Raw genomic sequence first — 72,089 nt, 5'->3', positions numbered from 1 at the left:
ATTGGGTGACATTCTATGCTCTGCGCTAAATGCGCATGTTTAATTCGCACCCTGTATCGCCGCAAATCGTCTATTTAGAAATCGCATTGTTCAGCCTAAATGCGCATATTTAATGTGATGCGCATTGGAGGCTGAAAAGTGCGAATAGGGGCGATTTGCGGCGATGTGGTGCGCTGGTTTTAGTCCTGAAAATGTGCGATTTTCATGTGTGAAAATCGCACATTTGCAGGACAGCGCAAGGTGTAAAAAAAAGAACCGAGCGCGGGGTTCCCCGTCCGAGTATAACCAGCCCCGGGCTCACTGAGCCGGTGCTGGTGACATAAAATCAGGGTCCCCGACAAATAGGGGTCCCCTTGATTTTATGAAACCAGCACCAGACTCAAGGTCCGGCGCTGGTTCCCAAAATACGGGGGACAAAGTGACTAGGGGTCCCCCGTATTTTAAGAACCAGCACCGGACACAACCAGCCAGCAGGCTAATGCCACAGCCGGGGGGAGACTTTTTATACAAGTCCCCCCGGCCAAAGCATTAACCCCCTGGCTGGTCAGCATGGGCAGGGGTCCTGGGGAAGTGGGGACCCCCCCAATGAAGGGGTCCCCCCCCTCCAGGACTTACCAGCCCATGCTGATAGTCCGGGGCTGTCCTCCATGCCCCTGGGCTGTGGGCATGGAGCTGATGCTTTGTGTAAAAAAAAGAATGTCAACTATTGTTTTACACTGGCGAACTATCAGTCCCAGCAAGCCTACCCCGCATGCTGGGACTTGGGGAACCACAAGTCCCAGCATGCGGGGCATTAAAGTGCCCGCTGGCACTTGTAGTTCTGCAGTGTAAAAAATAGTGCACAAAATCACACTGACACCCTGAAAAATAAAACTTTAATCCACACAAAACACACTGATACTTACCTACCTTGAGCCCGTAGGTCGGTCCCTGGATCCTGGATTCGTCCTCCGGGGCTCCAGGGCAGAAGAGTCCGGTTCCGGGGCCTTGGTCCTGGTTCCGGGGCTGGTCCTGGGGTTCCGGGGCTCCTGGCGTGAAGAATCCGGGGTCCGGGATCCGTGGTAGTCCAGAGGGGTACCTAAGGAGGAAAATCCAACTCACCTGCTCCCCGGCGGCGACCTCCGGTGACAGCGCTGCTCCCGACTGGTACCCGGCTTCAAGGAGTTGGTCCGGCGCTGAGATGTTGCTCCCTCGACGTCTCTGAACAGAATGATTTCTCGGCCAATCAGAAGCCGAGAAAGTCGGCTCCTGATTGGCCAGAAATCATTCTGAATATAGACGCCGACGGAGTAACATCTCAGCGCATCCAGAGCAGAGATGTTACTCCGTCGGCGTCTATATTCAGAATGATTTCTGGCCAATCAGGAGCCGACTTTCTCGGCTTCTGATTGGCCGAGAAATCATTCTGTTCAGAGACGTCGAGGGAGCAACATCTCAGCGCCGGACCAACTCCTTGAAGCCGGGTACCAGTCGGGAGCAGCGCTGTCACCGGAGGTCGCCGCCGGGGAGCAGGTGAGTTGGATTTTCCTCCTAAGGTACCCCTCTGGACTACCACGGATCCCGGACCCCGGATTCTTCACGCCAGGAGCCCCGGAACCCCAGGACCAGCCCCGGAACCAGGACCAAGGCCCCGGAACCGGACTCTTCTGCCCTGGAGCCCCGGAGGACGAATCCAGGATCCAGGGACCGACCTACGGGCTCAAGGTAGGTAAGTATCAGTGTGTTTTGTGTGTATTAAAGTTTTATTTTTCAGGGTGTCAGTGTGATTTTGTGCACTATTTTTTACACTGCAGAACTACAAGTGCCAGCGGGCACTTTAATGCCCCACATGCTGGGACTTGTGGTTCCCCAAGTCCCAGCATGCGGGGTAGGCTTGCTGGGACTGATAGTTCGCCAGTGTAAAACAATAGTTGACATTCTTTTTTTTACACAAAGCATCAGCTCCATGCCCACAGCCCAGGGGCATGGAGGACAGCCCCGGACTATCAGCATGGGCTGGTAAGTCCTGGAGGGGGGGGACCCCTTCATTGGGGGGGTCCCCACTTCCCCAGGACCCCTGCCCATGCTGACCAGCCAGGGGGTTAATGCTTTGGCCGGGGGGACTTGTATAAAAAGCCTCCCCCCGGCTGTGGCATTAGCCTGCTGGCTGGTTGTGTCCGGTGCTGGTTCTTAAAATACGGGGGACCCCTAGTCACTTTGTCCCCCGTATTTTGGGAACCAGCGCCGGACCTTGAGTCTGGTGCTGGTTTCATAAAATCAAGGGGACCCCTATTTGTCGGGGACCCTGATTTTATGTCACCAGCACCGGCTCAGTGAGCCCGGGGCTGGTTATACTCGGGCGGGGGACCCCGCGCTCGTTTTTTTTTTAATTTAACCATTTATTTTATTTTTTACAGCAGAACCCTGCACGGAACATTGCGATCTGTGCAGGGTTCTGCCTAATTCGCCTAACAGACCCAGGTCTGAAATAAGTGCGAAAATTAGTCACTTAAATAATGCGATGTGCAAATGCGCATAGCATTAAATAAGCGACTTGTATACTTTTCTGTGCGCAAACATCTGGATGCGATAAAAATGCGAATTAATCTCGCATTTTTATTCACCAGACATTTACGCACAAAATATGCGATTTCAGCCCCTGTGCGCATCCCATTAAATCGGCGATTTAATGGGAAAATGCGATAGCGCCATTTTGTGGTCTAATTACCGCAAAATAGCGCTAATCGCATATCATAGAATGTCACCCATTGGCTTTGCCACAGTTGCATTTGCCAGTGTTAGGGTCCAGAGTATTTACAACAATAGAGTCTGGTATATAGTATACTGTAGACTTAGATATTCCAGGATATTAGCCTTGGAAACACTCTATGCAAGTTTTCTAATACATGAAAGGTATATTCTTTCAAAGAGCATGAATATATCCTTTGATGACATACAGCCTGTTATCTTTTCATTAAGAAGGTGCGTTTATAACATTTCATATATCAGAAATTTTAATTAAGTTTGACATTGGATATTATATAACTGGACACATATGTGCTATATTTTGCTATGTGGGTCATGGAATTGTTAAGTATTATTGGAGTAGTCCCTACAAATAATCTAGTTTAATACCATTCTGTTTTATTTTGGGAGTGTTTGAGCCTTATGCTGGGCACACACTACGCAATGTGTACCCAGCTCTTTATCTCTGGCAATGGGATTTGGTAGCGATGTAGCGGGGGCAGGTTCATACTTGCCTACTTTTGAAAACTAGTTTCAGGGAGATTATAGTTGGTAGCAGAATTTTGCACAGCGCCCCATTGAGGGGGCGTGTCATGCCCCACCTGAAGGGCGTGTCTAAGTCCATATATGGAGAGATTGTGAAACTTGGCATCCAGAAGCGTGGGTGTGTACTGCTACATCTGAGAGGAATCTTTTAATATGACTTATATCTAAGTGTACATGAGCCCCAAAGCATTTAGTAAGAGATGAGTTTGAAAAAACTCAGGAGCCCGAGGTGTGCTCCCCACCACCAGTGCTGTGCCTAAACACGTGCAAAGGAGGCCGTGCGATCGAATGGGTCCGTCTCCTAGGAGACAGGGCCCCGTTTTTCCCCTAACCCCTCTCAACCATAAGGCCGAAGAGGGGAAAATAGGGAAAGGTGGGTCCTCTTCGCCGAAGCTTAGAGAGACCCTCATTCCTCAACCCCCGAAAGGGTTAGGACGGTGGGTCCTCCGCACCCCATGGTTTGGAGGGACCCGCAGTGGACTTCCCTCCGCCTTGCGGCTCGGGGTCGTCCTCGGGGGGACCGAAGCTCTCCCCAAAAGGCGAGAGCTTCGGCACATTGGGGAAATGGAAGGCCCAGAAGGGTCGACCACACAACCCAAAAAAACGTGACAAACTACAAAAAAACAAGGAACGTGAAAAGTGACAAACGTGAGAGGGGGAAGAGAAATAAATAATAAAGGACCCTAGCCAGAAGGCCAGGGTGGGGGTGTGAAAAATTGTCCTACCCCATCCAAAAGGACGAGGTAAGGACGTGAAGCGCATGCCTAGAGGGAAAGTGCGCAGTGCTAGTGCTTACTAGTGCATGGTGATTTTGGGATCACCCGTGCATGTTCGGCACCCCCGAGTTTCCCCGGGGGCACAGTGCAGCCTCGGACTCCAAGCAGCCAGCCAGTCAGCGTCCGACCAAGTGTTTCTCCGTCTCAGCAGCAGGCACTTTCCAGCCCCTGGCATGGGAATGGGAACTCCACTGGGCCTTTCGAAAGACTCCCTTAGGGGCTGCACCCCCCTCGGAAGAGCAATCTACTCAGTCCCAGTGTTTCTCCGCTCCCAGGGTTAAGATACTAGGCTGAGCTTTTCGCTGTGCCCAGGATGGGGGCCAGCCCCAACCTGGACCAATCTACTCAGTCTCAGCTTTTCTCCGCTCCCTGGGAATGGATACTAGACTGAGCCTTTCGCTGCTCATCCTTCGGGGGCTACAAACCCCGTCAGGAGAGTCAAACTACTAGGCCCAGTGTTTCTCCCCCCCTCTTACCAGTGGATTTACGGAAACAACACCTCCTACCAAAGGCAGAGGTGAAGATACTCAGTGAGACTTTTCACCACTCCCAGGCAAAAAAGAGGGGTCCCACACCCTCCGCCCATCAGAGCAGCTACTCAGTCCAACCTTTCTCTATTCTCTGCCAGAGGCCAGTCCATACCCACTGATAAGAACAGATACTACACTTGATCTTAGCCAAAAGGCCGAGAAGCATTTAGTAAGAGATACTATACTTGGTCAAGTGCTGGAAAATGGTGCTGATAATTCAATGTATCTGTCTCCCATTCCTCAATGTGGTAGATTGCTAGACTAATGAGGGAGAGATTGCTGCTATTTCAGGGAGTCTCCTGCAGAATGCAAGAGGGTAGGCAACCATGAACAGGTGCAATGTTGCATGTCCTCCATTGTTTTGCATGTATAGATGACGGAGGATGAAGCTGACGATGCGTGACTACAAATAAAATGGTACTATACTTCCTGTGTGATAATACAGTTCAATTTGACATTATAACTAGGCTATAAAATGTTATCTTCCTATATTTCATTCCAATAGGTTATAAAAAATAGTTAACAAATATGTTATACGGTAGATTCTTTAGTTAATAGTTTATTTGCAAGGTAATGAACTTCTCGGCTTTTATAAATCACCAGGTATAACTTATACCTGGTGATTTATAAAAGCCGAGAAGTTCATTACCTTGCAAATAAACTATTAACTAAAGAATCTTCAAAATACTCCAACACATTCGCACTGTAAAAGGTCATTAATGTTGATATTTAACTTTGTTTATCCTGAGATGATGTTAGGGTTCATACCACTGATGGAAATAAACACAATAGAAAATACGACATGGACTAATACATGAAAATTACCAAGAGCATAACTAGAGTTTCGTGGGCCCCATAGCAAAATCTTAAAAGCTCCCATGCAAGAGACAAAAGAGGGTGTTGGAGAGAAGGAGGGAGAGAGATGCAAGTGGGAGTGAGAGAGATAATGTGAGGAAGGGAGAGAGAGAGAGAGAGAGAGAGAGAGAGAGAGAGAGAGAGAGAGAGAGAGAGAGAGAGAGAGAGAGAGAGAGAGAGAGAGAGAGGGGGGGGAGCATGAGTATGTGAAGGAGAGAAATAGGGATAGGCAGGGAAAGAGAGGGTGTCGCTAAGGAAAAAAGAGACAGGACATATCAGTGACAGTGAGAAAAAGGGGGAGATAGTGTGTCAGGGAGAAAGAGAGAGACTGTCAGAGGGAGAGGAAGAGTGAAAAAGAATTTTCAGTGGAAGAGAGGAGGACATGTCAGATGGGGAATGAGAGAGAGTTTGGGAGACAGAGACCATGTCAGGGGGAGAGCGAGAGAGTGTGTCAGAAAGATAGTGAGGGAGAGACAGAACACCATATGGGGGCATAGATAGAGGTACTGGTGGTATAGATGGACAGTGCAGCATACTGGGGCATAGATGGACAGACTGAAGGACAGGATGCAGCATTGAAGTATGGGTGGGGACATAGACAGATTGACAGACAGGGAGTGCTCACCATTACCAGGTCTGTAGTCCTCAACTAGTGGCTCCCCCCCCCCCCCGACTCCACGAAGTGGCTTCAGGCAGTGGCTTCACCTTTTTTCCATCCATGAGCAGCTCCACCTCCCTCCCCCTCCCAGGTAGTAAACACTGTGGATCAGAACACATTCTGCACAATTACATTTTTTTCAAAAGGGTACATGGTGCCTGCTATGGCTTATGACCAGGGGCTGGCTGGCAACTTTCAGCCTGGGGGGCAACACAAGCAAGTGGCCCACCACCATCGCCAACGTTTCACCACCCTACCCTCTCCCTACACCCCTCTAGTATGCAGCAAGGATTAACCAATCATTTCCCCACACACATACACCAGAAACGGGGACAGTGTGTGCCGAAGGCGCGTTGCAAACATTTACACTGTAATGCTCATTACACATAACGCCACACACACCGTAATGCCCATTACACATAAAGCCATCACTGTAATGCTCATTACACATAAAGCCAACACCGTAATGCCCATTACACATAATGCCACACACCATAATGCCCATCACACATAAAGCCAACACCGTAATGCCCATCAAACATAATGCCACACCGTAATGCCCATTACACATGCCATACCGTAATGCCCACTACACATGCCATATTGTAATGCCCACTACACCATGCCAACACCGTAATGCCCATTACACATGCCACACACCGTAATGCCCATTACACATATTGCCACACACCGTAATGCCCATTACACATAAAGCCAACACCGTAATGACAATTACACATAACGCCAACAACATAATGCCCAATAAACATAATTCCACACACCGTAATGCCCAATACACATAATGCCACACACCGTAATGCCCATTATACATAATGCCAACACCGTAATGCCCATTACACATAATGCCACACACTGTAATGTCCATTTCACATAAAGCCAGCACCCATTAAACATAATAATGCCTATTACATATTATACCACATAACTGCTGCTTACCTACATGCTCACTGCCAGAGGTATATTGCTCGCTGCCAGGGGTTACATGCTTATTGCCAGGGGTTTCATTCTTGTTGCCATGGGGGATTTACATATTCATTGCCAGGGGAGACGTTACATGCTCGTTGCTAGGGGAAATTACATGCTTGTTGCTATGGAGTGGTACATGCTCATTGCTGGAGGAAGGGGCATGTAGCACTCCAAAGGGGGAGTGCTTGTTGCCAGGGGGAGTGATATATTTTTTGGCATTGGGGAGCCAGGGTACATTCTTGTTGGCTAGGCAGAGGCGATACTAGCAATCTGTGGGCCCAGGTGCAAAAATATGCTTCCCCCACTAAACTCACATTACACCACATAGTAGTGCCACTTGTACACTTTGCAACAGTTAGAGCCCCTCATACCCCTTTCATAACCGGGTTTGTTGCTGGGTTGATGTGCGATGTGAAAGTACAAAAAAGTACAGTGTATAATGGGTGACACGGGTTTAGTGCGAAAGGGTTGGGCACACTGCACCAGGATTAAGTACACCCTAATGCCCATTACACATTGTCATACACTGTAATGGCAATTACACATTGTCACACTGCAGTACCCATTACACTTTATGCAATACACCATAATCACCATAATGCCTATTACACATTGTTTAACACTGTAATAGCCATTACCGCACTGTAATGCCCCACATTGCCACACACCGCAGTGCCCCTTACACATTTCTGCACACCGTATTGCCCATTACACATTATGCCACACTATAAAGTCCATTACATATTATGCCCCTTACAGACTTCCCATATTAGTGCCATATAAAAGGGGAAGAGATACAGTAGCTCACTACAGCCCTGTGTGGTGTGTGCTCAGCTCAGCTTTAAATATGGCGCAGGCTAGTGAGCCAATTAGAGCTTGTGGCCTGTCAGCCAATCGCTAACTGCGGCTGCCGGTCCATGAGCTCTGATAGGCTGGTGGGCAGGAGCCATATTTCAAACGTCCCTCAGCGTTGGTTTAAGCCACTAAGCAGCCAAGGAGCTGAGTGCACACCACACAGACCCTTTGGCGGTGGCCAGTGAGTGCCCATATCTCCACCCCGTCTCCCCCGCATCTCTCTCCCTCCACCCCCTCCACCTCTCCACCCCCATCACCCCTGCATCTCGCACTCCCTCCACCTCTCCTTCCCCATCACCTGTCACCAATGAACCTCTCCATCCCACTGCACCTCTACACCCGTTACCCCTGCACTTCGCCCCTTTGTCACCGCTCCACAGCCCAAATACACCTCCTATCAGCTATCACCATACCCCTATACCCTTACACTACTCCCCCTGGCCACGTCTTCCCACATGCACCCCATATCCCTCTACCCCCAACAAACCCTACTCCTACAAACACTCTATATACCACTACCCCCAACACATCCTGCACTTCAGTTCCTGTCCCCCAATATACACCCCATAATAATCCTCTATCCTGGCCACAGACACATTCCACTGACTGTCCCCAACATACACATGCCATAACCTCCCCATCCCATATGACCATCTGATAGCCACTGACAGTCCCTAACATTCCTGTACACACCCTCCTTGCCCCCTTTCTTCATATGCCACATTACCTCCTTTAACTTTGATGGTCGTGGTCCCTTCTGGTAGCCACATTGTGGGAGCCGGGAAGGAGGAGGTTATCTGCGGCGGGCGGCTGGCAGCTGGCTCTGTTCACCAGCCTGCGCAGGCAAAGCGCAGGCTGCACAATCATAGGCAGGTCAGAAGTCCGCCACAGCCCGCACTGCGACAGCGGCTGTGACGGCTGTAACTGGGCTGGGGGAGCTGGATGGGGTGGGCGCCGCTGAGATGTACAGTAGTAAAAAAAAAAACAGAAACGTTGCCCAGAAGTTCCACTTCTGTGGCTAGGGGTTCCTTAAACAGCGCAGCAGCGATACCCGAATCCGCACTTCCGGGTAGCGCTGGCTGCACTGACAGACACTAGAGGTATGGCAGTACCTCTAGTGTCTGTCTCATCCAAGTCGGCGGCCATTTTTGGAGGGGCCGTCGGCTTACAGAACGCTGTATGCGGCTGGACCCGGAGGCGGCGGCGGTGAGATACATTGCACACAGCCGGCCCAGCCCCAGCCAGCAGATACCGGCCCGGGGGGCATGTGGCACTCTGCCCCCCGGCCCAGCCCGCCCCTGCTTATGACCCCCCAAGTGCTCAGGCCCCATAGCAGTTGCATCCCCTGCACCTTCTATACTTATGTCACCGAGAAATACTCTCTGTATAGTGCTGTGAAATAAGTGTGTGCTATATAATAACTGATAACAATAATAACAACAACAAGAACTGGTAGTAATAATAATATAAATGGACTCAAGTAGCAATTTTGACAGTTCAGCATATTGTGCAAGGCATGTGAGAATCAGGAGATACGATCATCAAAGCAAAGCATAATAATTAATATAATATAATGTAAAGGACACTGGGGCAGATGTATTAAGCCTGGTGAAGAGATAAAACTGGAGATAAAGTGGTAGGAGATAACGCACCAGCCAATGTCATATTTCAAACACAGCTGATTGGCTGGAGCATTATCTCTTCCATGTTATCTCCACTTTATCTCCAGTTTATCTCTTCTCCAGGCTTAATACATCTGCCCCAATGAGTCAGAAGTCTTCCCAGCAGGTAATTCCTGTGGCTCAGTCTGTGTACTGAAGGCGAGTGGTCAAAGTGGCAATTCATGTGACAGATGACCAACCTCTGTTTACTAATTCATATCAACCAAATTTTTGTGAACCTTACTTGGAACTCAAAAAGGTCTCTGAATTTGTCCCAGAGAACTGTTTATTATACTCCCCTCACACACACACGTACATCTACAAGCTACTCTTAAGGCCCCCATACACTATGCGATTTTCGGCCGATTTCACCCGATTTCGGCCCTTTGGACCGATAAATCGGGTGATATCGGGCGAAAATCGCATGTGTTTGACATCTGATCTGATCTGATGCGCGGTCCCGTGCGCATCAGATCGGATCATGGCGTCGGACCTGCAGAACATAAGATGTATCGGAATCAGACCCATCATGGGCACATCGTGGGTGCTTTTGCACCCATGATGTATCAGATCCGATACATCTATATGTTTGCACCCTCCTCCCACCCCCCGCAGCACGTGTACATTACCGGAAACGGCCGCCGGAGAGAAGCAGCCGCAGCGTCCTGTCAGGCTGTCACAATGTCACAGCCTCTCTTTCCCTGAGCGGGTTTTCTATACACTGGTCTTCTGCCACTGATCGGTAAAAGAAGTGCTCCGTCGGCTCTGGGCTGAGCTCCGGCAGTGTACGGCAGCTGATTGCCTGCGCGGCTCTCTGTAGACTCCAGTGTTATAAGAATTTAACACACAGGAGTCCACAGAGAGCCGCGCAGACACCGTACGCTGCTGGAGCGCAGCACAGAGGTGACGGAGCACTTCTTTAGTTCTTTTTATTCAAATACAGTAAGATACCCCAGGATGTTTGCTATGCAGTTATGTGCTTTGCACTTTTCCCTCCCTTCCTCTTGCATTGCGCATGGAACTTGGTGCACAGATGCGCACTTGACATATGTAACAGGTGCTATCACTGCTATGGATGGCTTGTATTGTTAAGAGTGGGTAAGGTAAGCGTCTTTCATAGCCAGCATTTTTAAATGTACAATGTCATTGTATATAATACTGTAATCTGGCTCAGCATACAGTATGTGGTGGCACTGCAGAGAAGTGGAGGAGGTGGTGAGCAACAGTGTGGCATCTTGGGAGCATAAAGCATAGTAATGAAAATTGGGAAGAGGTTCCCAGGCAAGTGACTGTCTACACTGAATGCATGGCATGGTTCGGTACTTGTGTATTATCAAGGTGCCCACTACGCCATTTGCGTAGAGGGCTATTTACGGTAGTCAAATCGCATCGCATGCCATATTGTATGGCATGCGATACGATTTTCCTATATAATGTATTCACTGCTCTGTGTCAGTGAATCCATTAAAAAGATAGGGTGCGATAAAGAATCGCATCGCATGCCATTATTTTATGGCATGCGATGCGATGGTGTGCAATAAAAAATCGTATTGCATGGCATTATTGTATGGCATGCGATGCGATGAGATATAGGTTCTGATGGAACCTAATAATGCCAGTTACTGGCCGATAGCATTAAATGACATATCATGTCATTTATTTTGGCCCCCCACCCCACCACTATCCACGTCATCCCGAAAGTGTGGTGAGCGCAGCAGTACGCGTCCCATTGACCTTTTCATACCGAGCGAGCCACCGAGACTGAAGCGAGCCCCACGAGGTGACGCATAATACATGTAACATAATACGCGTGCGCTCGCCACACTATATAAAATCAACTCCACACCAACGTGGATAGTGGGGGTATGAAAAGGTCGGACGGACGCGTACAGCTGCGCTCGCCACGCTTCGGGATCACGTCGATACTGGGGGGGCCTTAAAAATGACATTATATGTAATTTAATGGTATAGTACATTAAATGCCATTATAAGCGTCAAAATCGCATCGCATGCCAAACCAAAACGGCATGCGATGCGATTTTACTACGTTTGCGTACGTAGTAAAATCGTGCGCCGTCATAATACACAAGTACCCATGGTTCCTCTCATGGCATATAGTATGCTATGAAATTCTGCAACTGGGATGCCCCGCCATACCATACTTAGGCCCTTATTCTGATCTGTGCGGAAATTCCCGCATTCTTACGGAGCGGTCAGCACGCAACGGTGTTTTGCCGCATGCGGCCATCGTCCGTAGAAACGCCCACGTGTCCTCCGCATTCGGACGGACTCACTCTTTAAGAACAGGGCGTGTTTACGGACGACATACAAACCATGCGTGTGCGGGAGAAACACTCCGATTCGGCACGGTATTACAGAGTATTACAGAGTATGCTCGGGAATACCGCATCCGAACGGGAGCCAAGCGGTGCTACCGCACGTAAGCGGAGTATTTACGCCAAACAACCCACTATGAAGTATCTTCTGCAATACATCACATGACCCACTTATTCAATTACCTATCCTCATAAAAAACTGCTTATTTGGAATTGGAATCAATTAGATTCCAATATATCCTTACAAGCATGCCTAACACATGCATTGCACACATTAACCCTTACAGCAATGTAAGTGCAATGGTTTTTATTACACCCTGTGTAAAAGATTATAAACAATCTACACATATACTGTTTCAAGTGCAAATAAAACCAACAACTGTGACAAGTACAGCATATGTGGGGGACTAGTAAGGTTTCCTTGAAGCAGCAATGGTTTCAATTAAAGCACTGACAAGCGGCCTTTTAGTGAGTAATGAGTAAAGGAGTAGATTCTATTGGGTTCAGGTGTTAATGGTTGTAGTCATTAGGCGTACGTTCGCCTAGCGCATGAACGAGTGGTGTCCGCAAAGCAATAGTACACTTGTGGACACCGCACATTTCTGCCCTTTTTGATCGCGTGCATTCGGAGTGGTTTCCGAATGTACGCCCCCCAACATAAGTGTACTCCCCCGTGTCCGCCCATGTTTCCGCCCCGTTTTGCCCACTTTGAAACTACGCCCATGTGTCATTCCGCATGACGCCCATAATACGCCCCTATTTCCCGAATGATAGCGGTGAACAGTTCTGGACGGGATCTGGCCGAACTGGTACCGAGTCAATGCGTGGCACATGCGCGTTGCGTTCTCCACGCATGCGCAGACGCCGTAAAGACGCGATCCGAAAGTATGCGGTAAAGTCCGCGTCAATCAGAATAAGGGCCTATGTCTGGGAGTCTTGAATCACACGCTATAAGCAAAGATATAAGAAAACACATCTGGAACGATTACACTGGTTAATTTAACCACTATTATATTTATATTGAGATATATATATATATATATATATATATATATATATATGTTTGAAAGGGACAAAGGCACTCAGAGGCTTGAAGACGGTGAAAATTGGATGTATAAGATAGCACATCAAGTGTCAAATTGTATGTAGGCCCCCTGGGAAGCTGCTGGGGAAGTTCAAGGGAAATCAGATGCAATTTACAGGTCAGATAAATCTTACTAGTGTATGGGGGCCTTTAAGGTCCACATTCACTTAGCCGAGGTATTGCACGCAGGCTCTCATGCTATACCTCAGCAACTCCCTGGCGGCTCAGTGGCACCTAGGTTTGCATACAATACATCATATGCAGTCCTTTTGCATAGGATGTATAGCACAATGTATCCTTATGGCTGCCATGGCGATCTCTGGAGCCAATTTGATACGCAAGGGACTGCAATCAGTTCGGAAGCAATTTATATACATTATGACACTTTTACATGATTTGCGGACGGATGGGTCTAAATTGTATGAAAAAGGGCCATATTGTACTAGTGTATTGGGCCTTTAGATGCTCAAGCCGGGATAGTCAATGCTCTTATTTGATTCTACTGAGGAAAATCTTATGATGTGGCAACACGTGTTCAGGCTATAGTCTATAAAATCACTTTCATGACCAAGTGCTCTTACCTGTTTTGGATAATTCATGTCTGATTCTATTTTTATTGTCCCAGTTTGTTTTGATTGTTTGCTATTGGCCTGACCTCAACTTGGTCCCCATTTAAAAATCCATACTGACTGTCCTTGAGCTGGGTTGTATTAAAGCCCAAGGTGGTAAATGAGCAGTGACCATCTCTGAGCGGGAAACGGTCATCTGTCAGACCAGACTTAGGTCGACAGTCATTAGGTTGACCCCGGAAGGTCGACTGTCCCCAAGGTCGACAGGGTTAAAGGTCGACATGGCTCAAGGTCGACATGACTTAAGGTCGACATGGGCCAAGGTCGACAGTCATTAGGTCGACATGAGTTTTTATACTGTTTTTTGAGCTGACATGTGCCGACAGGCGGTATTTCATGCCCTACCATCCACTAGGGCGTGGTGGGAGAATAAAATAGTGTGCCGAGCGCAGCGAGGCACCGTGCCCGAAGCATTGCGAGCGAAGCTAGCGATACGAGGGGCTGCGGTTCAACTCCAACTGTGTCCATGTCGACTGTGTTGACATTCGGGTAAAAAATCAGTGAAAAACTCATGTCGACCTAATGACTGTCGACCTAAAACCATGTCGACCTTGGCCCATATCGACCTAAAGTCATGTCGACCTTGAGCCATGTCGACCTTTAACCCTGTCGACCTTGGGGACAGTCGACCTTCCGGGGTCGACCTAATGACTGTAGACCTAATGCTGGGTACACACCAAAACGATTTTGGCACAATCCCATCAATCTGGATCCAATTCAGACTGATTGGATGCAGATTGGATGCAGATTTGGTCAAAATCGTTTGGTTGGATCTGAATTGGATCCGAATCCGATCCTACCTGCTGCAGGTAGGATCTGTAAAAGATCCATTCATCTGAATACAGAGGGGATCAGATCGTATGTAAATCTTATGCAAATCGTATGATCCGATTTGCATACAATTTGCATCCCCCCCCCCCATGAAACAGCAGGTGAAATTGTGACTAGTAATACCTTCTTTCTCCCATTTTAATCACAAAAAAACATAACATTCTATAACCTTTCCATTTAAAATCCTATGGTTGGGGGTTGGGAAATTTTTCAAAAAAGTGTATATATATAGGCATTCAGATTCGATTCAGTTCAATTGTATCATTGAGTCCTTTTGGCACCAAGGTGCATAGGCGGAATATCCAGTAGGCTTCTCGGCTACACAGTTTGTTAAATCTATCCCCACCTCTTTCTGTATTTTTAATATGTTCTATAGCCTTAATTTCTACGTTGTTCAATGATGTTCCTTGGCAGCCTAATATATGCTTGGATAGAGGGTGGTTTTTAACACCTCCCAGGATATTCCGCCTATGCTCTAGGTACCTCACGTTGAGACAGCGTATGGTATCAGACTGATTGGATGCAGATTGGATGCAGATTTGGTCAAAATCGTTTGGTTGGATCTGAATTGGATCCTAATCCGATCCTACCTGCTGCAGGTAGGATCTGTAAAAGATCCATTCATCTGAATACAGAGGGGATCAGATCGTATGCAAATCGTATGTAAATCGTATGCAAATCGTATGCAAATCGTATGCAAATCGCATGCAAATCGTACAGTCCGATTTGCATACGATTTGCATCCAATCCAAATCGTTTTGGTGTGTACCCAGCATAACTCTGTTCTGACAGATGTACAGCTTCCCTCTGAGCAGCAGAGCAGACCACATCTTACCTTGTGTCATCAAGCAGGTTACACCCCTCTGCAGTGCCATTTTTCCAATGATATTCCCGGAAGACAATAAATGTGTACAAAAAAAGCAAAAGTTCTGGCACCGTGACACAGAGGCTTTCACTGCACTGCACCATCACTCAGAAGATGTCACAGTAAAAATAGCATTACATAGAAGAGGGACATGCTTGCTGGCACCAGGTAGGCAGCATTTGGGAGCAGGTTTGCATTTTGGAACCCAGGGCTATATTAACACATAGGCACACTTGTCAGTTACACAGGGTGCCCTGGCTAGGGTTGGTAGTGGTCACATAATCAGAGCAGCCATGCAGCATTTTGTACTTGTCTCCCAGCCTGCACTCAGACAGTGAATGGTTATCAGAATGCTATTGGTAGATGGCTGTAGCTATCCACCAATCAGAGTTCTGCCATTCATTGTGTGTAAGCATGTAGACAGCCAGGGTAGGACTGTAAATTGGTTTCCATGAATGGATGTGTAATGGCCCCATTGCATTGCTTTGCCCAGGGCCTACAATGCTGGTAAATAGCCCTGGAGGAACTTCCCTGGGATGGGGGGTCCATATGCAATGGACTCATTGTAAAAATATCTATGTATTTGAGGTGTTCTAAAAAATGGAAATTGCTCAATTTAGAGTTAAAAACATGTGCATGAAAGGGATGGGTTATATATACAAGAAAACACACAAAAAGATTCTGCAAGCACGATGCAGTAACAAATGTATGATTTTATTTATTTATAAAATGCAGAAGTCTTGGTCTTGGTTACTCACATTTGCAAATATACACTAAGCCACGTGCCATTTCAATGCAGAGTGAGATAGTGACCGGAATATAACATAACTATATATATATATATTAGCAAATGTGGACAACTAAGTTCTGTATTTTATCTATAAATAGAAATGAAAGATTCTTTCTGCTAGATTATGGCAGTGTGCTGAGGTGGAAGCAAGGCCATACACCAGGGGTGTCCAGATATGGTAATGTGAAAATGTGTGGGGGCCGACCATTCAGCCTGACATTCTTTGAACCATTAATCACATCTGAATATTCCCCCACTCTGCCCCCATTCACTGTATGTCCCCCTGCGTGCCCCCATTCACTGTATTTCCCCCAGCCTGCCCCCATTCACTGTATGTCCCCCACTCTGCCCCATTTACGGTATGCCCCCACTCTGCCCCATTCACTGTATGTTCCCCACTCTGCCCCATTCACTGTATGCCCCCACTCTGCCCCATTCACTGTATGCCCCCACTCTGCCCCATTCACTGTATGCCCCCCACTCTGCCCCCATTCACTGTATGTCCCCCACTCTGCCCCCATTCACTATATGTCCCCCAGCATGCCCCTACTTCACTGTATATTCCCCTGCCTGACTCCCTTTCTCTGTATTTCCCCCAGCCTGCCCCCATTAACTGTATGTCCCCCAGCGTGCCCCCATTCACTGTATGTCCCCCAGCATGCCCCCATTCACTGTATGTCCCCCAGCGTGCCCCTCCTTCACTGTATGTCCCCCACTGTGCCCCTCCTTCACTGTATGTCCCTCAGCCTGCCCCCATTCACTGTATATCCCCCAGCCTGCCCCCATTTACTGTATGTCCCCCCACTCTGCCCCTTTACTGTATATTCCCCTGCACTGCCCCTCCATCGCTGTATGTACCCCATTCACTGTATGCCCCCCACTCTGCCCCCATTCACTATGTCTCCCAGCCTGCCCACCATTCTCTGAATGTACCACATACTGCCTCCCTTCACTGTATATTCCCCTGCAGGAGACAGATGCTTGGGCTCCCGCCGCCGTCCTTCTCCGCTCCGCATGTTATGGGAGAAAGCTTCCCCTTTGCTGCTCCCCCCTCCCCGCACACTGATGTCACTGTGATCGCGGTGGAGGGTGATATATAATTGCAGCAGCAGGAGTTGGACACATACTCATCTGAAAGACGGCAAACACGTCTCACAGTGGCAGCTGGCACCCCTTCACCAATGCAGACAGCAAGCCAGCAATGTAAAGGCGTGCTCGCCAAGGTCCCACCACTAGAGTCCTGTGCTGTGCGTCCCACCTCAGCCTCCAGCCACCCGCTTCTGGCTGAAGGTGCGGGTCGCTTGAAGTGACATCACGGGCCACAATTGGCCCCCGGGCCGGACTTTGGACATGCCTGCCATACACACTAGAAGATTTTCATTTCAAAATACTTTGCCAAAATCTCTGATAGATATATCTTTCATCAAAGTAGTGCCTACACCATGGGTCTTCAAACTGTGGCCCTCCAGATGTTGTGAAACCACATGTCCCAGCATGCATTGCCACATTTTTTCCTATAACAGGTTGCCAAAACTGTCAGGGCATGCTGGGACATGTAGTTCCACAACATCTGGAGGGCCACAGTTTGAAGACCCATGGCCTACACAGTGAACTATTTACCTTAAGAGATTTTAAGGAGGCGACTTTACTGAAAATCTTTCATTATAAGGCTATTTACATAATGGGCAGGGTTTGAATTCCAAGGGTGGGAGCCATTTTATTCAGTGCATTCCTGTTCTTGGTGCCTGATTCAGAGCTGATGGCTGGGCTGCATATATTTAGAGCCCAGCAATCAGGTAAACTCCACCCCATGCCGCCCTGACCAGGCAAAATCCCACCCATGTACACGGCAAACATTTCATTTGCAACCGTGCATGTAAGGAGAAATCTATTCACTTGCGCCAGTAATGTATACGTTACGCCATAACAAAATATCATCATAAAAAAATCATTGGGGGGGGGGGGCAGTGGCGGCGGTTGTCACGTGTATGGGCCTTAAGGTGATAGGTGTTTAGTGTTATATGTATAGGGGGGGGTGATGGCAGGTGTTTAGTGTTACACTATATGGACACAAGTATTTGGCCACATCTGTTAATTATTGAATTGAGATGTTTCAATCACACCCATGTATAAACTCCAGCACCTAGCCATGCAGTCTCCCTGTGCAAACATTTGTGATACATAATGGGTCATTCTAAAATGGTCAAATGTAAGTGATATTATTAGAAAGTGGAAGTGTTTAGAAACAACAGCACCTGAGCCACCAATTTGTTTAATAAAAAAGCATCGCCAACGACTGCTAAGGCACATAGGGCCAGATGTATCAAGAGTATAACCCCCCCCCCCCAGCCAATCATCTCCTAACTGTCATATTACAGACTGGGTCTGAAAAGTGTCCGTTATGAGCTGATTGGCTTGTTGTTTATCACTTTTTTAAGCTTGATACATCTGGCCCATAGTACGCGAAAGTTGACCAAACTCTTTGAGCCCTGTTGGAGAAAGAGCGTTATAGAAATACAATTATTATGAATTATTATTATTCCATAGCTGAAGAGTTCCAAAATTCTACTGGCATTATAGTAAGCACAAAAACTGTGCGACGGGCAGTGGTGGGATTCAAATAAATTAACAACAGGTTCTATGTCCTAATGCCCATTGCACATAAAGCCACATGCCATAATGCCAATAACACATAAGGCCACACACCGTAATCCCCATTACACGTTGTGCTACACACCGTGATGCCAGTAACACATTATGCCGCACAGAGCTGGATTAACAATGGGCCTGATGGAGCTACAGCTCCAGGCCCACTCTCTAAATAGGCCCATTTTGTAGCTGAGGGTCAGGGCTTTCCAACGAGCCCAGCCCCGCGTCTCTAGCCCCCCGGGAACCGGAGATACTGCCAGGCAAAGCTGGAACGTTTTGCCCATAGGATAACATGAGACCCACAAATTCCGACTCCCACCTGGTTCCAACGGCATCACAGAAGCTCAAGGTTGATCTCAGTCTAACCCAAATTGCTGGGCCTTCAATCTGATACCAGGCTGGTCCATATGGGTTCATTGGTTCTATAGATATTTTGTGTAAACCGATTTTTTTTTTTTTCATTTTTGAAATGTAATTTCATGGTTGTTCATGTTGTTTGAGGATAGATTTCTCTGGAACCAAATGGCCCAGTTTCACAGGACCAAATTCATTTGAAAATAATTCGAATCCCTCGTGTAAATGGGTCAGTTGGTTCCGAAGATATAGCTGGTTGTTTAAAGGGGGAGGGTAGTTTTCTCTCCTCATGCCAGAAAATGCAGGAACTAGGCTGGTATAAAAGGGGCCAATCCGGGAATGTCCCTGCATGATCCTGGGTCAATATTCCTGGGTAAATCCCTGCATTTTCTGGTGTGAAAGGGGTACTATATCAAATAGCTGGGACCTACATTGCTCTGAATACAGCCGGGCAGCCCCCTGATCTCTGTCCGGCTGTCAATGGCTGTCATTTCTGCCTGGTGGCGGCTGTCCCTCAGTTACCACAAGCATGTATTCCCCCTTGGCATGTAATGTCACATGGCAATGAGCATGGATACTCTGGCAATGAGCATGGAACCCCTGGCAATGAGCATATAGGTAAGCAGCACTTATGTAGCATAATTTTTAATAGGCATTATGGTGTTTGGCTTAATACGTAATGGACAGTATGGTGTGTGGCTTAACATGTAATGGATATTATGGTGTAATTTTTAATGCACACCTTTGGCGCGCAATGCCCGTTCATGAATCATATTGTGCATTATTGCTCAATATGTTTGGTATAGTGTGTATTTTGGCTCAATCCATGTGGCAGAATGTGAATTTTTGCCTTAATCTGTGTGGCATAACGTGAATTTTGACTCAATCCGTGAACCATAGTGTGAATTTTGGCTCAGTCAGTGTGAATTTTTTTCTCATTCCATGTGGCATAATGTGTAAGAGTATAAAGGGGTGTGTACAGTATAAAGGGGTTACTATTGTGTTGCATGATTTGTCTAAGGGATATATGGGGTCCGGTATGATATGCTCCCGACCGCCGCAATGCCGACAAGGGGGGCTGTGGATCGCTCCCCCTTTTGGGTTTGCTGCACTCGCCAAGCAGAGGGCACGGTGCCTTGCTACGCTCGGCACACTATTTTATTCTGACTGGAGTGCCGTCTCACCCCGCAAGTATCTTAGGACATCGGCATCCTGCGGGTGCACCTTTGGATATCTCCCTGCATTTTTCCTATGTCAGCCCCCTGCTTTTTCCAGGCATATATAATTAGTTGAAAGTATTTACAAAAATAGAGACACACCCATGAGCAGACCACCCAACCAACACTGGTCACGCCCCCCACATTATTAGGTGCTGGCCACAACCCCTATTATTGTGCATAATAGGCCCTTGATCATTTTCAGCTCCAGGCCCATTTAGACCTTAATCTGGCTCTGATGCCGCACATCATGATGCCCATTACATATTTGAAACATAAATATTTTTTTAGGAGAAAAGGAGCGCATTTGTCATAAAAATCAAAACATTTATTAATACAGTAAAAAATATATATAAAAATGTAAATTTCTGAATAGAAATAAAAATAATGATTATCACAATGACATATGTGGGACACTTCTGCAAATTCGTATATCAATAATTTCAACAGAGTTTTTAACCAAAAATTGCAGCACTGTCCATAGATACACACATGGGGGATTTAGACTTTCCAATTTCTGTATAAGTGGGCTCAGATTTTATAGAGCGAGAATAATGTAAAGTTTCAGTATAACAAAAAGCCGGCAATGCCAGATAGTTGATGTTGGTGTCGGTACTCCAAAGCAAGGAGAATTGGTGTTAATGTCAACACTCTCAATCAACAGAGGTTGTGTCGACACCGATAAGACTGTACTTAGGTCAAACAGTTACTGGAGTGGAATAAGAGCTCACCAGTTGTTGAGACACTGTCTCCGGGGCTATTAGGAGACCGCACTGCGGCGGTTTTTCAGGCTCCTGCCCTGCTTCTCTTCCTCTTCTGAGGAAACTGGTTTATACCAGAGAAACGCGTCAAGACCCTGTTGATCCAAAATAAGGAGCCACCACTGGCGCTCCTTATTGGCTGCCGGACTGCGAGCTCCTATTGGCTCGCGGTCCAGCAGTAGCCTTCAAAATAGCCGTTGACCTGCTTTTTGCATACAGCCAGGCAGCACACAGCTCTCTGCCTGGCTGTCACAGCTGTTTAAAGTACCTTGTGAGCGTCCGCAGCAGTCCTTAGCAAACGATTCTACAGAACCGATTGTATATTAGGTATCGGTTCTGCAGAACCGGCTGAATCCCACCTCTGGCAGTGGGAGCTAAATGGAATGGGTTTCCATGTCCAAGCAGCTGCATGCAAGCCTAAAATCACCAATCCAACGCCAAGCATAAGATAAAGTGGTGTAAAGCACATCCATACAGGACTGTGGAGCAGTGCAAACAGGTTCTGGGGAGTGATGAATCATGCTTCTTTGTTTGACAGTAACACTGTCACAATCCAGTGTCTAAGAATAACTTACGTTTCATCCAAGTGTTTCTCTAGGCTTGCTCAGAGACTCTCTCCTGCAGTCACACTGCGGGCGTCCTGGTGTCCGGCCATTGCCGGCTTTGTGTGACTGGCATTCTGCATCGTCATCCCGGCATTTATCGCTGATGTGGCCTGCGGCCTCTCTGATAGCACTTCTCGGTATGTTCACCATCTGTCATATTACAGGCCCCAGGCCTATTCCACATGGATGCTGAATTTCCCTTCAATTTCCCAGCAGGGGCACAGCCATCTTGGATTCATCTGCATGATGATGCTCAGCCAATCCTTTCAAAGCCATTCTGACATCATCCTGCAACAACCAATCCACTGTACTCACTCCCTATATGTATTTTGGGAGAAGGCTTGCCAAATTTTCAGTGCCATCATGTCTCTTGAGTATTAGTGTCTCAGCTTGCTCCTGAGTGTATCCTGCTTTCTACAGCAAGTGCAGTTTAACATCATGCAGCAGCCTGACTCCCTCCAGTGTCCAGACAGGGAATTGCCTTTGGATCCATCCAAGCCCATTCGCTCATTTCATTGGTTACTGGATTACCATTGCGATACCATTGTTCATTGTCAATAACTGCTTACTTAATTTACTACCTGCTCGTAGACCCAGTACCATCCAAATTATCAGCCGCCTTCTCAGAGTGTCAACACCATTTCGTCATCATCAGTGGAATTCTCCTGTGCCTGTGTTAGTGGTATCTGTCTGAGCCATCAACAATGGTTAACCTCAGTCAGGACCGATTCCTTGTTCCAGACGCTTCAGCGTTGTGTTCATCATCCAACTTAACTGATTCCTCCTGTCTAGAGCTCGCTCCATCGGTTCCATTCGATTTCCCGAAAGGAGGATCGGAGTGCTGCTTAAGTCAGGTGACGGCCGTCAGACCCTGATCTGTAAGCAGCGGGGTTCCGTGTACAGCGGAGACCCGTCAAGCGCAACTATACAATAATCAAAATACAGTGGTAAGTGGGGAGAGGGTATGGTGGGACACACTGCGTGCCCTCTCCCCACTTACCACTGTATTTTGATTACTGTATAGTTGCGCTTGACGGGTCTCCGCTGTACATGGAACCCCGCTGCTTACAGATCAGGGTCTGACGACCGTCACCTGATTTAAGCAGCACTCCGATCCTCCTGAGGCCGTGCAAGGGCACATACCTCAGGCGCTCTCCCCCAGCAGAGATTAGGCGATTCTCTCAGACACGGTAACGGTGACCGCTACATGGGCAGGTAACGGAGACGCTCTCCACACCCTGCACCACGGTCCGATTCTATATACCAGTCTTGAGCCTCCCTGCAATACAAATTTAGCGTACACCTCGAACCCGATCTCATAGTGGATCTTATTTTAAGGGTCATTTACAAGCCGCAATTATTTATAATTATTTCTGTTTAACTGCAAGTCTACCTATTCATGTATTATTGATTGATGTAACAGTTGCGCTATAAGGGTCTCCGCGTTACACGGAACCCCATTGCTTAGAGGTCAGGATTTGACAGCCGTCACCCGACCTAAGCAATAATCTGATCCCCCTGATGCCCTGCAGGGGAACATACCTCAGGTACTCGCGGTTGATAGGGTCTAGGCAGTCAGACTCCCTACAACACAGATTGAGATGATACGTACGAACCCGATCTCATGGTAGATCTTATTCAAGGGTCGCGTATAAACCGCAACTGTTCTTGAGTTAAACAGCAACTTACAAGTGGGTCTCTCCTAGGTGCACACACACCAGGAGACGTACATAATAAAATCTTCTATTGATATTTATACTACAATCTTGGGGCACACTGCATGAGGATTTTTTCCTCTTTTAAATCACCAGTTGTGTGTATATGTATGTTAGTGTGTTTTTATATGTTCGCAACCTTTTAAACATCCTTCATTAAAAGTTACATTTTATTGCACAATTTTTTCCAAGGTGCACCATATCAGACATTCTGTGCTTTCTCTTCTTGTATTCTCAAATCTCATGTCTCATGGTTTACCTTAGTGAATTCCACACGAAATAACCTAATATAAGGGTCCACCTGAAAAAAACAATACCATACTTCCCTGTGCGACTGGTACAAACCCCTGCCTTGTTTAAACAAATTTATAATCAAAATTAATATTAATATAACATGCAAAATATTCAGATAAAAACACAATAAAAAGTCACGTAAATTTTTTAGAGATTTGTGGAGGATATTGTTCCCAACATATAAATGCAGTAATGTCCCACTTTAATTATGCTGGTTAGTGCCAATGAGGTTAGTACATAGAGCCAGAGATTGAAGGGTTAATAAGCACAGAAGTCTCTCCGCTGGTTAGCATGTATGCATGAAGTGCAAAGAAAGGTTGAACAGCAGTTGGAGAAAGTTAATGAGCAACAAATAAAGTTAGTTGTACACTGAATTAGCTCCCCCTATGACTGTTAGCCTGCCACTCCCTTGCTGGTGTGTTGGTAATGCTGGGTAGCGTTTTTGTAAAGGGAGACGCTTATTATGTCCCAATTTGATTCTCAGTGTGATCGCCGGGGGGCAGCTGGTAACACAGTGCGGAAGAAATGCAGTCCGCCGTGAGAACCCTGGAGAGTGCTGGACTTGTTTGTGAGCTAAAATCTCTATCTGTTGTGCAATTTCGACATAATCTTAGAATTTGATTTCTCTGTCATAGGTGAGCTAATTTAGTGTACAACTAACTTTATTTTTTGCTCATTAACTTTCTCCAACTGCTGTTCAACCTTTGCGTGTCATGCTAGATGGCCAGTCCGGCCCTGACTGCGGGTCACCGTGGAGTTTTGTATCCATTTGGGATTGCATTTGTAGCAGATTTCTCTTTATAGTGGTGGAGATGGTAGTACTCCGCTTGGAATCACAATGGTGTGGAAAGGAATCCTCTGTTTTCCCAAAATAAGTTCTCCAGTACCTTTGAAGTTGAAGGAGGGGCGGCTGGTTGGATCCAAAAGGATTTATCCTTGAAAAAGCTGTAATTAGAGGCAGTGAAATGCGTTGGAGCTGCTACTCTACAGGCCCCTTACTGCCACTTTTGCACTTTCGGATCCAACCAGCCACCCCTCCTTCAACTTGAAAGGTACTGGAGAACTTCGAAAGGATATAGGTATTATTGCAGTTTGCAAAGTTAAACATGTACATCTCTATGAGTCTATGAGCATTATGTGAAGTGAACACAATAATAGAATTCTATGATAAAACCTCCAAAAGGAACTAAATAAACTAAGACTGGGAGACGCAGAAAACTGTAATAATGCATACAAAATGGAATAAAGATAAAAAACAAGAATAATAAAAGTATGTTATAAAGCTCAGCAACCACAAGAAGTCGCTGTAGAGCGCCCTTATTACACAACCACTGTATGTAGGCACTCTACCTTCTTACGTAATCAACTCTTTGGTTATTTTGACGGACAGTCGTTTTCTTACTACAGGAGCAAAATATACTGTACCAATTCTTCGGAAACGTGTGCGTTGTTTTGTACGATGGCGGCCATTTTCTTGTAGACAGTTTTTCATTCAGTGGGAATCAGTGCAGCCGGGTATGCTCATTGCTTTCTCCAGGCTGATTTAGAGCAGACGGATGGGTGACACGGTGCTGTCCTAGTAATGACAGCTGTGTGGTGCTAGGGATGTACAGTGCGTGTGGGAGTACGGCAGTCGTACCGCACAGAAGATCACTGCGGCGCTCTAGTTGCGGATAGAGGTCTCCCCTCACTTCTACAGCTGAAGTTATGCGGATCCTAATTGGTGAGATCACGTGATGGCCTCCTATCCCTAGCTATGTGACTGAGAAGTTCCCTGTGTGTACGATAAAGAAGTTACACAACTGCGTTAATTTTTTTTTTTTACTGCTTTAAAACCTTAATATCAATATATCTATCTATATCCCTGTGTTCTGTGTATTTGCGTCCTAAACTTTTTTTGGTACTTGTTACCTAGCACGGTGCCCCAGATTTTGATCGTAGTGCATATTATACAATCGCAACGCATCGCACCCATCAGGGTGTACAAGCACCCTAATGGGTGCTTACAATGTTAAATGCACCCCCATTGTCAATGCCACCCCCACTATCAACGCTAACCCGAAACGCAGCGAGCCGGCGGTACGCATCCTCTGACCTTTTCATACCCCCACTATCCACGTCGGCGTGGAGTTGACTTTAGATAGTGTGGTGAGCGCAGCGAGCCACCCAGCCCAAATATGAGCTTCGGGCTCATATTCCGCGTCTGCACGCCACGCTTTGGGCTCGGTGGCTCGCTGCGCTCACCACACTATCTAGAATCAACTCCATGCCGATGTGGATAGTGGGGGTATGAAAAGGTAGGAGGACGTGAACCGCCACCCCTTGTGGGCTCGCTGTGCTCGCTACTCTTCGGGTTGGCGTTGATAGTGGGGGTGGCATTGACAATGGGGGTGCATTTAACATTGTAAGCACCCATCAGGGTGCTTGTACAATTAAAAATCGCATTCCATTTGCTGCCATGCAATTCTATGCGATATTTCATTGTACAATGAACACTCCTGTTAATTTAACGTGAATATCGCATCGCATCGCACACCACTAAGTACAGTATGCGATGGGCGCCGTGCTAGGAAACAAGCACGTTTTTTTTTTTATGGCTGGGGTGGTACTTCTCAACTTTTTGAGAGCGATAAAATTGTGAGTGATAAAATACCAACTAATCAGCTTCTGTAATTTTTTTTCAAACATAACCTTTAAGATTGTAGGCAGAATCAGATTGGATTATACTTTATCTTTCACAATTGTATCTCTCTGAGCTTTAATAATGAATGCTCCCTTTAATAGTCTTGTGTTTGTGTAGTTTTTACAAGGCAGCAGTAATATACTGCATGCCTTTGCTTCATTTTCTCATGAGGCAAATGTAAAATGTAATCAGGTATATAGAAACATAATTACTCCATGAGTTATAAATTACAATAAGTACTTTTTTTATTTACCTCCCCCATTAAAACTATGGGGCACAGAAAAGCAATATCTGAAATCAAATATTTGTGTTTATTCCAGTTTAGATTGGAATTTCCTTGTAGGCTGTCAGTTGTCCTACTATATGGTGTTCCGTGTAAATGAATGCTCTTTAGAATGAGGCTTATGATTTTTCGGAGAGGAAGCGTGATGGCAAAGTGAATATAAAATGATACATACAGTATTTAACGATTCTTTATTTCATACTTTCACTAAATATTTTTTACTCTGAAGTTAATGACTCACTATTTGACTCTGTGTAGGAGGAGGCAGTGGGTTCATTGGCCAATCACTGTCACAGTTATTAAAGAAGCGAGGTCATAATGTTACTATCATTTCTCGTCACCCTGGAGAGCATAGGATCACATGGGTAAGCAAGTGTGTGTGAGTTTCCTTAATTTCTTCCAAGCAAAAATGCATTAGCCACAAGTCACAGAACTGTTTTGTGAACATAGAACAACACAAATTTTATCTGTTAAGGTGTACAGACAAGCGGACTTCCTAAGTGTAGCACCGTACCTCCCAACATTTAGGATTATTTAATCAGGACTCCTGCACGCTACTTGCTGTGCACTCCTGAAATGGAGGTGTGGCTTTGCGGCAATGCCACACATTGGTGCAGTATTTGATCCAATTGGCTAAAAATGATATGGCTACTAGCCTACACGTGATTCTTCTATACCCCTTTTACACGGATGCGGGACCATTTGTCTACAACAAGAAGATAGACAGCCATTAGTTCGACACCATTAGTTCGACAACTCAATAGGTCGACATGCTTTTAGGTCGACATGCCATTAGGTCGACAGTGTGTAGGTCGACAGTCAAAAGGTCGACATGGTTTTTTTCACTGTTTTTTTTTTTACCCAAATGTCGACACAGTCGACATGGACACCGTTTGAAGTGAACCGCAGCGCATCGCTCGCTTCGCTCACAATGCTTCGGGCACGTTGCCTCGCTGCGCTCGGCACACTATTATAACTCCACGCCCTAGTGGATGGTAGGGCATGAAATACCGCCTGTCGGCACATGTCGGCTCAAAAACCAAAATGTTGACCTTTTGACTGTCGAACTAGACACTGTCGACCTAATGGCATGTCGACCTAATGGCATGTCGACATAATGATATGTCGACCTAAAAGCATGTCGACCTATTGAGTTGTCGACCTAATGGCTGTCTATCTTCTTGTTGTAGACAAATAGTCCGGATACCCTTTTACACCAGAGCCACAACCTGGGTTATTGGCGCTCCAGTCCGGGCCGGGGCTTGGTGTAAAAATGGGGGGGGGGATGTTCAGGGTCGGACATGGGGCTTCCCCGGAGTCAGTGACCGTATAAATGGGTAACCCGGGTCATTCGACCCAGGGACCCATTTCCACCAATCAGGGAGCCCCAACCTCCGGACTGCAGCACTTTGAGGTCAGTCCGGAGGTTGGGTAGGGGCTGCGTACAGCCTCCGCTGCTGTCTGCGGTACTATGCAGACAGCAGGGGGGGCTGGGAGGAGGGGAATGGATGCCTGTGTGCGGCATCCATTCACCTCATGGATGGAGGCTGGGGGTGCACAGAGGCTGGGGTGCAGCCCAGCAACTTACCTCGGTGCTGGGCTTAACCCCAGAATATCGGACGGCGTTGCGGGGGTGTCGGTCGGTGGGTTTCTCGGCGCTTGGAGATGATGTCATCTCCAAGCACTGGCTCAGGGCCCGAATTCACCGGCGTCGCCCACCCGGCATAATTTTGGTGTAAAAGTGGCTTTCTATTTGTTTGTATGGGGCCTTTTTTAAGTGCTCTGCTCACGATGCGCTGCTGCAGTGTTTTCTCCTGCCCGGCACCCTGGTTCTCTGTGCTGCCCCCCTGCTCCTGCTGACAGCAGCGGCTTCCTCCACTGCCCGGCTCCCTGCACCACCCCCCTTCTCCCTCCGGGGCTCTGGTAGCTCCCCCGCCAGCTGAAGTCCCCCGCACGGCTCCGGGCAGCATATAAGATTTAGCGGTACTTGTGTATTATAGCGGCGCCCCCGATTTCCATCGCGCAATGTTTTAATCGCATCGCATGCCATGCACCCGATGGCATGCGATGCGATTTTTGCCCCCTATACGATGAAAGATTGTATAAGCACCCTAAAGGGTGCTTTTAAGCACCGTAATGGGTGCTTACAATGTTAAATGCACCCCCACGCCACCCCCCCACTATAAACGTGAACCCGAAGCGTGGCGAGCGGCGGCGGCGGTACGCGTCCTCCGACCTTTTCATACCCCCTCTATCCACGTCGGAGTGGAGTTGAGAATAGAAAGTGTGGCGAGCGCAGCGAGCCACCGAGCCCGAAGCGTGGCGAGCGCAGCCGGATACCTTCACAGGTATCTGAGTCCCCTCGCGGCCTTCACAGGTATCCGCGTCCGCTCGCCACACTTTCTATTCTCAACTCCACGCCGACGTGGATAGTGGGGGGTATGAAAAGGTTGGAGGACGCGTACCGCCGCCCCTAGGGTGCTTATACAATATTTAATCGCATCACATCGCATTGTATGGCATTGTATGCCATATACAATGTCATACAATTTTAAAATTGTATGGCATTGTACACTATCGCGCGATATCGCATACCATCGTATGCCTTATGGTATGCGATGGGCGCCGCCAAAATACACAAGTACCGATTTAGCAAATCTTATGTGCAGCCCTTCCAACCTCACGACTCCGATCCGATGCGCACGGGACGGCACATCGGGTCGGAGGGGATATCTCCATATGCAATTTGGGCTGATTTCACGGCCTCGATTCATCTGAATTGGGCGAAATCCTGCCCAAATCGCATAGTGTATGGGGGCCTTAAAGGTATAAATGCAAGTGAGTTTTTATGTAGACAAATTGATTATAGTGTGCAAAGGTGACACATTATAGATTAGACAAAGACCGTGAGGGATCATGTTGTGTACCCTTATTGTGTGCTCATTGGATACTGAATTTTATTTGTGTGTCTCATTTTTGCCTTACAGGCAGATATCTCTAAAAAAGGCCTGCCACCTTGTGACTCCGTTGTTAATCTTGCTGGAGAGAATGTACTAAACCCACTCAGGAGGTGAGAGATGTGTGACTATACTAACCTGTCATTTGTATTCATTCTATTTATTTTTGCCACATAGGGGCCCATTTATCACGGATTGCATTTACAATGCCATCTGGGTGGAGTGTTACTGCCCAGGATCGCATTGTAAAAATTTGATTCTATCGGGATGTATCATCTGTGATGTGCAGGGACAGGGCTATGAAAGGAGCCCGTCCCTGTGATGTGTTGAGCCTGGCGCCGGGGGGTCCTGCGCATGCCCTGGCGGCAGTGCGGTATGTAGCCCATAAGCTATAATGGGCTACCGCCATATCAGATTGGCGGTAGCCCAGGGATGCAAAATGCTGTATTCCTAGCAGATGAGCGGCTTCGTGAATGACTTTCCATAGTGCTGCGCTATGGAAAGCCATCCGCCCCCCGCTGACAGCGCCGGGGAGGGGGAAAGCCACTCATCACTGTCCATTCACGCTGGGCAAAATCACCCAGTGTGTATGGACCTAAAGTTAAATTTAACTCTTTTATTTATTGTACGATAATCCTGTGATAATTTCTGCAAATGAAACTCAGAAAGTTAGTGAAACCATGAGTATTTGCCTCTGTATTCACATGATATTGGTAACCCTGTGCAAGCCTGATCAAACTGTGACCAGAAACAATTGTCAGGTGACTGATGCAAGCAGGCCTCCAGGACCCCTGAGGGATGTAAAAGAACCCTCTTTGATGTGCAATTACCTCCACTATTTGGTAGGAGTATTACTATATTCCTCCCAAAAACAAACCTAAATATTACACTAGAGGGCACTGTGCTCACGCTCTTTCAGCATATATACACTGCCGTGCAAAAGTTTGGGGTCACTTAGAAATGTCCTTCTTTTTGAAAGAAAAGCATTGTTTTTTGCAATGAAGATAGCATTAAATTAATCAGAAATACACTCTATACATTGTTAATGTGGTGAATGACTATGCTAGCTGCAAATGCAAAGGTTTTTAAAGAAATCTCTTCATAGATGTATAGAGGCCCATTTCCAGCAACCAACACTCCAGTTTCTAATGTACATTATGTTTGCTAATTGCATTAGAAGACTAATGGATGATTAGAAAACCCTTGTGCAATTATTTTAGCACAGCTGAAAACAGGTTTGCTCGTTAGAGAAGCTATAAACCACAGTCTTCAACCTGTGGCCCTCCAGATGTTGTGAAACTACATGTCCCAGCATGCCCTGAGGTTTTTTTGGCATGCTCTTATAGGAAAAAATGTGGCAATGCATGTTGGAACATGTAGTTTCACAACATCTGGAGGGCCACAGGTTGAAGACCTATGCTATAAACTGACCTTCCTTTGAGCTAGTTGAGTATCTGGAGCATCACATTTTTGGTTCGATTCTACTCTCACAATGGCCAGAAAAAGAGAACATTTATGTGAAACTCAACATTCTATTCTGTGTCTTAGAAATGAAGGCTATTCTATGCGAGAAATTGCCAAGAAAGGAACATTTCTTACAGTGGTGTGTACTACTCCCTTCAGAGGCTTTAACCAGTGTAGAAAGAGAAGTGGGAGGGCCCGGGGCACAACTGAGCAAGAAGACAAGTACATTAGAGTCTCTAGTTTGAGAAATAGATGCCTCACAGGTCCCACAACTGGCATCTTCATTAAATGTAAACAGTGAAGAGGGCCGGCATCCTGGGTTGTGGCTGGGTTTTGTAGGAATGCCAAGCCAAAGGCTGCAACCATCACCGCCGGTGATCCAATGATGAATCTTCGGATTGCAGAGGCAGGCAGGAGGTGTACTTTTTTACTTATTTTTTCTTACAGATGTACAATATTACACAGCTGCTTCCCTGGGGCCAGGCCATACCCACTGTCAGCATTGTCATTTCAACAAATTCTCGTTAATATAGAAAGAATTACTTATATTTTGTAGCCTGTGATTATTCTAATGATAGGCTCCCAGTTGTATTCATTTTCAATGTTTTATAGCTGGGTGCCTATAAAATGAACATTGTTTCATGCACAGTGTTTTATACTTTAAAATTAATTTGTATTGGTAATTTTTTTATTATTTAAAATACTTAGCACTTCTGAGTCTCTTATTCTTTACTAATTTATACTAATATGGCTATACTGAATTTACATTCATATGTAAATGTGGAATGTTCCTGTGTCTTACCTGCTAAGGAAATACATGCTGTAAACTAATCTGTTTACCACTAACTAGAGTTCAGAATATAAATTAAGAATCTGGTCTGGCACTTACATCCGGAACACATGATTTTCCCCTTTGCCAGGTGGACGGAGCAGTTTAAACAGGAAGTTACTGCCAGTAGGATTGACACTACGCGCACTCTCTCTCAGGCTATTGGTCAGTCACAGCATCCTCCCCGCTCTTGGGTGGTAGTCACTGGAGTGGGTAAGTCACTTGTGGGGTAGTCACTGTAGAGCAGGGGTGGCCAAACTTGTCCTCAATATCTACCAACAGTTCATAATGTGACAGTTGGTAATGACTACGGCTGTGCAGCAGCTAGGTGATTTGGCAGTGTGGACTGTTGGTAGATCTTGAAGACCGGTTTGGCCACCCCGGCTGTAGAGGGTGAATTGCAAAAAGATATATATCCTTTTATTCAAACTGACCGTGGACCTGAAACTAGTAGGGCAGATGGTAGGTCCTGTGGTGACTCTCTTGTGATTTTCCTGCAGGTTTTTATCCTCCCAGTCAGACTGAGCAGTACTCTGAATATAGCCCTGGAGGAGATGCTGACTTTCTGTCCCGCCTTGTAAGAGATTGGGAGGCAGCAGCACAACTGCCTCTACAAGATGGCAAACCTATCACTCAGCTGGTAAAAGTGCGAACAGGTATGTATGCTGGTAGTTAAAATAGACCACATAACTTAAAATACCGATTACTTCAATATGATCATTCACATAATTTTTATGTGAAGGTCCGCATAGCTCACATCACAACATGACATCAGATATTTCTCTCATCAAAATGCTACTGAGCGTTGTTTTCCTAGGTCAGTGTTTCTCAACCACAACAGTGCAGATTTTAAGGATAGTCGCATATGAATATTCTAGAATATTCTATCAACCGATACAACTGAGCTGGTAATTATGAACAATAATCAGCTGAGAGGGCACGTTCGATTAATTTAATGTATAAAAAAAACTTAATGAAAACAATACAAATTAGCATAGGTCATACTGTTATTATAATGAAATCAATTGATCAACGTGCACAAGCCTATGGGCATAGATAGGTGTGAAGAGACCCTCCTGGTTAAAGTTCTAAATTCAAGGGTGTATGCTTTAACTCCTTTATATAGTATTAAGGTATCTCCCCATTTGAATTGTCCGCTAGAATACGTGGAATGATTGCGGATACTCCACTACAATAGTAGGAGAATGTAATGGAGAAACACGTAAAGAGCAGTTGATAGGTCCTGACCTAGCTGTTGAGCCCCAGCAAGAGTGCCTCCTTCCGGGATCCACTGCTTGTTGCCGTTGTCCCAGTAATGACCCGATGCTAAAAGTGGAATCTCTCACTTGGAGCATCATCCGCTGCTGAACAGCAGGATGGACGGAGACCTACCTACGGTGTCAAGATACTGTAGTATCTGTATGAGTGGGCTCTATGCCACACAGCCTGCTGACAAGAGCGGTCATTCAGTTTGCCTCCTTATTAGCCCTTTGTTTACAGTCGGATATTTGAACTTACAGAGAACACAGCCATTCTATCACAAGGAATCCGCAATCATTCCAAGTATTCTATAGGAGCAGACAATTCGGTACTTATGTAATATCTGGGCTCCCGTTTTTCTTATGACACCGCGTACCCTCGCCACGCTTCGGGCACGGTGGCTCGCTGCGCTCACCACACTATATAAAATCAACTCCATGCGTAATTGGGTAGTAGGGGTATAAAAAAATGGGGTGCATTTAACATGGGAGCCCAGATAATACATAAGTACCGACAATTCATATATGGGCCCTTATTCTGATCGGTGCGGCCGGATCCGATTATGCGGCCAGGACCGTGCGTGCGAAACCCCGCCTTCCATGCGGATCGCCAACTCCGTCCGTACGCGGTAAGAAGCTGGCCGAACGGACCGCACGTGTATTTATCACGGAATACGCCTCCTCCATCTAAGGGAACTTACCCCATCATTCGATGGTCGCAGACCATCGAATGCAGTACCGAGTGCTCCACCAGCTCCCGCAACCTCAGACCACACGGACATTTTTCCATGCAAAAGCAGGTATCTGGGCGGGCAGCTGACATCCGGCGATGTCATATGTCCGCCGGATGTCAGCGTCACGGCCGCATTACCATACACGTGCGTCACGGCCGCATTACCATACGTACGCCCAGCGTTTGCATGGGAACGCCCATGAAACGCGGGGCGTATGCATATGGTAATGAGCCCAAATAGCCCTTCACGCCCCTCTCCACCCCCTGTTCGGAGTGTTCACATTTCATGCGGGATTTGGCCGTACGCACCGCTCGCACATGCGCAGAGACACCTCTGCACATGCGCAGACACAAAACATCGGCGGGCCGAACGCACGCGGATATATCCGCACTGACCAGAATAAGGGCCATGGTGAGATACCTTACTACTATATAAAGGAGGTAGAGCATACACCCTTGATTATTACTAGATTTGGAACTCTTACCAGAATGGCTTCTTCACATCTATCAATATCATATGCTTGTGCACGGTGATCAATTACTTTATAAGTATAATCTATGCAATTTTTTTTTTAATGTATTAAATCTAATCAAATGATTGCGCTCTCTCTGATTATTGGTAGTTAGTAATTACCAGCTTATTTGACTTAAATAGTACCTCCGTTATTTTGAGTTAACTGTGCTCAAGTTTGGATATCTGTACTGTTTGTTTAGCGAGGTCAATACTTTTGCCTTACATTGTAGGCTCAGACAGGCTACATCAGGGGTGAGCAGTTATTTTGGCCAGGGGGGACCACTTAACACTTACTTGTTTTGTAGGGAGCAGCCAGCCCATAGCACAGAGACTAGAGGGGAGCAGAGACTCTCTCTGTCTCTCCTCCAAGCAGCCTCCATCCACACGGCACACACTGCCCGGTACCCCGCCTCCTGCACAGCTTGTGGCTCAGCCAATCATTGAGCCTCCGGCATTTATCTAGCACACTACGGGAGAGCTGTCACTCAATTGAGTCAGGGCAGCTGGGAGCCGGGTTATGCGGCGCCGCTGAGGAAATCCCGGCCGGCTCCCCCGTGTGGAGTGCAAAACATGTCCTCAGCAGCACTGCGGGCCAGTCAAGATTGTGCCGCAGTTTGCCCACCACTGGACTACATGCATAGTCCTATAGTTATGGCATAGATTATTTCACCCCTGCTCTGCCTTGGCATCCCTCTAAATTCTTAAGTAAAAGAAAATCGATCACCAAACAGAAATGTTCATAGGAGGTGTGCAGTACATTTTACAACCTGTAGTTGGCACTATTGCATGTAGGTTGATTTTACTCACCTGTATGTACTTTTTAAAACTGTGTCTCCATAGATTGCAGCATCCCATGTATTGTGACATAAAGGAATTGTGAGGAATTTCTATAATTTCGGGTGTGTTTAAAAACAGACTTGGTTAGTTACCAAATTCTACATTCACAATGGGGTGTGACTAATAACATGAATGGGAAAGGAAGCTTCTAATTATTCATTTCTTCCTTCCACAAGGTGTCGTTTTGGGTCGAAATGGGGGTGCACTGCCTGCCATGCTGTGGCCCTTCCGATTATGTCTTGGCGGTATAGTGGGCTCTGGATACCAGCCATTCCCATGGATTCACATAGAAGATCTGTGTAGGCTCTTGGTTCAAACAGTTGAGCAGGAAGATGATGTTGGGGGCATCCTCAATGCAGTCTCCCCCTCCTCAGTCACAGATACCAATGCTGACTTCACTCATGCTTTAGGTAAGGCATTGGGTCGTCCTGCCCTGCTTTTCACACCAGCCTTTGCTGTGAAGCTGCTGCTGGGGAGTGACAGAGCACCAATGCTCCTAGAGGGCCCAAAAGTAGTCCCGCAAAGGACTTTAGAGAGTGGATTCCGATTTCTGTATCCCAACCTTGACTCTGCACTTGCTCAGCTTTTGAACTCAAATCAATGACATGTACTTTGTTGGGTGAGGGACCCTAAGTGTAAGAGGAGAGACCTCACATTCTACATAAATGTCTGTTTAAAAATATATATTTATTAAAGAGAATCAGGTAATGGAGTCAGATTGTTGTATGCTGTTGTTATACTGTGTTGGTGTCTGCATAATGTATGTATTATTATTAATATTTTATTTATAAGGCGCCACAAGTATTTCACAACGCCGTACAAAGGAACAGTACAGGGTGACAAAACTTAACGTTACAGTAAATAAATAACAAAAATACAGTACAGGTTAAAAGAGCACCACGTTTCAGTACACATTACAGCTTAGATGTAAGTAGTGAGGACTTGACCAATGTGCTACTAGGAACTGGTGGCCAAAGATGGAGATGAGTATGCGGACAAAGATGGTCGCTGTGAGTGAAAGTGTAGAGAAAAGGGCTTTGACAACAGGAGGGAAGAGGTCCCTGCTCTGAGGAGCTTATGTAGGAGTTCTTATTTCTACCCTTCAAGAAGCTTTATAAGTGGCTTAAACAACCAATGAATAAATTACAATATACAACTTCTATTAAACTAATGAAATATAACTGCACTTCATGTCACTAAATTATATTACGATGGGGAGCCATATTATAAGCTGTATTTTATTAAAAAAGGTAAACGGCCACATATATGTGGCTCCATGGGTGGAGCCTTTTTTTGTTGACTACCATGTTATGGTTTGATGTTATATAACTACAGTTATTAAAAAACATTAAGGAAGAATATCAAGTGATGTGCTAATCCCTCATATAATGTTGGATTATTCTCGAGAGTTTTATAAAGAAAAATAAAAAGGTTCATCAAGATATGGTGCACAAAAAAGAATTCAATATAAAATTTAAAATGTTATTGACTTTTACATAAAAATTGCGAAGTATAAAAATACATACTTAAATGAGTGGGACAAACACAGTGAATGGTTGTTCAAATGATAATGTGGGTGTTCCAATGCACTATGGTGTCCCCTAGCATTTTAAAAACCCCTCACTGTGTTTGTCCTGCTCACTTTATGTATGTATTTTTATTCATTGCAATTTGTTGTCGTCGTAAAACCTTCAAATCCTCACATTTAATAGATAGTATCTGTTTTATCACTGGCAGCAGTGGGGGCCATGAAAAAGATAATTCCTTATTTCACCCATAAGGAGATATCTCTGATATGTGTCATTGGGTCTTAAACTAATATACATAAATATGTATTCTAGGAACTATCTGAAAAACAGGGGGCATTGTATGTCACTGGCGCGATCTGACTGGAGACACTAACGCCTTGTCTTTCAACCTGTAAAACAGGTAGACCCGAGGACAGGGCTTCTGTATTGTGCAGCCCTCAATACAGAACTCTACTCCTGAACGCTGATCACTTTTTAGGAATTATTATACAAGAGTGATATTGGAGATGAGCGCTACTCCACATTCGTAATCGTAACCTACAGAAAATCAGCACAAAGCCTGTTCTGTGTAATTGTACACAGACGTATCCCATGACTGCACTTACAGTATGTAACCCACAGATACCTATGATATTGCCTGCAGTTGTATCATGCAGTGACAATTTAATGGTCTGTAGATTCAGCTATAAATATGCAGAGTTTCTAAGCTGTGAATAGCTGCAATAGTGACACATGTACGTGAATGGGAAAAATTCCTCATCTGACACAGTAGGGTACATCTGCTGTACCGTTATGGGACAAGGAAGAAGCATTGCCTTTTGAGCCCAGGGTGTCAGTCTTTTCTTTATTAAGTAAAGTATCCTTGTGCAGTATACACTGAGTGAAAGATTCAAGAGGCCCCTGTTCACAAGCGTATAATTATATATCTAGAAAAACGGAATGTGATACATGAAGGTGAAATGCCACATACTGCATACTGGTCCATTTATTCCTACACTGTCATTTTCAATAGTATACAGCTCTTTACAAAGGGTATTTTGTCATTTAGTGTCATTAATACCTGCCACCACTGAAGTTATGAAATTCCCACATGGACACAAATATACTGTCAGAAGACAAATAACCTACCAGTATGTTTTTGGTGAGCGGGAGTAAGCCCGCATAAACAAGCAAAGCCCATAGATAGAGCATGGTCAGGAATGATCCCAAAATGCAGTGACACAACACGGCACTGTACTCCCCAAGTGACAATACTCTAATGGGGAGAATCAGTTGTGTGTGATGATGGGCTGCTATGTGTGAATGCGCACACTACTGTTTATTACAGTAGCACGCCACCTATTCATACCCGCCTCTATGCGATGTGAGGCAAAATCGGTGTTGATGGTAGTTGCAAAGCGCCACAATGAACATTATGACCATCACACAGAACTGAATTTCCCCAAGACAAGAACACGTTTCATTAAATTGTCTTCATCTTTCTGTGATTTGGATGCAAGCCATGTACATTATATAAAGTTTTCTACGCACCATGCAATGGTTCAGTAATCTATACCAACCAATCAGCTCTCTAATTTGTAATGGCTGCTGTAAATCACTGCAGATTAAAGATTTTTACTACAGAGATTATTATATCCACCCATCCTTAAGACATAATTAAAAATATAGTTTATTTTAAAATCTTTATAAAAAAAATACATTTGTTTAAATGTGCAGAAATTACAGTGTACGATCTTAACTGTACATTTATCAGTTTAATTCAAGTATCAAATACATAGGCATGTGGCTGCAACTTGTGCACACAACTGTATATATATTTTTTAAATAACATTTATTTATAGAAAACCAGCCTACTCATCAGTGCTTTACTTTTGGACACAAACAGTTATGAATCAAAGGTGGTTATTAACATTCAGAGGTAAGAGAAAGAGAGGGGGGGCTCTCAGGCTGATTCAGATGTGAACACTAATTGGATTAAACAGTTTTCTGATATGTAATCTGCATATGTGCCGGAGCTGAGCTACAGGTGTTAATCTTGTCTGTGATGCCACCCACAAAATGACTGACATGCTGCTTGGGTCTGGGGGCAGCGATATGGAGCGTTCCATAAAACTCGGGCTTGTCGGCCTTGTTTTCTAGGAGTGCAGCGGTGTAATTTAGCCGTACATCCGAAGTAACTTGTGGGTTATTTGGATGTCCAACAGGCTGGTCATGTTCACACAGTGGATTTCATGTTGCATCTTTGGACTAGCAATGGAACAGAGGAGCGGACATTAAGGGGGAAATTTACTAAAGGAATTCGTATGGATGTGCTATCAATACGAATAGCCGTATTTTCGGGATAGTAAATGTCAAAAATAAGTGTATTTCTGGATACAAATACACCTATTTTTTACAAATTTCCTTTAGTAAATTTCCCCCTAAGTGTCTTTTTACACAAGACGCCTCATGCGGCAATTGCATGGTCTCACACAGCTGCTCTGTACAAAGACTCAGCGATGTTGCTATTTGCATCTACCTCTTCTCGCAAGCTTTACATACCTGTAGAAAATATTGACATTGGAAACAGATTTTTTTTTTCCCTCATTGACAAATTGTTTAAATTAATTAAATCTCTTCCACCATTCATTTTATATATAGTAACTTCATATAGTCAAGTTTTGTTTTGGTTGTCAATTAGAAAAAAAAGTTTAGTCAATTTTTAAAGTTGTCCATAGGAAGAAAGTGTTAAGGTGCCCACGCAAGGTGCGATTATCGTGTACGATTTGAACTGTTCAAATCATATTGTGTCTAGTTCAAATTGCACAAGTGTATGCTAGGGTGGGTGGGCCATTTGTTATAGCTTGCCAGCAGAGTGCTGGGATAATCGGTCATTTCGCCATAAGATTTTAAATTGCCAACTTATTTTTTATGCCAAAACCATAAGGAGTTCTTGTTGAGTGTTGCAGTCAAAACAAAAACCAGTAAAAATATTGTTGTGATTCCCGACTTGACTCAAGTTATTAAAACTTAAGGTTAATAATAAGTTCTGATAGGGCATTAATGTCACACAGGAAGGGCTCCCTTTGAAGAATAAAATCAACTTTTGTTTCTTGAGATGGGAAAATGCATAAAAGATCATTTCTGAGCCTTTCAGTGTCTATGTGAGAGCGGACATCTGTGTCTTCTCTTCTTTTATGTCCACCTGGCTTCCGATCACGGAGGTTAAGGATTTCTGTCTGAGATGAGGGCTTTGGTGGTGAATGGTGCATCCTTCGAGCAGCAAATGAGTGACCTTTCGGCTTAGGCCTACAAAAAAGGAACTAAAGTTATGCCCCGTACACACTATACAATATGTGGCACTGCCGATATTGTTAACAATATTGGCAGTGCCATAAAATGAATGACCTGTGGGGTAAACGCTGAACGATGTCGTTAACGATATAGTTCAGTGACGTTACCAGGACCCCCTGCTGAACATGCAGGCATTGATGATATTGTCAGATTAGACTGCATGTTCCAGTAATAGGGCTTATCATTAACGTTCCGCGGGATGGCACATCGGTAACAATATACTGGGTACACACTGAACGATATGCTCATCTTCCTAAAGGTACCCACTTTTAGGAACAGAAAATTTGACCGTTTTGACGTGATTCTTACTTGGGTAGAGAGCTCTTGGTCAGAAACTGGTCCAAAGGCAGTCCATTTCTCCCCAGGGGGTCATCTGGAACCATGAATATGTCTCCAGCAAAGGTGTACTGCAATAGTCTGTAAGCAGAGAGTGGAGTTACTAAAATGGGCATTAGTTTGCAATCATTGAGAAATTAAATTAAAAAATATATATTAAAATGTGATTGTAGTCACCTGTCCTTTATTATATTCTGCCAAGCTTGGGATTCTGCAAAAAGGTCTCGTAGGTAATCATTTGTGACAATTACCCCATCTGTCCTCTCTGCCAGATGTAGCATAAACCTGTGTAGGATGAGACATTACAAGCTGCTGTAACTCTTTAATACAACTAGACTACATGTAGCATGCATGCATCCTTGATTCCCCAGCGCCCACATAGAACATTAGAATACAGCAGTGCTTTCCAAACTCAGAACTCAAGACTTCCTGACAGGCAAGGTTTGAGGAATATCCATGTTTGAGCACAGATTATTTCATTAGTACCTCAGTCAATTTAATTTAAATTGGTACTAATTAGATAGGACATTGAGCACCGATGTCCTATCTGGACTGTTAGGGAGCCTTGAAAACCAAGTTTGGGAACCCCTGGCATACAGTACTAGGTCAACTCCATGCTGTTTTATTGGTTAGGAAGAGATGGACAATGAATTGTATTGGGTTTTCTGTTCCATTAGCACACCAGAGAAATCCCAGTCAGAGCTGCTTGTAAAATACTGTTCTACTGAATTATTCACTAGTACCGCTTTCAGACAGTGGCGGCTGAAAACATGACAATTACCTGGCTTTTCCAGCGCAGGGTTATTCAGCCACCGCTGTCTGACCCACCTTCACACAGAAGGGGAAATTTCCTCTATCATACCTCCCAACATGACCCTCTCTCAGTTCCTGGACTTCCCTCCTAATTCATGATTGCCATCACCTGTGTGGAAACACCTTTCTTAAACATTAACCTGTTTTAAACAGGTGATGGCAATCATACATTAATAGGTAAGTCCAGAAACAGAGCATTGTGTCCCTCCTGGACAGGATCATGTTGAAATGTGCTCTATTACACAGGTTTTTCTCCTGTGTTAGGGTCGATCTTAAACCCCGGGTCCCCGACCTTGGTCTTTTGAAGGGTCGGAGATCTGTAGTTTAAGATCCAGATTGACCCTTTCACACAGAAATATGACATTCCCGGGTGTAACTGCTTCACCCGGGGAATTCCATTTTCTGTGTGAAAGGGGTTATAGCGATCGATCCCATATGAGCATTAGTGCATAACCCTTGTGCTAATGATCAATGATGGAGGAGTCATCACAAACAGTACACACTAAAAATGTATATATTTCAATAAGTCGCGGAATATTTAATATTATTGTCGCTTTAAATGCAGCAGCCTAAACATTTAAACATAAAACACCCCTGGTGTTATCCAGCATCTAAAAGCACCAAAGAGTTGCAGTGGCTTTTATTTGCATCACTTATGCTGCGTTCTCATTGCCGCCCATGCAAAATCCCGGGTTTTTATTCCCGTGTTTTTGGCGGGGCACAGAACATTTCAGCTCTACAGACCCCATTCATATTGCCCCTTCGACCCGGGAAATTCCAGTGTCTGCCCCGTTCACACTGCTTCCCCTGGTATGCCTGTCATTAAGTGTGTGGCATCTAAGAGCAGCTTTGATTGGCTGTTTAAAAAGTATCTTTGATTGGCTGTTTAAAAAGCAGCTTTGAGCAAAATGAACTTGCTTTATTGCATTTTGTGAGGAAAAACCCGGGTCTAACCTGTTCACACTGCCATACACCCGTGTATTACCCAGGAAAAACCCTGCAAAAAACCTGTGTGTAATTCCCGGCATAACACCCGGGAATTTCGCAAAGACCGTTTCACACAGAGACGCGACACGGGAAATTACCGCTCGCCCTGGCAAATAACCGGGTTTTTGCGGCAGTGAGAACGGGGTATTAGTAAATTTTCCCCATGGAATCACTGATGTAATCTGCAGCATAAACAGTCTGTCAGGTGTTTTGTGCAGAGCACAGGCAATACAATCACTGTTACCTGTCATCATAAGACATAATTCTTTTGCCTTCAACCGTTCTTGATGGGGTGAAAGAGAGAAGGCCGAGATCATTCAGCTGAGTCAGAAAGTGCTTCTCTATGTGGAGACAGAAAAGGCTGACTGAGAACAGGTGTATAACGCCCCACCTTTTTTATGGGTTATGGCAGACGGGCTGAACTTCTGAAGCTTACTATTAGTTGATATTTATGTGTGAAAAACAGCCCACTCTGCTTACATTACCACTACTAGCGCATTTTCTTTTCTTAATTTAAAAAAGTATACATGAAACACTGCCCATGCATCATGAAAACCATTGACTGTTCTTCTTTCTGTGTGACACTTGAAGATCGGGTTTATATATCATATATTATTAGTAACCGCTAGTGCAATGGTTCCCAAACTGTGGGAGCCGTGGCACCCTGGGGGACTTGCAGAGATGAACTGGATTAGTGGTCCATGCATCAATTACAATTATTTATGATCATTTAATGGGAAAATTGAAGTGAATTATGTCCATTATCACATAACTGATACTAAGGCTGAGTTATAAATACAATTTACTTTACTTATTTTATATTAATTGTGATATTATCAATGAGAAACATTTGCCCTAAGGGTGGCGTGCAAAAATTCTGATACTCAGGGGTGCTGTGATGCCCTGCACTAGGGATTCATATTGGGGACTTGGGATGGGAGACATATGAGGTTAAAAAGTTTATTGAAACATTATAACTTTACATGGCATGTTGTAGGTAATATAGTGCAAAAAATCCTTCCGCCTGGTTATTAACTAAAATAATGAATGAACGGATCTCATGGTATCTAGCGACTGTGCATGTGTTGAAGCTTTATAGGCAACTTTGAACAGTAGCAGGTAATTCAGAGTCATACGGATCTTACCTTGGGGCTTAGTGGATGTAACTAGCTGCCTGCATATAGGATTAGTGTTCTATGGGCACACAGATGGAATTATGGGCTAACAAGAGGTAAGCATCTGCCAAGATCAGACTGATTTCAGCCAGATCTCTTCCACCAAGTATAAATGTGTGCGGACAGGTAGGACAGCTGGTGACACAAGCAGATATATGCGATAGATACATCCAGCTACTAATATAGGTGAATAGTCACACCCTGCATACTGGTACCGGCATTATACATGTAGACATAGTGAATGCATACACTTGCTATGACGGTCAGAAATAGAAAGTGTGTCGCTCCCCAAGGAGAAAGACCTCTCTGGTGGTCTTGGGGGCTTGCACAGCATATTTTGCCAGCTGCTATGGCCATGCTCCCTGTGTAGGGCCTCTCCCCGAAGTTCAGCCTCTAGCGGCCACCATCCCAGTTCCCCTTGCAGGAATACCCGGGAAATGCCAGTACCCTGATGAACTGTGCCTCTGTGTGGCCTTAGTTGGTGAGGATTCTACAAGGCATTGAATAAAGCCCCCAGTATTACATTTACTAAAGGGAATTAGCTTTTACAATCGAGTGGTTCCCAAACTGTGGGCCTTATTCTAGTTCACTGTTTCTGACAAAATCCTTCTTAGATGGACAAAACCATGTGCACTGCAGGGGGGCAGATGTAAAATGTGCAGAGAGAATTAGATTTGGGTGGGGTTTACCCGACGTCAGGATCCGACTGTCAAACCCGACAGCTGGGTTCCCGATGGCCACCTGCTATTTTCCCTCGTGGGGGTCCAGGACCCCCATAGAGGGAGAATAGACTAGGTGGCTCGCGTAGCGAGCTACCTTGCCCGCAAGGGGCTTAGGGGTTTATTCTAATTCATTCTTTCTGACAAAATCCTTCTTAGATGGACAAAACCATGTGCACTGCAGGGGGGCAGATGTAACTTGTGCAGATAGAATTAGATTTGGGTGAGTTATTTTGTTTCTGTGCAGGGAAAATACTGACTGCTTTATTTTACACTGCAATATAGATCTCACTTTGAAGAAAAACCCCACCCAAATCTAATTCTCTCTGCACAAGTTACATCTGCCCCACCCGCAGTGCACATGGTTTTGTCCATCTAAGAAGGATTTTGTCAGAAAGAATAACCCCCTTAGTTGCGCTCACCATGCTGTCTGGGTCTGGCCAGTCGGGATCCCGACAGTGGGACCCCTGTACCACACCCAAGCTGTCTGCTAATTGCCATTCAATAATGTCCATTTCAGCATCCTAAATTATATATATATATATATATATATATATATATATATATATTCTCTAGAGTGCCATCTATTGCTTTTTTGACCTACATTTCCCTCTGGGGATTGAATAGACACCGGAGTTGTTGTCCGTTGCTTTGTGAGTGCCTCGACTTTTCCTGCTATTTATATCTGTTATTTATATCTATCTATCGATCGATATATATATCTATATATATATACATACATATACACACACACACACACACACACACACACACACACACAGTATATATGTATATATATGAGTCCAAAGTGTTGCCTAGCAACTAGGACGTAGCATCATCTACAACCAAGGGCAGATGGTCACTACCCACCGCTAGGCAAGTTTGGAAGTTGCAGACTTGCAATGCATTCGTTTTAGTCATTGCCCTGTCTCCTCCTGCTGGCCCATGAGGGGTTCTGCTATATTGCAGTCTAGCCAGATACTACTCGTTGGTTATAGTTTGTGTTTACACAGACCTTGCTGGTCCCTGTCCGGGAAGCTGTACCCTTTGCTGATCCCATGGATACACTGCTGACTGCCAGATATTCTGCCAGTGCCCTACTAAGTGTTAAGGTGCCCATACACCTATGGGAGCGATCCCCTGATACCACCTTTCTGCTGACCGGATGTGCTGATGATTGGCTATCTGTTCAGATTTATTTGCATACTTGTATATACTGTACCACTCAGTTATATCAAGTAGATTTTTAGTAATAGACATGCTTTAAACTTTGGAATCTCTTACCATGGTTTTAAGGTATCTTTAGGTAATATATTAAGTTTATGTACCTTACATATTCTCCAAATATTAAACATGTAATTATAGTCTCTGAAACCTAAAGGCCTACTTCAGATATGCACCTTTGGCTTTACTGTCCTTCTTCATTCTACATTGGGGCACAAAAACAGTGATGTTGCGGTGTCCCCTGTCCCAGAAGTATTGAACAGCCAGTGCAATACCGCGGCAGGAGAAGAAGCGGTGCAAACCGTGTCTGGGGAGGAAAGAATAAACAACTCATTTTAAGAACATTAAGAATATCTTCACAACATCATCAAATAGTCACATTGAATTAACAATTGGTAATATTCCTACAGTGATTACGTGTTTGCAAGTGGTTTCTAGTGTAGAAGAAGAATTTAACTGAAATAGCACAAGAAATAAATATTAACAGTGTATCAGACATCACTAGCTTTTTTTTTCATTTGTCAGTGTAACAAGTCGCCATGCAGCTTCTGGCTGGTATGAGTCCAAAGTGTAGCCTAGCAACTAGGACGTAGCACCATCTTCAACCAAGGGCAGATGGTCACTACCCGCCGCTAGGCAAGTTTGGAAGTTGCAGATCCCTGTCCAGGAAGCTGTACCCTTTGCTGATCCCGTGGATACACTGCTGACTGCCAGATATTCTGCCAGTGCCCTACTAAGTGTTGAGGTGCCCATACACCTATGGGAGTGATCTCCCGATACCACCTTTCTGCTGACCGGATGTGCTGATGATTGGCTATCAGTCAGGATCAGGGGATTGGAATTTTATTCATGTTTAACATCCCCAATACATAATAGATGTATGGGCACCATAAGCCTTGCCCGTTTCTTGCCCATTTACCTGTTCAAGTTAACTGTTTCGTTACCACCTAAACAGTGTCACCTTGCACTGCATCATGGGCCTTATTCTGGTTCACTCTCACCTGCAGTGCACATGGTTTTGTCTATTTGAGAAGGAATTTGCATCTGAGAATGAATCAGAATAAGACCCCATGTCTCTGCTGTTTTTGCTGTACTCCTGCTCTTCATGTCCAGACTTGTTTAACTACCCCAGCATACCTTCCTTTGATTTCCTGTTGTTTTCATAAACTTCTATTGCTCAGGAGTAAAGGTGTGTACACACGTACAGATTTATCTGTCTGATCTATCTGGTGGGAACAAAAACCTGGAAATGTATGGGAGCAAATGACAATCAAAAAATTGTTCCCAAACGCTTGAAAACACATAGTGATCAGTCAGAAAATTTGTTTAAATCATTCTGATATAACACATTTATCAAAGCATATATTTTTTTTCTGTTTTTATGCATTTGAGTTGAAATTTTGGATTGTCATATGCTCCCATACATTTCCAGGTTTTTGGTTCCACCAGATAAATCGGACAGATAAATCTGTACGTGTGTACTCACCTTAACCACGCTCAGCGGCGTAGCTTTGTTTGGGGCGCCCCCCCGCCGCTAATGGGGGGGCGCCCCCCCCCCTCCCCGCCCGTCCATACGGCCCCCCGTGCCCCCTCCCCCCATTGCCGCATGCTTACCTGTCTGTGCGTCCCGGCTCCCCTCCTGGCTTCAATAAATTCTATCCAGACGGACCACGATAAAATGGCCGCCCCCATACCGCAGACAGTTTCAGAGAACAGTCTGCTTTATGGGGCGGCCATTTTATCGTGGTCCGTCTCCATAGCATTGATTGAAGCCAGGAGGGGAGCCGGGACGCGCGGACAGGTAAGCATGCGGGGGCTAGGGGGATTACGCCCCCCCCCCCTGGCGCCCTCATATGCACAGCGCCCCCCCGCGACCGCGGGGGCTGCGGTGCTATAGTTACGCCACTGACCACGCTTGCGATTTCCCTGATGGCCTGTAACCACTCCCCATATGCAATCGTTCAATAATTATCCTCCTTGCAAAACCACAGGGCTGCAATAATTCCCCTTGTTTAGGAGCCTCTGATCTATACTAATCATATATACTGGCTGGCAAACATAGAAATTCATTTGTTTGCAGTTCTATGATTGATTGGTATATAATGGATTGAAATTAATTTTAATCATGCTTGGCATGTCAACACTCACTGATGAAATGTTGACATGATTAGAATGGCAACAACATTGACAATCTTTGGTTACAAACTATTGATGGTTAACCACCAATGTGAAATGGTTTGCTAGTGATGGGTCTCCACAACTGATGGTACAGACTGCAGTGATGTGCAGAGATGCGGCAGAGACTTTCCTGTTTTTCGGTATACATCAGAATTGTAACTATATATAAAGTATATTTGTATTATTCTAATCATTCCCCCCCCCCCCCTACCTTTTTTGCACCTCTCTGATCAAATCTGTTGCACTTTGTTATATTGACCACAATACCTTAGGATTATACATTGTGGTTAAACCTTTACCGCACGTCACTGCAGAGGTCCCTGATGTTTTTTTATTTTTTTCCTACTTGGGGCTTGGACAGAGAGTCTAGTTCCACTCCCCATGTATCCATGAAGCCACGCCCCCAGCTCTGATTGGCCTACAATTACTTGCATATTAAAGCAGGGATGCTCAACTGTGAGTGAAACCATCGATCGGTCTCCTGTGGATGGTTTTGTACCATCAAGGTTAATCACCAATAGTGACATTGACGTTTATACCACCAAAAACTATACATAGTTCCCAGTGGTCCAGTGGTGAGTTACCTGGTTCCATGTGTTCAGCAGTTCTGGTGGTTGAGAATTCCTATTCCTTAACCCTCCCCATAGTGCCTAACCCTAGCCTTACCCTGTTAGCATTCTCAGGACGGAGCGCCCCAGGCCGGGGGGCGCACTGCCACCCTCTAGTGGCCGGCGCCCTAGGCAAATGCCTAGAGCTGCCTAGTGGTGGAGCCTGCCCTCCGCATTCTGAGACAGTGGAACTATCGATATTTCAGATATCAATATTGTGAACATGTCAACACTGCAGATGTTAACATGTTTCATGTCAAAATAATTGTACCCTGCCCCGCCCAACCTAACCTTCCCTTCTAGCAACCTAACTATTATAATTCCCCCCCACATCCTTCCACTTACACCTATCCCCCCCCTCCCTGCAGCCTACCCCTAAGTCCATGGGTTCTCAAACTGCGGCCCTCCAGATGTTGTGAAACTACAAATCCCAGCATGCCTTGCCACAGTTTTAACACTCCCTTATAGCAAAACTGTGGCAAGGCATGCTATGATTTGTAGTTTCACAACATCTGGAGGGCCGCAGTTTGAGGACCCATGCCTAAGTCCCCCCACTAGTGCCTAAACCTAACCCCTCTTCCCTGGCAGTCCAATAGCAAGCCCTGCATACTTACCAATTGGGATCCTGATCAATTCAGAGTTTTACCACATCCCCATTCCCCAACTTGGGATCCGCAGTGGATCGCAATGACCATCATTTGATGAATTATGTTATCGTGTCTTCACATCTGATGTGCTGCATATGATGTCATTTGCTAACATTGTTACTATGTGATATATTATACACAATATATGGTTACGTTGTACTATCAGCCCATGGTTCTGGGATAAATGGTAGACAATCACTAGGTCGAACCCCTAATGGTCGACAGTGAGTAAGTCGACACCTAAAAATAGTCAACATCGACAGAAGGTCTACAGAATCAAAAGGTAGTCATCAACATGGTCGACACATGTTTTCTCAGGTTTTTGACATGGACACTGTATAAGTGTACGGCGTCCTCCCACTGCGCTCGGCACACTATTATGTCATAAAAAAACTTGTTGTGACCTTTTCATGTGTCGACCATGTACAGATCGACCTTTTGTCAAGGTCGACCTAGAGTATGTTGACCATTTTTCGGTGTTACCTTACTCACTGTGGACTATTAATAGTTGAGCTATTGTTTGTCGACCTGATACCCAGCCCATTGCAAGATCACCAAATCATTCGGGTATGTCCCCAGCCTAAGATGAAAGTTAAAGAGGAAGAGATCAGTCGGGATCCACGACCCCCATAGAGGGAAAACAGAACCTGTGGCGAATGCAGCAAACCATAGTGCCCCCCATGTTCGGGATTCCAATGTCGGAGAAACGACTGTAGGGGACCTATACCACATCTGCAGTGACACTGAGAAGAGCAGATACTTCATTGCATTTTTTGTTGAACAAGCAAATTCTTTTTTTTGCGTTCTATATGAGCTAAAAAGTATAGTGTGTAGGTTATGAGCACTGGCCAGTTTGTCCATTGTACATTCTGCTACTAGCTGTAACCATGGTACTACAGAGCAGCAGGGTGCAGCACTGCGGCCTTGCTCTGTCATACCAAATAGCAAGCAATCATTACCTAACTGTTGGACTATTCCACACAATTAGCAAACTAATTAAATGATAGCAGGGAAAGTACATAGACAATCCTTTCTGTAATGAACAGGGAAGTCATTCAACACAAACCCCTCACAAGTACAGTAGGTCCTGCAGAGTGCAGAGACAATTTATTTGAAAATATAGATGTACAGTATATAGTACCAGGGCCTGACTGCACCACAGGGGTACAGGGGAAAACCTGGGAAAGGGGGTGGGTGGAATGTCTGGGGTATTGGTAATCCCTGCACCATACCTCCCAACAGTCCAGATTACCGCGGTAATGTCCCGGTTTTCGGGGACATTCCCGCGTCGATCCTGCAGCCGACAGTGTCCCGCGGTGAGGGGGGGCTGTTGGGAGTCCCCCTGTCGGCTGCTGAGCAGCGGGGAATAAACACTGTGCGCATGCCTACAGCGTCTATTCCCGCAGACAGGAGGCTGGGGCATGGCTAGAGGCTCACAGAGCCTCTGGATCATGCTCCCATAGCGTCGCATTGGGAGGCCATGCCCCTTTAATTAGATCACGCCCCGAAATTTCCAGCACGCCTCCGGCACGCATCCATCTGTCCCTGCTCTGTCTATTTAAAAGTTGGGAGGTATGCTGCACTAACAAATCAGCTCCCAACTGCCATTTTCAAACACTGACTGTAAGCCTTGGAGAGCGATAAAGGAGGAAGAGATAAAGTACTAACCAATTAGCTCCTAACTGCCATGTTGCAGTCTGTAATGAAATATGACAGGAGATAATGGCTATTTTATCTATATCCACTTATCTCTCTCTAAAGGCTTAATACATAGACCTCTCTCTATGCTTTTAAGAATCCCCCTAAAAATAAATATATTTTTTTTTTAATCACATTTGGAGGTGAATACAAAAATAAATAATCAGCAATAAAAACACATTACAGGATTTGTAATTGAGCTTCTCTTTTTCCATACACTACATTTAATGTGGAAAAAATGAATTTTTCAACAGTTGCCACTTAGCAAATTTACAGCGTAAAGTTCATTATCAATGTCTTAAAACTTTAGACACAGTGGATGCTATTAGTTGTTATGAGTCATGGAAAGTATCAGACTTAAATCACAAAGCATAGATGAGAAAGTTTGGTGACTGAGAGAAGCAGAAGAGATTCGTTATGCTAATGCTCAACTATAATTAGATTGTATTTCCCCCTAAAGAGGAAGTATCACTATTTGCTAGGCAACGAACATTCTCAAAAGAAATAGCACAACAGAACAGAAAACAATAAAAAACATGAAAACATAATAGATGTAAAAGCCCCATATTCAGCCCAAGAAGAGCGCAGTATAGCAGTGGCAAACGCAATATTTTCAGAAGGCGGTTTCCAGAGGGGCGGAGCAAAGCACGGAGATGGACACTTAGGTGACCCAGTATATGCCGGGTCAGTTAAAGTATTATAGATAGACCAAATGTATATAAATAATAATAATAATAATAATAATATATGAACTCATAGAACTGGCACACTCAATCTTCAGATTCCAACAGCTGGGGTGCCAAACTTAGGCTTGTAGTCCCAGGGGTACAGCCAAATACAGGGATTTTTGTAAGAACTTACCGTTCGAATCCCTTTCTCTGATATGGTCCTGGTGACACCGCTCAACACTGGGATGTAGGAGGGTCCGAAGGAGCCAGGCACCTATCCTAAAGCTTTAGAGGGTAGGCTCCTCCCCTACTGCATCCCTGGACTCTTCAGTTCAATCTTTCAAAGCCACTGGAATACATTAACTCAGTACAAACGCCTGCACATATTATATGCACATTTTATAACAGAAACTGTTAACTTTTAACCATTTTAACATGAACATCATGAACTTCTGGCATACTTACTGAGCGTAAGGGAGGGATCGCTGTGTCACCAGGACCATATCAGAGAAAGGGATTCGAACGGTAAGTTCTTACAAAAATCCCTTTTTCTCTTTCAATGGTCCTGGTGACACAGCTCAACACTGGGACGTTCCAGAGCCGGTCCTTTGGGAGGGTACGCTCAGGTCTGCAGCTCTCAGCACTGCTCGTCCGAATGATGCGTCCTCCGACGCGAACTCATGGAATCTATAGAATTTGGCAAAGGTGTGAACAGATGACCAAGTGGCAGCTCTGCAAACCTGCTCAGCTGTGGCCCCATGTCGAACCGCCCAAGAGGTGGCAACTGACCTGGTGGTATGCGCATTAATTCTGTCCGGTACAGGCCTACCCACTTTGGTGTATGCAAAGGCTATCACAGATCGCAACCACCTAGCAATAGTCTGCTTAGATGCAGGCCAACCAATTTTGTGTATGTCATACAATACCAATAATGTGTCAGTCTTTCTGACACTCTTTACTCTGTCCACATAGATGCGTAAAGCACGCACAACATCCAAAGTCTTCAACTTGTCCCTTTTCTTAGAACCCTCTGGGGGTTGAAACACAGGTAGAACTATCTCCTGATTTAAATGAAAGGCAGAAACTACCTTTGGTAAAAACTGAGGTACTGTTCTCAAAACAGCCCTGTCATCATGAAAAATTAAGAAGGGAGATTTGCATGACAAAGCTCCCAACTCTGACACTCTTTTAGCAGATGCTACTGCCAACAAAAACACTAGCTTCCACGTGAGAAACTTAAAGTCCGCCGACCTTAAAGGTTCAAATGGTGCCTTCTGAAGGCAATCCAAAACCAGTGACAGATCCCAAGGCGCTACTGGTTGCTTGTATGGGGGTTTCAACCTGGATACCCCTTGTAAAAAGGTTTGAATTTCCGGCAAAATGGCTATCCTTTTTTGAAAGTAGAAGGACAAGGCCGAAATCTGCACCTTCAATGACTGAAAGCTTATGCCCGATGAAAAACCATCTTGTAAGAATTCCAACATTCTTGCTAACTTGAAGTGAGATGTGTGAGCCTTTCGCCTCTCACACCATCTAATGTAAGTCTTCCAGACTCTATAATAATTTGCCGATGATACAGCTTTCCTGGCTTTTATCATAGTCTGCACTACTGCCTCAGAAAACCCTTTCCTTTTCAAAATGGCGGCTTCAATAGCCAGGCCGTCAAAATCAATCGATCGGAATCCAGGTGATTGAATGGGCCTTGTCTTAGCAGATCTGGTCTCAGAGGTAGACGCCATGAGTCCACAGACAACCTCTGAAGTCTCGAGTACCAGGACCTCCTTGGCCAATCTGGGGCCACAAGGATCACCGGAACCTTCTGGTCCTGTATTCTCTTCAAAAGTCTCGCTAACATTGGTACTGGAGGGAATGCATAAAGAAGATCTCCCTGCCATTGAGTAGTCATGGCATCCACTGCCTCCGCTAGTGGATCCCTCGTTCTGGAATAGAACCTGGGCACTTGATGATTGAACCTGGATGCCATCAGGTCCACATCCGGAGTTCCCCACTTCAAAGTGATCTGTTGAAACACCTGAGGGTGTAGGCTCCATTCCCCTTCCTTGAGCTCCTCCCTGCTCAGGAAGTCGGCTTCTATATTCTCTACTCCTGGAATGAATATAGCCGATACAGCTGGAACATTTTGTTCCACCCATAGGAAGATTCTGGACACCTCCCACATGGCCAATTTGCTGCGTGTACCTCCCTGGTGATTCAGATACGCCACAGCTGTGGCATTGTCTGTCTGAATCCTCAAAGGGAGGTTCCGTAACCTGTCTCCCGCCAAGGAAATCACTTTCCAGACGGCTCTCAGCTCCAAGATGTTTATTGGTAATACTGATTCTTCTGTCGTCCACAGGCCCTGCAGCCTGAGATCCAGGACTACTGCCCCCCAGCCCCTTAGGCTGGCGTCGGTAGTTACTACCAACCAGTCCCAGGTCTGTAATGACCGGCCCCACTGAAGGGAATTCACATCTGTCCACCATTTCAAGGAATCTCGAGTGTCCGAAGACAACACTATCATCTCCGACTTCATGGTCTGAGTGTTCCCTGACCATGCTGACAAAATGTTCCATTGGAACACCCGAGAATGGAACCTGGCATAATGAAGCGTCTCGAATGACGCCACCATTTTCCCCAGGAGCTTGAGACACCTCCACACTGAGATGCTCCGCGCCCTGAGAATCTCCTGGACTAAGGTGACCAAGTCCCTGGCCTTTACCTCCGGGAGAAATACCCGGTGGAGATGGGTATCTAGTATGACCCCCAAGAATTGGAGCCTCTGTGATGGTATCAACTGAGATTTTTGCAAATTTAAAATCCAGCCGTGAGCTTGTAAAAAACTGATGGCCTCTGCCAAGTGACTCTGAAGCATGGCTGCTGACTCTGCTTTGAACAGGAGATCGTCCAAATAGGGTATTACTGTGATTCCCCTGAATCTCAACACCGCCGCCATTACTGACATTATTTTGGTGAAAACCCTTGGTGCGGTTGCCAGCCCAAAGGGTAACGCCCGGAATTGTAAATGCAGGTCTCCTATAGCAAACCTCAACAGGGTCTGATGTTCCGGGTGTATAGGAACGTGCAGATATGCGTCCTGGACATCCATGGACGCCAAAAATTCTCCCTGGTCCAAACTCAGGAGTACTGACCGTAAGGACTCCATTTTGAAATGGTCTACCCATAGATGAACATTTAGGGATTTCAAATTTAGTATTGGTCTGAAAGACCCGTCTGGTTTGGGCACCAGGAACAGCGTGGAGTAAAAGCCTTTCTTCCACTCTGCCCTGGGAACCGGAGTAACCACCCCTTTTTCCAAAAGGGAATGAGCCGCTCTCATAAGAGCTGTGCGAAGGAGCGCCTGTTTTGGCAAGGATGTGGGGATGAACCTCTTCGGAGGCGGACCTCTGAAAGGGATTTTGTAACCCTGGGTTATAATATCTAACACCCAGGCATCCTGGCCTAGAGAAGCCCATGCGTCCCTGAAGTGTGTGAGACGCCCCCCCACCTTTATCCCTGTCGGGCACATCCCCTGACAGTCATGCGGAGGGTTTGTCCTCTCCTTTGGAGGCAGGCTTCTTGTGAAAGGAGCCAAACTTGGACTTTTGTGTCTTGCCCCTAGAGGACTGAAACTTTCCCCTGAAAGACTGTCCTCGAAAGGACGCACCACCTCTAGGAGAGGGCCGAAAGGACGGCCTAAAAGCAGAGAATCTGGACGTCTGCTTTGCTGAGGGAGCCGGCAGAAATGTACTCTTGCCGCCTGTGGCTTGTTTTATAATCTCCTCTAATTCAGTACCAAAAAGTAACTTTCCCTTGAAAGCTAACATCTCTAGGGCCTTCTTGGACTCATTGTCCGCTTCCCAGGCCTTAAGCCAGAGCACTCTCCTGGCATTAATGGAGACTGTGGACACTCTGGTCGCCATTTTAAGAGCTTCCTCCTCTGCTTCCACTGCATACTCTGCAGCAGCTTTAATTTTTTCTGCTAGAAGCAAAGCACCAGGGTCAGCCTGCAGCATGGTGCATAATTCACCAGCCCATTCTATCATGGCCTTAGAGACCCAGGCTGAAGCAATAAGGGGCCGCAGAGTAAATACCACCCCTTCAAAAATAGCCTTGAGGTTTCCCTCCAGCTTTTTATCCACAGAATCTTTAAAAGCTGCACCGCCCTGTACTGGCAATACCGTAGCTTTGGATAAACGTGCCACTGAAGCATCCACAACAGGCACCTTTTCCCAGAGCTCCGCATGAGACTCTGGCATGGGGTACAGACTAAGGAATCTCTTAGGCATCTGTAGCCTCTTATCCAGGGTTTTCCAAGCCCCTTCCAACAATTCCTGCAACCCCTCATCTGAAGGAAAAGTAACAGCCTCCTTCCGCTGTCGCTTAAAAACACCTTTAACAGGAGTCTTATCCTCCACAGACAGTTTTAAAGCCTGTTTCACAGCTACAATAAGATCCTCTATACCAGCAGAAGAGGTCTCTTCAAAATCATCACCCTGATCCCAGGGGGTGTCAGTATACGCTCCCTCCTCCTCATCTACCACAGGAGGCATAGCATAAGACCTTTTAGGGGTCCCTGTAACATCAACATCTATTTTGTCCAGTATTTCACTGAACCTGTTGATCCCCTTAGCAGTATCCTGCATCACCTGAATAAGAGCAGGATCTGCCTGGGTAAGAGGCAAGGAGCCAGAAGACTGCTGAGATGATGGAATAGGTCTCTGTGATTCTACCAACACATCACTCTGCCTGTCCAGAAGCTGCACCAAAGCGTTTACTGACCTGCCTAGGGCCCTGGCCCACGCGGGTTCAATCTGCTCTGCCCTATGGGGTTCACTGCCCATGGGTCTCACATCAGCGCAAGTAATACATAAGCCCCCCTTGGCCATCTGCTCAGGGACAAACTTTTGTGTGCAAACATTGCTCGCGCTCAGTGCACTAAGGGCTCCCTCCCCCCAAACCACAGCCTGATGCTCAGACATGATGCAAGTGAAAATATATAAATATATACAGTGCAAACAATGTACCAGCGTTTATACAGAGTCAATGCACCCAATCACTTAGCTGTCTGTTGGTTTCAACTGCGGGGAAACGATGCCCAGGAAATCCAAGTCACTCTGCCAGGATCAGTAAGCCAGCTCAGCTCCGCTGCAAGCGTTCTGAAAGGCGCCAAAGTCAGAGTGAGGGAAGAGACCAAAAGTCCCTGCTGCTGCGGGGTCCGTGACTTTTGGTGCCAACCACCCCCAGTCAGCCGCTCCCTAGGTAGGATTTCCTAGTTCCAGTGTCTCCCCCTCGACTGGGGACCACTTGGAACATGCCTGTCACAATGCTGCTGTCCTCTCATATAGGAGCTCAGCGTGTAAGCTCCGCATAAAATGGCCGCCGCCATCACGGAGCGCCTGTCCCCCATGATCCCCACCTAAACGTGGAGCCGGTTTCAGGGTACTCCGGAGCCCAGGCAGCCTCTTAATAGAGGCTGTAAGCGCTGCACAGGGAGACCAGACAGCGTCTCCCCTGTGCACAGTGAGCTGACAGGACGCGATTCTGTCAGCTCCTGCTGCGCTAGCAGTGTGAGGATTCACTATGAGAATCCTCACACTGTGCCTACCTAGCTAGGGTGAAAGTTAATAAAACAATAAAAATTCCCTAACTACTCTAATTCTTCGGCTGCTCCCGCAGCCCTTTAGAATAGTACCCACTCCAGTGGGCACCTAACACGAACTGAAGAGTCCAGGGATGCAGTAGGGGAGGAGCCTACCCTCTAAAGCTTTAGGATAGGTGCCTGGCTCCTTCGGACCCTCCTACATCCCAGTGTTGAGCTGTGTCACCAGGACCATTGAAAGAGAAATATAGTTTAGTATAAAGAGCACTCACCAGTCTTCCAACTTAGACTGTCTGGGGCTGTGACCCATCCATCTTTTTGGTCTTGACAAAGGGCCCGCAGTGGCTCGAAACGTCGGCATTATTCACTGAGACTATGGTGATGTATCAATAAATGTCACCTGCATCTAAGTTGGAAGACTGGTGAGTGCTCTTTATACTAAACTATATATATATATATATATATATATATATACATACACACACACACACACATACATAACAGCAGTGTAGACCCCTGGGCATAGCAATGTGTTGGGGCCCCTACCGATCCTCCAGTGGTAGGGGTGGGGGAACCTTTGATGTCCCGCAGGTGGTAGGGGGTAGTATATCAACCGCTCAGCATGTAGGGCCTGGATCAGTAATTTCCACTAATTACCCCTTTACTGCACAGATGGTGGGAGATGAGGTGGAAGAAGTGGGCATTGTGCTGAATGAAGGAGCCCTGATACATAACTTCCAGGGTGGTAGAGGATGTTTAATATGCAGAGGAGGGGTGTATAGTGGAGTGGGTTTATTATTCATAATTTTCTGGTGGGAGGACAGCTTGCTTGACTGCAGATATCTCCAGTTCCCAGAAATAGATTTCTTAGATTTTAATGGAATTTAAAAATAGAGAATCCCACCCACCAAATGATATTGGGGACTAGGGGATCAGAGTTCAGGAGGCAGAGCAATCCACCAACGAGTATATAAAACTACATACTAGTTGTGTGGAGCTGGAGCAGTAACCAGCTGCTGGAAGGCTGATATCTCTGGTTCTGGGAAAAGTAGAGATAAGCTTCTAGTGTCCATCAAAGGGGGACAGTCCCAGCTTTTGGAATATACCCTCATAAAAACTCTAAGTCAGACAGAACCTGAAATATCTGACTGGGAAGAGCAATTAACAGGCTTGGCAGGGGGCCACTGTTTTGAAGTCAGATATCTCCGGTTCCCAAGGGCCGATTTTTAAAATTCTTGTACCCATGAAAAGAGGGGACCCTCAGCTTTCAGCCTAGGGCCCTTAGACTCCTAGGGGGGTTTATGGGTACTCAGAAACCCCCCCTGCGTACGCTACTGGTATAGCAGTGTAAATGTTATCAAAAGCAAAACATTTGGAAACAGTCAGACATTACGGTATAGCAGCATATTATTGTCCAAACTATAATAAATGAGATTCAATTATAAATGCGCCCACCATAAAATGATGAGTGGGAAGGAGAAACTATGGGGGTATTTATCACAGCAGCAATGGGGCACTGATCACTCCGTGTGTATGCCCTGCAGCGATGGCAATGCGCGGTCCCGATTGTAGTTATCGCCCGCGGGGAAAGCCAGTGCTTGCACCAGCTTTCCTGATAGATCGCGGGGCTTTGGATATTAAAAATAGGCAACGCCCCGCTCAGCGCACAGCATCACGGGTGCACCGCGATGTGTGCTGAGTGATCGTGCTTAAGCCTGTCGCTCAGCATGGGTCGCCATTTCTGTATGCCCCTTTAGAAGCTGATTAGTTGGTACGTATCTCTCTCCATGTTTTGATGAATACCCTGCCAAGATAATGAAATGCATTATTTGGTGATAGATACAAAATAAATGATGTTAAATGATTTAGTGGCAAGTATGTATGCCAGTATAGGGCCTATTCCTAGTGACTAACCACTAAATTTGGAAATCTAGGGAGAAAAGAAAATTAAATAGCTATGTCCCAATAATGATGTCACTTCACCCTCACTTACTAAGCCACTAATCATTTATCTATGATATTATCTTTAAAAGTATCTGCTACTACTGCATCTCCATCCTGCAAAAGAACGGAACTTCAACTCCCCACACCTTACCACCTTCATTCATCCAGATCCCTGCTCCTCACCTAGGAAAGACTTTGCCTCGCCCAGTGGTATAACTAGAGGCCCCTGGCAAAATATGAAAGCAGGGTGTGGTATGGCGCTCCAACAGGGGGAATCAGTATCCCCACTGCCGGTGCTATGACAGGGGGTGAGTGCAAAGAACCCCCTTGCAGGTTCTATTCTCTTTATATGGGGGTCGTGGAACCCTTACAAGGGAGACTAGCCCCTGCGAGTCAGTATCCCCCCTGTCAGAGCACCGACAGTGGGGATTCCGACGTAGGGATACTAACCATTGGGATCCCCCCGTCGAGCAGTCCATCCGGCACCCGTTAAAGTAAGCCTCCTATAGGATTTCTATATACCCTTATATCTACATGTGTAGCTTTAGCTGTGTAGTTCCAACAGAGCCAACAGGTAACCAGCAGATGAGCAGAAAGCTGTATAGAATGGTCTCCACAGATGGATTCCAACAACAGAGGCATCTCCTCGGTTAAGCAGCAGACAACAGGGAGATTAGGGGGCCTAGCAGGCAGCAGCATCAGTGTGGTTGCATCTGACGATGATCACTGAGTTTAGTAAATTCCAGCCATGGCCTCAGGCCTATCAAGGACACCGGAGCTCAGTGAACTCCCTTTACCTTGTGCTCCCTTGGATATCTGCCAATCTAGCCACCCAATCAGACCCCCACCAGCTGGTCAAGCGCATCCACCACACATGGCATATTTCTGTCATACTAAGGGCCAGATGTAACTACAGCCTTTTTGCGGTTCCCAAAAAGTAATTCCACTAGAATATCCAACTTTTACGCTCAATATTCAAATCGAATGTCTGGTGATTTTTAGACTGGGAACTATCCAATTTATTCAGAACAACTGGATTGCGATGTATATTGTATAACAGTTACCAACCAGGAAGTAAGGTTAGCCGAGTTAGCCAATCTCACACAAAATCGCTCTATAATGTCTGACATAATTAGAGCTGGTTTGTTTGGTTGAGATATAATTGCCAATGTTTAAATTAACTTACAAGTACACAATTAGAACACATCTGTAATAAATACAGTTATTTAAAATTATGTCTATCCTTAAAAATGCAAACTATACTTTGATTTGTCAAATTAGCTCATGTACATGTCTTTTTTCAATGCATGTTATGCATTGAGCAGCATGGCCCTCATTCCGAGATAGTAGAAATAAACTGTGCTGCACAGTCTATTTCTATTTTTGATTTTGACGGCGTGCATCAGGATCCAATCGGTATCGAATGCGGCCAAACACAATAACATTTTAACTTACTATCCATTTCAACAATATGGTCAGAATCGATAGCCAAAGTCATAACGTGTGTACACACCTTTACTTTTATTACATCTACTGTTGACAGTCAAAACTTTATACAATATATAAACAGTGCCGTAATAAAATCTAGGCAGAAATGTGCAATAGGTTGGCGTTAACTGCTGGTTTGTTTTCTGCTTTGACAAATTGTTTTCCTTACATTCTTTTAGTCTATCTAGTCTTTTGCAGGTACTTGTATCATGCAGTTATTTACTGTATGTTCCTAGACTAGACATAATACTCGTTTTTTGTTATGTTTTGCTTTGCAAGTTGGCAAACACAATGATTTTTGGCATTTGTATTTATTATAACCAATAGCGAAAAGATTAATACATTTTTGTTAAGTCTACTGATATAAGGGCTAATTCAGTATTGTTCGCTAATGTGAGAATTCCCAGCGGACTGCAAGGAGAAAGCAGCCTCCCAGACAGAAGCAAAACCTACCCTGTGTAAATCTGTGAATGAATTGCAAATGGGTCACAAACTGCCATCTACTCGCAAATCCATACGCAATTCCTGAACCGTCAAAAGGTGTTTGCAGTCTGTGCAATTGTGAGTAGCTCTGGTCCTTTCTCTAATCTGTGACTGAAAACCAGAGGAAGTGGACACTGACGATGGTACAGACCCTCCACATAAAACCATGGGCACAACTGCGTTTTTTCGGACACATTCAGAAAATGGAAGGTTTTTGGGAGCCTGGTGGCATTGGTGCTTGCATCTGGAGAAGCGAAACATGTTGGATGAAGTGTGAGCCCCAGCAAGAAAAGTACCCCTTCTCTTGTAGACTGCTGACGAGGACCCGGCAAACACAGCAAACCACTAGGCGCCCGTGGGTACTGTCATGCGGACCGATGCTGACCGCCTACAAGTCACTAAAGGCAGGGAGAGTGTCCGACCAACTCCAGGACTACATAGCACTGGTGCACTCCACATCAAAGGCCCCCAAAAGGGCTGTAAACTTATTGCTTCTAATTATATTTTATTTTTAATTATTTGTGTATTCATTTTTATTTTTTTCTTGTTTTATTTTCAACTTTCATCTACACTTGTCTTATCCATTTAATTTCTTGCATTTGTTCGTCCCTTGTCAGAATCCCCCAGCGCAGTGTTTATATATTTTGCTTAGCAAAATTATCTTTATCCATCTCTCTACTCCTGCTGTCTTCTTTCATCTTGCACAGAAGGTTAGCCGTTCACGGCTACCGGCTCTATCCAGCACTGTCCGGCAATCATCGAATCATGTTCCCAGATCTTAGCATTGCCATGCCCGATGCCATTACTGCCAACAGCACCACATTTGTCTATGCACAGGAAACACTGCTAACATCATAACTAGTGTATCACTGCCCCTATATGGCACTGTCTGCAAATGGTTATTAAACAAGTCTTAGGAGAACTGGAGGTAAGTGCAATGCTGCAGTCATTACAGAAGAGAGAACTCATGTATATGTTTGGTGTATAGGTTACAGGTCTGGTGCATTATTTTTGTGGGAGCAGAGGTGTCTCTTTGGCACCCAGAGCAAGCTCATGTCATGGTGCCCCCCATTTACACAAACACACATTGTCCAGGACAGGGGAAAAAACACACACACAATATAGAAGACTGACCTCACATCTGTGCTGTAACAGATATCTGCAAAACTGATCATAGTTAATCCAGAATAGTGAGTCAAGTGGTTTGAAACTCGGTCCCAGCACCTTATCACCATCCTCAGCACCTTGGCCCCTAAGCACCTCATCACAATCCTCAGCATTCATCCTTAATATCTTCCACAGAGTCAGCCCCCATCACCTCCTCAGACACCGCCCCCATCACCTTCCTCAGCGGCAGCCCCCATCACCTTCCTCAGCGGCAGCCCCCATCACCCTCCTCAGCGGCAGCCCCCATCACCCTCCTCAGCGGCAGCCCCCATCACCCTCCTCAGCGGCAGCCCCCATCACCTTCCTCAGCGGCAGCCCCCATCACCCTCCTCAGCGGCAGCCCCCATCACCCTCCTCAGCGGCAGCCCCCATCACCTTCCTCAGCGGCAGCCCCCATCACCTTCCTCAGCGGCAGCCCCCATCACCTTCCTCAGCGGCAGCCCCCATCACCCTCCTCAGCGGCAGCCCCCATCACCCTCCTCAGCGGCAGCCCCCATCACCCTCCTCAGCGGCAGCCTGGAGCTCTGGCTCTCTACAGCCCTGTGTGAGAGTTCACAAGGCTGGTGTTCATGATGACATTGGTTAAAATATTTATACCTAGGACCTTATTCAGATCCATTCGGTTCACACAGAGGACCGATGTTGAGCGTCTGCAAAGTGCGTCCACCCACGGTGAACTTTCGGTTACACAGCGAACGGGGGCAGAGAAAGGTGGGGGGCACCGGCCAACACCATTAGCAAATAGCGATATTTTCTCAGTTCATTAGCAGATTTGCATGGGGGAGGTTTTCACTCTGTCTGGGTGGCCGCTATCTACTTGCATTCATTTGCAACATTTTCCAGATGAGTGACCAGGTCTGAAGCTTTGATAAATATTCCCCTAAATATTACTATATACAAAATTACTAAATATTAGTATAAACTAAATATTGCTAAAATACACTTTTTCCTTCTAACACTTTCCATGTGTTGCCATATATTATAATTTTATGCTATGTACACACGGTAAAGTTTAACATTTGATTTTGACTATATAGTCAAAATAAAAACATAGAATTTGATGCAGATAAGAACCACTTGGCCCATCTAGTCTGCCCCTTTTTTTAAACGTTACCTGAAAACATATTTGATCCTTATTTTTTTGTAAGGATATCAATATGCTTATCCCGAACATGTTTAAATTGTTCTACTGCGCGCTCCCGTTCAGCTGAGATTGAAAAGCCAAATAGACAGTACATCAATGACTATATATGGCAGATTGAATGTAGATAGTATGAATTTTATGTAAATAGCACATGAGTTAGACAAAGATTGCATAGCAATCGAAACTTATTTTGTGTACACACAGTGAGATTCCTTTGCTATTCGACTTGCTATGCAATCTTTGCTAACTCATGTGCTATTTACATACAATTTATGCTATCTGCATTAGATTTCCACTATGTAGTCATTGCTGCCCTGTCTAATACTACTTTCAGACCGCAAATGCCGTGTCGCACACGGGATTAGGACACGGGTCCCATCCCCAGAGCAACACGGCAATGCGGTCTGAAAGTTCCGACACCGACACGGCATATTGCCGAGTCGGTGACGTCACATGGGGCGGTGCTGGGCTGCGGCGCGTCATCGGGGGCTCGGGAGGAGGCAGTACTTGGAGCTGACAGTGCTGCCTCCTCCATACTGTGAACGGGACACGGGTCGCTCGACCCAGGCACCCGTTCACACCGCAGTTGACACGGGTCATAGCCGTGTTCAACCCTGGTCAATACCAGGGTTGAATAGCCGTGTTGCTCGACCCGTGGTGCCCTTTTCAGACCGCACCGTGACCCGTGTTTAGGCCCCGCGAACACGGCAATATGCCGTGTTCGGAGTGCGGTCTGAAAGCGGTATAACTGGGTTTCGATTCGTGCTGTCCTGGGAGCACACATCGGGATCACAAGGTAAAAAACCTTTGCGATCTGCATGCGATCCCAATGCATTTATGACTATATAGTCAAAATCTCATGCTGGATTGTACCGTGTTTACACACCATAAGTCGAATAGCAAAAGGAATCTCACCGTCTGTACATCCTATTAAAAGCAACTTGTTTTAGCATTTATTTAAAGAAATCCTACATTTGTTTGTGAAAACACAAATACAACTGCATGACTATAGATGTTCAAATATCATTTCATAATTTGCACCAAAAGATTATAGTTATAGTTATACCACTTTCACATTGCAAAATGCAGGGTCGGACCAGGACTTTGAAAAGTTACTGTCCCGGTTCGACCCTGCATTTTGCTCTGTTCAGATCCCTACAGTGGCCAATATTGCTGGTTCCCTGACATCATGCGGAGACGGGGCCTCATCGGGAGTGGGGGAGGAAGCAGCGCTTGGAGCTGGAGCTGCTCCAAGCACTGCCTCCTCCATCAGTGTGACTGGGTCGCTCGACCAGGTTAACCCATTCACATTGCACAGCAACCCAGTAACGCACTGATAAGAACCCTTCTTTTTTACCGGTTCGTAATGCCAGGTTGTTGCCAGTTTGCTGGACCTGGTAAGCCCTTTTAGATCGCACCAATTACCGGCATGAACCCAGTAATTAGGTGCGATCTGAAAGGGGTATTAATGTTAAACAACAGAAGTCATATTTAGTTTGTTTAACTGTTTTGCAACTGAATCAGAGATATATAGTTCTTGAACTCTGATATAATATTTCCAATACATTTTCTGGGAGAGAGTCTTTTGGGGAGATTCACACTTACCGACTTTCCGGCTGCCCAAGGCATTAAGGGTGGCAAGTGGCGTGGCTGCACAACGAGTAGGCGTGCAGGGGCCTGGATTCATGATTGTGTAAATGTGGCCCCAGCCCCCACTAATCAATGCCACATTACTTGCTAGTAAAGTGGGAGACCAGGCATACGATGATGCAAATTGCATCCTCAGCCTCCCCAGATTGTCTAAAGACAGCTGCTTTTACTGCCAGCTCTAGGAGACTTGCTTAACCTTCCAGGAGCTGCACCCAATTTCCGCGGTCAATCCGGGAGAGTAGAGAGTAGTAGAGAGTATGGTGAGATTCAGTTAAAGGTATAATGCTGCCCATACATGGAGCGATGTGCGGGTGTGATGCGCACTCCTGTGCACATCACATCACACAGCAAATAAAGTATGTGCAGCCTGTAGTTTTTAAACTAGATTGCATCGCATCTAGTTTAAAAACAGCACGCAACTTTAGCACATCGCATGGATTTTGAACTAGATGCGATGCAATCCAGTTCAAAAAGCACGGAGCTTATCGCACTGTAATCGCACTGTGCCACCTTAAACCACAGGTTTTATCCATGAGATATTGCTGGTATCAAACATCACTTATTTATGCTGACAAAATTATAAGGGGCATATGTATTAATAATCAGAGAACTGTCTGTAGTTAGCTTGATAAGTTTGTCGCGCTTATTATGGTCTGCTGTAGCCGCACATAGTGGTTAAACTCGACCAAACTAATGGGCTATATGTGAAAAGTCGTGAAAAGAGAGGTGTATTTTTCGGCTTTAAGGCCTACTGGAGTGTTATGTCAAGCTGCTCCTTCTGGGGGTGTCAACTCCCTAAACAAGTATAAATGGATAGAAAGAGAGGTGGAGTGCTAAATGAAATTAGATCAATTGGGTAATTACAGTAGTTAATAACAATTTATTAATGGAAAATATTAGACAATTAATATATATAAAAATTATATATGCACATTAACGTATAAATTACAGATAATCATAAGTGTATTTTACAATATTAAGCTGAAAATTAGTTGGACATTTAGAGGTTGTATACTTAGTTTTGTGGAGTCCCGCTTGTCCTTGTAAAGCTATAAGCAATATCATGTGCTCATTCCCCAATGAGGACCCATGTATGGTGATGATTGAGGAATTCCACAAACCTTGCAATATTTTTAATGATTGCTGGAGGGTAATTGCAGGGCTCAATTAGGAGAGGTATCCACATGATGGTGCGATGGTTGTAATCCACAGTATGCAGGTGGTGGTATCCCAATAAAGTGCTAAAGTTTCCAATGGGGACCCAAGGGTAAGAGCTACTTGGATGCGGATTCCAGAAACAACCAATAATGTCCAAAAGAAACTGTTAAAAAGAGCAGGTGCCTCCTGACATGTTTTCTTTATCAAAGGTCAAATCACACTCTTTTTACATTTATGATCTAGTATTACGTTAATGTGCATACCGGTATATCATTTTCATATATATTAATTGTCTAATATTTTCCACTAATAAATTGATATTAACTACTGCAATTACCCAATTGATCTCATTTCATTCAGCGCTCCACCACTTTTTCTATCCATATATGTGAAAAGTCACTTTTGAGCTCTCAAACCGGTGACTTTTCGTGCATTTCAGGTCGTCACCCCAGAGTAGCAAGCTGAAAATGAGGATATCGTGCCTGTCAACAGAAACAATTGAATATCGCTGGTGGGCACACATGGAAGCGGGGATGGGCAGCAACAATTGAATACGGCCCAATGTATCCGCTCTATGCACTAAAGATAACTCACAGGAACAGAGGTAGCATTAACTTTTGTTCCTGTTAATTTCCTCCATGGCAGATTAGAGGAGTCTTTCACATGGTAATAAGGAACAGTAGCTCCAAAGAATCTCACACTGCGAATGATATAGTCGGAGGCTGTGGGATAGAGACTGTAAAATCCCTCTCTATAGGCAGAATGTGTTTCACACCATCAGAGGATAGCATACACATGGGGCCAAACAAAACTACTGTTTGTTACATAGGTGTCAAACCATAGTTCCCACTGATAATATTGGGGAATCGATCTGTGCTGCTTATCAGCTTTAATTGTGGATTTATGTGAAATATCTTGCATTAGGCTATTAGTACATAAGGGGCCAATTGATCATTGTATATTTGCAGCTTACTCATAATTGCAAATATTTAGCATTCCCATAATTGATCACAGAAGGAATGCAGCAGATATTTCTGACACCTGCTGCAATTCCCCCATTCCTGTTGGCAGCCGCAACACTCACATGTATCTATGGGGTTGAAATGCTTTCAAATTTACCAACCTATTCTGAAGATTTGCATCCGAAGCTACCTGCTGTAGCCTATGGGCTACACATCGCAATCTTAGCTAGGATTGGGTCCTCTAGGAACCCTTCTTAGCAATGGCAGCCATGCGGGACGGCACATGCACAGAACATGCTCTCTCTGCTGGTGCTTGTTAATACATTCTCTCGGTATAATGGCCTATGGCAATGCTATTCTGGATGCTAATAATATGCTCAGATCATATTTCAAATACAATTTTTTTTAAATGGGCCCCTAAGGGAGGTAATCAATGTCAGGTGCTATTTCTGAAATAGCGACCACCGCCTATTGAGTGCTACCGTACGTGGTCGAATTCACGACTGTTTCTCGGCATTCCGTGTCTGTTTTCACGCACACTTTTCAGCATCGATAGGCGGAACATTGAATTCTGCCTGTTGAGTAGAGTGAAAATGGGCCAGTATTCCGACTGTCGGAACTTCACATATTGAATACCGCCCTAAATCCAAGCATTAACTTTACAATGCAACTTTCTGGCCAATAAATGCATTACCACATAAGTGAAAAGCATCACTATATGGATACTATTGTTTACTAGATAGCCAAATGAGTGGACCACAATGTAAACATGACATCACACACGTGCAAACATTTGACAACCACTGCACAAGATGTGTAATTTTGAAAAAAAAAATCTATTCCCTTCAATGAACTCTGCAAAAGCAAGGCTATTATTTCAATTAATGATATATTTTAAAATAATTGCAATAGACTTTACATGCTCTACAGGTAGATGAGAGAGATGATGCTCTAGTTAGTGAGAAAAATATTATCCACAGAAGTGTACTATATGAATTCTAAATCAGAAACTTAATAGGGATATTACACATTTGGACAATATTTCCTTAATTTAATTTGTCCCACTCCTTGTTTGAGATAGCAGGAAGATGCTCCATTTGCTATACCTGGAGGAGAGGTGAAATCAAGAAAGCATTGTCTTCCCAGTAATGAAGACTACATGGAGCCAGAATTGGAAACATTGACTCCTGATATCTATGGTGAATAAAATAAAACTCAGAATTACTTACATTTTAGCCACATTACTTCCGTCTATAATGACATGTCTCAGACTGTCATTTCCTTTTTCATTTTTTAGGTTAAGCTTAAACGGTGTCTGCATGGCCTCATTAAATCTCTGTGCTCCTGTAACAACCGGGGGATTGTGTTCTTTCTTAGCGGTTCTGTCTACTGCTGTCTCCATGAACCCAGTGACCTGTTGGGTGCCACCATGAAATACATCCTCCACTGGATGGTTACCACTCAATGCTTTCTGTCGGACAACAGTGGGGTTTCCCAATTCACGATTAGAAGAATTTGTCTCAGGCCATTTTTGTAGATCAAGCTTCTGCTGGTACCATAAGTCTGTCTCTTGATGTTCTTTCCTTTGGACTTCTGTTGTCATCAAGCAATCTTCAGAATTATTTTTTTCATTGAGTTTCCTCAGGATTTGTGACACAGAACCATCCCCAATGTCCACAATTTCACTGGGTGAATAGCCACAGTTCTTGGCAGCTGATTTCATGACTTCCAAAAGGTAATTATCATCATCATCGTCATCACCATCATTTTGAGAAAGTGTAGGTGACATTCCTTTTAATTTTGAAGGTATGTTTACAAGGTCAATTTTATCTGGCTCATGGTTACATTGCTCCATATTAACTTTGTCAAGTATCTGAGAAGGTTCCTGGATCCCATTCTCTGACAGTACCTTAAGCACAACAGATTCCTGATAACCCATGGTTTTAAAAAAATCTAAAAGCATGTTGAATTCTTTTTGAGTTCCCAAAGAAAATTGGGCATGAGAACCTGGATCTCCTTCATCCCTCCCCATAATAGTATCCAGCAGTCCAGAAATTTGACGGAAATCATCATCATCATTTCTTACTGGTACCAGTTTTTCATTAAAAGTCAGATTTCCTTTAGGGTAGTTACTAGCATGGTCCTCATTTACCTCTTTTATGGGTCTTTGCTTTTTACTTTGTCTACTTAGATGCATGGATTGATTATTATGATCACAAACTAGTTCATGTGGTTCTGAAGCCCTCTCACGTAAAACTCCTTTACTGGGCCTTGACTTGGTTATATCTATTGGATGTGACAGCGTAGGTTGTTCAAGTCTCAGATGATTAGGGAATACTAAAGGTTCAGGAATGAAAGCCTGGCTGATCCTTGCATCACAAGCCAGTTGTTTAGAAGTCCTCTGTTGGGTCTTGGGTTGTATTATTTTCCCATCTTTGTCCTCCTCTACTAAAAACAGTAACTGTTCTTTGACAAAGGTTGGGAGAATAAGAAGATCCAGTGCATGAAGGTCATCATTTTCCTCCACCAGAGCCTTAAAACTCCTTTTGATGATAGCCTCTTGCTCCTCTGGCTTGGATATACACATATCTAAGAAAGCATGAATCCGGCTCTGGGCCATTACTACCCCCTCTGCTAGGCCAGATATTCTGATTAGTCCAGGAGTTTGAGGGGTCACACATGCTGAAGTGGCTCGAATTAGGCAGTCAAGAAACAGACCTTTTGCCCCTACGAATATACAGTGCAAGTCTCGAGGGTAATTAAAGTCTTCTATTACCTCTGGAGTACACAGGCCTTTAATATAATCCTGAGGTGAGAAACAGAAGAAACAATTTTATTATCCATGGCTAATGATATGATGTCAAATTCTTTTTTTGGTACTTGTTGTTTCCTAGCACGGCGCCCATATTTGCTACGTACGCAAATGTAGTCAAATCGCATCGCATAACGCATAGTACTAGCATGCGATGCAATGCGATTTTCACGTTCCCGCTCCCTGTGATGTGATAGGTGCTTACAATTGTAAGCATCTCTGGCATTGTTTTGCGTCATCCCCTGTATCCACGTCACCCCGAAGCGTGGCGAGCGGCGGCGGCTTGTGTCCTCTGACCTTTTCATACCCCCACTATGCACGTCGGCGTGGAGTTGATTTTATATAGTGTGGCGAGTGCAGCGAGCCCCCGAGCCCCGTGAGGGGACGCAGAATACATGTAAAGTAATCCGCGTCCTCTCGCCACGCTTCGGGCTCGCCACACTATATAAAATCAACTCCATGCCGATGTGGATAGTGGGGGCATGAAAAGGTCGGAGGACGCATTCCGCCGCCGCTCGCCACGCTTTGGGGTGGCGTGGATACAGGGGGTGATGCAAAACAATGCCAGAGGTGCTTACAATTGTAAGCACCCATCACATGTAATCACATCACATGTCATAGTAAGCACCCATCACATGTAATCACATCACATGTCATAGTAAGCACCCATCACATCTGATGGCATGGGTGCTTGTACAATGAAATATCGCATCACATTTGGTGCCATGCGATCCTATGCGATATTTCATTGTATAAGCACTCCTGTGCACTTAATATGGACATATGGACATCGCATCGCGATTTTCCTACGCAGAATAGCCCACTAAGCTATTTGCTTAGTGTGCGCCGTGCTAGGAAACAAGTACCTTTTTTCCCCACTATAAAAACATTTACCCCAAATGTCTCCCCAAACCCATATAAAAAAAAAAAATAATAATCCCAACTTACCTTGGCTTTAACTATGCTCTTTCTTTCACCTTGAAGTTGAATCCATATCTGCTGATGTTCAGAGGACTGCAAGAGTATCTGATCCTGATAAAGAACTCCTAAAATGTTCAAAGTAACGCCAAATAATCTTTCGATGTGCGGGTGCTGGTCCCGAAGAACTTTTTCCGAACCCTGAGGCATGGTAAACTCATCCATGCACTCATTCTCCTGTGCTGCCTTATACTCACCTACAGCCATCAGCATTTTAGGTAGATTAGCTTATACCTGCTATGAATGATTTGGGAATGAAATGACATAAAATTTAGTCCAGCGCTGACTTTCCAGGAGAGTGGGAGCTACTGAGTATAGGTGACCCCAAATCTTATGCTGTTGTACCCCTCTCACTTCCTCTATGACCCCTGCTGCTCTCTGGTAGGTGCATCAGGGAGATATCAGATGGATGTTAATTGGGCTAGATTTGAATTTTACCTTATTCTATTTTCTTCAATGCAATAATGTTTTCCACTTGCAGTCTTCTCTCTTCCTCATTCTGCTCTGCCCCAGCCCCTCCCTATACCCCGCCCCTTTGCCTAGTCTGCAGCAACACCTGAAGATCACTCTGTGGCCTCAGCCTGCCACATGCTGCTGCTGGTACTGTTGTTTACACGGATATGCCGCAATGTCTGCCACTGCCTACGCTGCATTGACGTCCCTTTAACTGGAAGAAGCAGCACATTACATACACGTAACACGCCTGTATTCCGCAATAACTCCAATAGTAATATTCCTGCAACAACAGTGTACCGGTGTTCAGCAGCGCTTCCTCACCCAGCATGCGTCACCCCTATTCTCATGACTTATGGGAAGTTCCTATTTGTGTGTCACTCTGAGGGGAATTCCATATTTTGCTCACAAGGGGAGGAGTAAATTGAATGGTGGTTTCATTCTGTAGCTGCGAGAGCTCGCGCATTCCTTTAGGTTTCGGTTCCCACTGCAGGAGCTGCGGCGCCATGTTGGCAGTGACTGACTGAAGAATTGTGATGAAAAAATCCCGTCCCATAACACCAGCAGAATTCCCGCTGTAAAATTAATATTATTGAAGATGTTAAATTTCTACAGGAGTGCTTTGAAACTTTGCATATTTCTGATTTAACACTATAGCGTTCGTTACTGTAACAGTAACTGCTAATCTAGTTCAAGTGATGTAATGTGTGTAATGATGATTAAGTCATATCTTTTCACTGCTTAATTCTGCACACAACAATTAGGACTCTTTATTAAAGCTGTGTGTTCCCAACAGTGCAGATTCGAAGGGGTATTTTGTAGTTTGGTCAACACACAAAAGGTCGACATGCATTGGATAGACCACTGAAGGTCGACACCTGAAATATGTTGGTCAAAAATAAATGGATACACTAGTAGGTCGACATGGCCCTTTTTTTCTCTGAGCCTACATGTGTCGATAGGCGGTATTTCATTCCCTATCATTGACTAAGGGGTGGAGGGATACTATGCCGAGCACAGCAAGGCACCATGCTCGAAGCATGTGAGTGCAGCGA

General features: G+C 45.2%; 2 protein-coding genes and 1 pseudogene across 2 annotated transcripts; 1 reads left to right on the top strand and 2 right to left on the bottom strand.

The window, feature by feature from the left end:
• Positions 1-4,537: 4,537 nt before the first annotated feature.
• LOC146045249 (U2 spliceosomal RNA) lies at positions 4,538-4,743 on the bottom strand (annotated as a pseudogene).
• Positions 4,744-25,111: 20,368 nt separating this feature from the next.
• On the top strand, positions 25,112-35,993 carry SDR39U1 (short chain dehydrogenase/reductase family 39U member 1). Its single transcript, XM_083145148.1, has 6 exons — positions 25,112-25,445; positions 26,947-27,053; positions 29,676-29,758; positions 32,030-32,151; positions 32,439-32,594; positions 35,458-35,993. The coding sequence occupies exons 1-6, from the start codon at positions 25,430-25,432 to the stop codon at positions 35,883-35,885; spliced, it is 912 nt and encodes a 303-aa protein (XP_083001274.1). The 5' UTR covers positions 25,112-25,429; the 3' UTR covers positions 35,886-35,993.
• A 2,556-nt stretch (positions 35,994-38,549) lies between these two features.
• On the bottom strand, positions 38,550-71,453 carry LOC146005716 (protein KHNYN-like). Its single transcript, XM_083145146.1, has 7 exons — positions 70,552-71,453; positions 68,021-69,597; positions 45,574-45,704; positions 42,524-42,620; positions 40,657-40,764; positions 40,453-40,560; positions 38,550-40,098 (listed from the first exon to the last, which is right to left on the bottom strand). The coding sequence occupies exons 1-7, from the start codon at positions 70,792-70,794 to the stop codon at positions 39,813-39,815; spliced, it is 2,550 nt and encodes an 849-aa protein (XP_083001272.1). The 5' UTR covers positions 70,795-71,453; the 3' UTR covers positions 38,550-39,812.
• Between the last annotated feature and the right edge of the window lie 636 nt (positions 71,454-72,089).

This window comes from Crinia signifera, chromosome 1, assembly GCF_055691185.1.
Source record: "Crinia signifera chromosome 1, ASM5569118v1, whole genome shotgun sequence".
In the NCBI taxonomy this organism is placed as follows: Eukaryota; Metazoa; Chordata; class Amphibia; order Anura; family Myobatrachidae; genus Crinia; species Crinia signifera.
This window is presented reverse-complemented; position numbering and strand designations above follow the sequence as displayed.

What these genes read in the sequence shown, in the direction of transcription:
- SDR39U1 (XM_083145148.1), top strand. An exon ending in GAGAGCATAGGATCACATGG is followed by an intron (nt 27,054 to 29,675) that starts GTAAGCAAGTGT and finishes TTTGCCTTACAG; the next exon opens with GCAGATATCTCTAAAAAAGG. An exon ending in GGTGGTAGTCACTGGAGTGG is followed by an intron (nt 32,152 to 32,438) that starts GTAAGTCACTTG and finishes ATTTTCCTGCAG; the next exon opens with GTTTTTATCCTCCCAGTCAG.
- LOC146005716 (XM_083145146.1), bottom strand. Translation starts at nt 70,794, where the DNA reads ATGCTGATGGCTGTAGGTGAGTATAAGGCAGCACAGGAGAATGAGTGC. An exon ending in GGAAGTAATGTGGCTAAAAT is followed by an intron (nt 45,705 to 68,020) that starts GTAAGTAATTCT and finishes TTTCCTCCCCAG; the next exon opens with ACACGGTTTGCACCGCTTCT. An exon ending in GAAGGACAGTAAAGCCAAAG is followed by an intron (nt 42,621 to 45,573) that starts GTGCATATCTGA and finishes GTCTCCACATAG; the next exon opens with AGAAGCACTTTCTGACTCAG.